The sequence below is a fragment of the Gossypium hirsutum genome, chromosome A13 (assembly GCF_007990345.1).
Source record: "Gossypium hirsutum isolate 1008001.06 chromosome A13, Gossypium_hirsutum_v2.1, whole genome shotgun sequence".
Taxonomy (NCBI): Eukaryota; Viridiplantae; Streptophyta; class Magnoliopsida; order Malvales; family Malvaceae; genus Gossypium; species Gossypium hirsutum.
The window spans coordinates 98,047,529-98,119,617 of NC_053436.1; the positions used below are offsets into that span (position 1 = coordinate 98,047,529).

A 72,089-nucleotide genomic window follows, 5' to 3' on the forward strand; every position below is an offset into this window, starting at 1 on the left:
GTGCAAAACTTGTTAATTATAAGACATAGTGATTAAATGGCTTAATTATTAAACAAATGATGACTTAAGGAGCAAATATGCCCAAATGGGATAGATGAGGCGGCATAAGTAAGAAAAATAATAATAAAATAAGCCATTTAATGGAAAATATGTAAATAAAGTGAAATTAAAATATCAAATTGAAAATTTAAAAGTTTTTAGATAATTTCTTCATCAATTGTCTATCAAAAACACCATAGGAGAGTCCCCTTAAGTTGGTTTTCTTATTTTTGCTTCAAATGAGTTCAATTCTTGCCTTTTTCTTATAATTTTTATGTTTTTGAGACTTACAATTAAGTCCAACTTAATATTACCTTAGTTTTTTATTTTATTGAAAATTTTGAAAGTTTCTATTGATGATTATTAGATGTTTTAGATGAATAACATATATTTAGAGCTTTCATTTTGTGGTATAATGATTTTATAAAGTGATTTTGTTAAATATTGATTTAAGGATCAAACTGTACAGAATTAAAGAATTAGGGTTTGGTATTAAATTATGTTTTATCAAGGGCTGTATGATAGCCTAGAATATTTCGATAAATTATTAATTGAAAATTTTAGTTAATTTGATAAGATTAATTAGTTAAGGACTAAAGTGCAAAAGTTGTGAAAGTCTGGGGTAACTGTGTAAATTAAAAAAATTGAAGGGTATTAATTTTGAAATGAATTAGAACTGAAATATGTGCTAATGAGTAAGTAATTTTATATTTTAGATCAATATCCCGTTGATACTCGTGAAAAAGGAAAATTAGCGAAATAGTCCCTAAACTCCTACAAATATTACAATTAAACCTAGGTAAGTTCGTATAGTTAAAATTTAATATTTATATTGAATTGATGAGTGGTATTATGTATTTATTCTATTATTGGAAAATAAAATATTGTTAAAGTTATAAATTAGAATTGAATATTCGGATTAAATGAAATGCGGGATTTGAGTACATTCGGCATTCGACGAATTGACGGCATTGGAGGAAAACGACAGCAAATTACCCAAGTAAACTTAGGTTCAGCATTTGTTGCAAAATTTCGTGTTTACTTTCCGTTTAGCTCTCACGAGCTCTTGTTTAACTCATATGAGTTTCCGTTCAGCTCTATTGAGCTTCTGGTTAACCCTTATGGGATTCCATTTAGCTCTTACGAGCTTCTGTTCAACCCTTATGAGTTACTGTTTAGCTCTCATGAGCTTCTGTTCAACCTTCGGGCTTTTGAAAACGATGTACTCTTATCCGTAAGCCGTTCTCCGATTTGGGAAGATTTGGTAAGTGACTATGGAATTGAAATTAAAAGACATATTGTTTGTTATTGGTATTGACTCAAATTAAATGTATTCATCGATTAAAGTTGTAATTGGCAGGGAGTCTACATTGAATGAATTTATTTAATTGATGTGTTATAGTAGGTTCAGTAAGATTTATGTTTAAGCCGTCGAACTTACTAAGCTTCATTAAGCTTACTTGTGTGGTTTAATGTCTTTGTAGATTTTCGCGAGGTCGGAAGATCGGATCAACATATCAAGTCACACTATCCAGCTTATTTCAGTAGCTTTTGTACGTTCAATAGGTTTATATGGCATGTATAGGGTTTGTGTGGATTTAATCAAAGTTTGTCTTGTGTATATATTAATAATTATAATTTTGCTCATATATATATGTTGCGTTGGAAATAAGACATATTGGTGATATTGATGTGAATGATATGGGTTTATTGTGTTCAATTTGTGTTTAACTTTAGTAGACTAGTTAGATGGATTAAATATGTAAGTTTAGGTATTTGGGTATATATATGATGTTATGTCATGTTTAAAACATGACTTTTGGCTTGTTTTAATTGCTGGTTTGGGATTTATTGATGTGTTAAAATGTTGTGTTTAGGTTGAAACCAAAATGGGTGAGAAATGTGGCCTTGTAATGACCTATTTTCGTCCACACTGGCAGATACACGGGCGTGTGTCTCAGCTGAGTGTGACACACAGCCTAGCATATGGGCGTGTGGCTTAGCCTTGTGACCTAAGTCAGTAAGTACTCTAATTTAGACATAGGTTGGGACACACCATGTGCCCCAATTTCGAATACCCACACGGCTTGAGAAACGGGCGTGTGTCACTTGCTCCATTGAAAATTTTTGATATTTTCTGAAAAATTTTCTGAGTTCCCAGTTTAGCCCCGATTTATTTCAAATGTGTATTTTGGGCCTTAAAGGCTCATATAAGGGAGAATATGAGTGATTACGATTAGTTTCTGATATATTTATGTTAAATGATATGGAATGTTCGTATTTAATTTGAAAAGTCTTGACCCTATTCTAGCAACGGATAAGGGTTAGGGTGTTACAGGCTGATTGTAGTAAAATCTACTTTTGGGCTTAATACATCATCCACTACATCGGCTTTCCTCGGCTTATACTCTATTTCGAAATCAAATTCTGCCAAGAAAACCTACCAACGAGCCTGTTTGGGAGACGACTTTTACTAAGCCAGAAAATAACTATTTGCAACATCGACTATAAATACCACAAACCGATAACCTAGTTAATAGTGTCTCTATGTGTGCAAACAATGCAGCACTACAATCATCTTTTTCTCTTCAACCATGTATTACCACTCAATATCATTAAGCTTTCGACTCTTGAAAGCAATTAGATGTATATCGTGCATCAATACTCTCCCAATTGCATAGTCTGATGTGTCCGTATGCACCTTATACAATTTAGTATAATCTGATAAGGCAAATAGATTCGAATACACGAGTAACTACACCACACCAAATTGCTTTTGCGAGAAGTAACTACACCACACTAGGGAATTGAAGTGCAAAGCCCGTAGGCAAACATATATAGTCATATACCAATACATCCCTCCACCACACCAAGGTCTCCGTAGAGACATGTAATATTCGATGATCTGCAACAAATGCTAGATCTCGATATGATTTGTAATAAACCCGTACTATCACATATAATCCGTACTAACGAGAAAATAATCCTATTTACATGTCAATCATAACCTATCCTTTATTACGTTCATTCAGGCATATATAACACATATAACCCTTTCTTTACAATTTAGTCAATATCTCACATTTTTTTATCAAATCGTAAACAATTCAAATTATAATCAAACATATATAAATTCATAATTCAATTATATATAATAATTCAATACAGCTATGTCATATGAACTTACTTGGAAAAAACAACATCAAACAAGACGTAAAGGACTAATCCATAATTTTACCTTTTCATCAATTTTCCTTCGTTTAATTCATATCCTGATCTATATGATAATTCATTTTGATTTATAAATTCCAAATACTTTATAACATCATAGTATATGCATACGAAAATCCAATTTCACTTTTTGAACGATCCCTAAAATTTTTTATTTTATTCAATTTAGTCCTTAAAACTGAAATTACCATAACTTTCAAATTTGAGTATCAATTTTGAAACCGATCTCAATCACATCCTTATAAGGTTCTCTATTGTAAATAATTACATAAATTTCATACTAGTTTCAAAGTTTTTACACTTTAGTCCGTATATTAAAAAACTAGCAATTAAACTTTATAAACTAGTCCTTTTTCACTTCTAAGCTTAAAATCTAACAAAATCAATTTCATTAAGTATTCAACCATGGCAAATTTTGAAAATTTTAACAGTTTTACAAATTGATATACAAGGTAGCTAAATCAAGCTCCTGAGACCTCAAAAACATAAAGATTATAAGAAAAATAACTAGATTGAACTTACAATTGGAAGACTGACAGCTTGAGTAATTGAAAATGGATTCTCTGGGTTTCTTTTGTTTCAAACGGTTAAGAAAGGAAGAAAAATAGAAAGATGAGAACAAAATAACTTATATACTTTAGTTAACCTTTAATTCATTATAATTAAATTAATTAACATTAGTTTAATTAAACTTAAGGCTAATTAACAAACTTAGTGGATGTTAGATGACATCGACCACTTTTTGAAAAATTAATAAGGGTTCAATTGTTCAATTGGTCCTTCAATTAATTAAAATTTCATAGTAATTAACTTTTACCACTTTTACAATTTAGCCCTTGTACCTTAATTAATTTTCTAATTAACAAAATTAAATAACCAAACTTCAACTGAACTTTATACTAACCTTGTAAATATTATCGAAAATGGGGTCTCGAAACCACTGTTTCCAACACCACTGAAAAATGAGTTGTTACAAAGTTATTCCACTATAGTATCATAATTGAGCTCTTTCTCATATTATATATCATTATGAAAGATAATCGATCAGTGCTCCTCCAATGACCTTATCATAAATGTATTACCCTCATAGGATATCATTAATCTCTTTGCGATAAATTTATTCTCCTAATATTATCCTATTTTATCTTATAGTAACCAATATATCTTCCTTCATGAAAAATCAATTACTACCGACTAGTAATTAAATCATTCATCACAAAGACTAATAACTTGCAGCAACGTTTACTTTACATATATCATGTAATACCAATGAGATGATATCATTTTCCCATTTCTTGGGCTATTAATACCACTATTATGAACGATGCTACATACTGTAGAAGTCATATACCCGATGCACCAACTTTTGGTTCCTTATCTATTTGAACTCAAGTTTTTACTTAAATCAAAGTATACAAGTCACGCATACATAGTCCACCATCCACTCAAGATTAAGATATGCCATATTATGAACGTCATAAGTGAATAAATCAATAAACAAATTCAAGATCTATTTTACTTGGGTCATGTCCGATGTATTATTAGTTTATTCGATTACATCCAAGTCTCTATCTTCTGGGAGTCATCTACTCCGATGCTCAAGACAAAATATCTCCCCAATTGGACTTGATAGACGACATATTAGTTTTTGAATTGGTTTGTTTATTTTCGATTAGACTAATGACATGTTTAGGTTCATCTACTATTATTAATTAAACATTAGATAACCAGTGAGTTAATATTTACTTCCATTTTACTTTGCGTGTAAAAATCATTGAGGATAATATAGAAAGAGTATTAACGTAATTCATGGATAATTTTATTATATCAATCTGTTCGAAAAAATACAAGCGTACATAGGTGAGAATACTACACTTAGGACATCAGATCCATCGGTTTCCTACTTGCCTTAGTAAAGTAGATGTAGATGAGTTATGTTTTGTATTCCTATGCCCTCTATAGTATTTGATTTCTATTTCAATTGGTTTTTATTTCAGATTCGTTGTAATTGTTATTTGGATTACATGTGAGCAATAGGTGTTTTGGGTGTTGGACTAAATTCACACTGATTATTGTTGTGGATGAGTCGGATTGAGAATTCAATGGCACAAAGTGAGGAAGCTTAGCATTGCTGTGGAGTAGCCATCAAAACGATTTTAGTTTTTTACTTGGAAAAATTGTTCGTCTTTGTTCTGTTGAATATTTAATGTTGATGCAAATTTTGATTCAAAGTTGGTAGAAATCCAAGAGGTTTTATTGGAGGATTTATTTTATGGACAATTTAATTTTAAGTTTTTAATTTTTCTTAAAAGAAAGTATTTAATAAGGAGAAAAAGAAAAAAAATTAAGTATTTAATTTAAATTTAAAAGGAAAATGGAAATAGAAAAAGAAAAAGAAAATAATAAGTTTTTAATTAAAAGGTATAAAAAATGAAATTAATACATTTTTAATTTAAATTTAGAAGACAAAAGGAAATAAAAAAGAAAAAACTAAATAAGTTTTTAATTTAAATATGATTAAAAAGTAAGAAAAGAAAATAAATAAATTTTAAATTTAAATTTGAAAGAAAAATACTTATAAATTAATTGCTTTAAAATCTCTAAGGTATCAGGTAAAAGTAACACTTTTGTTACGTGTCAACATCTAATAAATTCATATACCACATTAAATATTTTAAAAGTGGAGATATCACATTGAAAGATTTATTAAAATACAAAAGTAAAATATGCCATTAACGCCATATATATTGTAAGGCTTCGTTTGGATGGGCGATTGACTGCGATGCGGTGCGTTTAGTTTACTTTTTGTCTCACGCTACAATATCATTACAGTATCTAATCTTACCGCCACCGCTGTTTTTACACTAACTGCAGCTAAACGCAACGTCCATCTAAACTCACCCTAAATCAATAAGCGGTGATCATAATTTTCTGAGTTTTTTTTTATTTCTTCTTTGAGATAAGATGAAGAAAATTTTAAGTAACTCACTTAACAACCATGACCCTAATATTAATTGTAGAAAAATACAAATAGACAATATTGTAAAAAAATACTAACAGATAATTGTTAAATATGACTCCTATTTTCAGTCAAATTTAAAAAATAATCTTTCAGTTAAACTCTGTTTACTTGTTTCAATCAAACACTGATTAGTTTAGATTATTTTATTATTATTTGACCTATGAATTTAGCCTATAAATAGGCTCTTTTACAACCTTAGAAAAATACACCCATTAGAGATTAGAACTCATAACACATTTAGAGAATTTTATATTTACGTTTTGAGGGTTCTTTATTTTCGAGTTTTCCGGGGTTTAGTCTTAATCTCCATCTTTTGCACTCTTCGTTCTTTTGCCATTATAGTAAAATTATCTTTGCTTGTGGTTTTTTATCCTCATTGGAGGGATTTTTTCATGTTAAATTTGTGTGTTCAATTTCTCAATTTATTCCGCTATTTTCTTGTTCGTTGCTTAATCGGGTCGATTTTTAATAATATATTGTAAGATTCGAATCAATAATTAAATCGATCAAATTACTTATTTAATCGTGATAAAATAAAATAAAATATTTTAAAAAATCAGAAAAAAAGTATTACTAAATTCAAATAAATAATAATAGAAACATAAACATTTATGTTATAAATTATAACAATAAACTTAAATATTTAAATCAACTTGATTATAATTGGTTACCCTTTTGTAATTATATGCTACAGTGGAACCGCTAAATGTATTGAATGTATTGAATTGGTAGGTACAAATTGATCCTGACAACCAATGCTAAGAGAAGATATTTCTAATTCACATAATTAAACATAGGGACAACAATGCCAAAGGGCCTTCGCAAGCCCCGACTCTAAATATTATAAAAATTTTAAATTAGTATATAGAATAATGGTATTTTGTTATGAAATATAATTAATTTAATTTATTTTTTTTAAAATTTATAAAGATATAAATTATTAAAATGGTAAAAATATATTTTAATTCTTATAATAATATCTAATTAAAATCTGATTTTAAAAAAAATTCTAACCTTTTCATTAATTTAACATCATTTAGCTATTCACATATGTACAGCATAGTTTGTTTCTATTTGTTGTTGGTGGAACTTAAATTGGCTAAATACAATTATTTTATAATTCTTTCATCAAAATAAAATAAAGTAATCTAGACAAAATTGAAGAGTCCTCACAAAACCCTAAACCATCCACAAATTGATTAAAGAATAACATAAAATGGCAGTGAAGTAATTATTTGTTTTCAAAATATATTTACCTGGGTAAAATAATAAACTTAAGTAAAATAAATGGTAGTTTTTAAAAGAGAGTGGCACCTCTAGTGGAGCTAATTATATATTTTTAAAATAAATAGTAAGTTTTCGGTAGAAAATATAATTTTTTGAAAATGATAAAATGTCCATTATTTATTTATAAATAAAATTAGTTTTTTTAATTAGTGTAACTTAATTTGTGATGTTAATTTAATCAAAGATATTATATATATTCAAAATTTTATAATATATGTATGTATGTAGAAATTATGCATTTAGAATATAGAGGTGTGTTTAAAAATAACATATGTTAAATATGTATGATATTAAAATAAAAAGATAGATTAGATTGTGAGTAAAACGAAATTTGAACACATAAATACATCATATTATTAATACTAAGTGCACTATAATTGTTTATCTTGATGTTGTCATTAATCTTTAGTTGATGTCGAGTTAATTTGTGACATCAATTCAATTAATAACTTTATCAATATATACAATTGATTGAGGCAAAAGTACACATGATAAAATTAAAATGTATAAAAAAATAATGTTTTGGTTAAGTGGTAAAATTAAGGTTTCATTAGTGCAAATGGTATGAGTTTAAATCCTACTACATGTAAATTTTTATTTTTAAAATAAAAAATTAATTAAAATACCCTTAAAATAACATAATTTATTTTAATTATAAAAAAAATGACAATGTAACTTTTTTATTTCACAAATAATATTAAAATTTTCCAGATTTCTTCTTTTTAATATTTTACTAAATATTAATAAAATATTTATTAACCCTAAACTAATTTCGTGCACAATAATTCTTTTCATCTTTGTTTTGATATTAGAGCAGAAGAAAGATGTGTCAAAACCTCAATTCTTGAAAATAGATGTTCAACTACCTTCACTATCATTTTCAATTGAATTCAGAGATTGAGACTAAATAAGAAAATAATAAATATTTTTGACTTAAATTTATTTATGTGAATTGACAGACAAACAGAACATGCAAGATTTGTGGTGTTGGGTTGACCACAAATACCATTTAAAAAGCAAAAAGTTGAAAGATTTTTACTCATGATTTGAGGTTTCACAAAAATGTTAAATAAAATGGACAAAAAAGGTTAAATCTAAACAACTAATTAAAACATGGCATGATTTATGCTAATCCCATGCTTGACAAGACATGAATTATATAAATATATCATTTCTTGTCTACTGTTTCGCCTTTGGATTATCACTTTACTTTTATGTTAATTACGTGTAGACGATTTAAAAGGTTTAATTGATTTGAAAAGTTTTTCATTTGGTGTTTATCACGAGTCTGCCATTTTGGCATGGTTTTTTTCTTTTTTGTCTGTCTATTGACACGGTTAGGTCAAAGTGTTAGGGATTGTTTTCTTTGGCTATTTGTTTTAGATGAGGAGGAAGTCACGTTTCGGGAAGAGGCATCGGTGGTGGATAATGAATTCAAATTTTGTGTGATGGGCCGATGCTTGACTGATTGTGTAGTCCACTTTCCCTTTTTATGAAATATTATGATTAAGTTGTGGCATCCTATTGTATTCATCTCCGATCTTGGTGAGAAAAGGTACCTATTCCAATTTTTCATGTCGCGAATATGAATAGAGTGTTAGTAGGTACTCCATGGTTCTTTAATAACCATTTACTCTTGATGCACAAGATTCAACAGGGGGAGAATCCGATGTTAGTTCCGCTACATTTGGTTGGGTTTTGGGTCTAGGTGCATGATTTGCCCTTGAGGTTAATGTCGATGGTAATGTCTCAATAATTTGGTAATTTTTTAGGGACCTTTCTTGAATACGACATAACAATTCAAACAATGGGATTTCAAAAGTTCATGCGAATCAAAGTGCAGTTGAATGTAAGTCTGCCCCTAAAGCGGAAAAGATTTTGGTAGGAAATGATCACATTTTCTATGCACGATTTCAATATGAGAAGTTGAGTTTGTTTTGTTTCATATGTGGGAAACTTGGCCATAGTGAGAGTTTTTGTCTAGTTAGGGTCCGAATTGATCTGTTGAAAGCAGTCTTCGAGTGGGATATTTCACTTCGTGTTGCTGCGAGGAGGAGAGTTACATCGTTGAGTCGTTGGTTGCGTGAGGCTGATGGTTCGGTTTGCAGAAATTTGGATAAGAAAAGTGGGGATAATGGGTGTAAATGTAGAGACGATAGGGATACACTGCGAATTTGGAAGGATGACATTGAAAGATTATATCCCAATTGAAATAATATCCCATTAGGGCCTAGATTTGAGGCGTTACCTAGGGATTCTGTTAATCAACAGAATATGGACCGAGGGATGGGAAATTGGGCCGTGAATATGTCTGGGCCTATGGATTTGATTTTGGAGGGGGAGAATGATCTTTTGTTGGAAAAAAGAGTTTGGAAAGCGCAACAGAAAATAAATTTAGGGAAAAACTATAGCTTTAATTTTTTTCCAAAATAAGATTTTAATTGTGATACTTAAAGTAATAAATACTTAGCCAAAATTGTATCTTTTCAATTTGTCTAGGATAAGCACTTCGACCGAGTAGTCTTCTCTGCTATCCTCAATCTCACTTTCAAGTGTGGGCTTGCTTCGAATCAGAAAATTTTCCACAAAAATTACCAATGGGATAATTTTACAATTTCTCTAAACTTTTGGGTCAAATTGTAAATCATAAAAATATCTCTAGAAATATTTTAGAATAATCTCTTCAGATAATTTTCTCTCTACAACTTTCTCTTGAATTCAAGTGTGTGTAAATAATGACTCAAGGCTCTATTTGTATATGGAGAATTTAGAGAGTTCAACTATGATTGAACTTAATCACTTTAGTATTAGATTAAATTTAATATTAAATCTTATTAAAATAATAGAATGTTTATTTACAAGATAAAATTAAATTAAATTTAATATTAAGATAATCACTTTAATATTAAATTAATAAAATACTATTAAGATAAGTATTAAATTAAATTTAATATTAAGTTATTAAAATAATATTATTTTTGAAAAAATTAATCTGATATCAAATGCTTTGTTAGAGTCCTGGTAGGAGTGTAACTCTTCTACTTCTCAACCACCGACGACCAACCATCACCGGCCACCAGGACGTCGTCGTCGTAGCCCCCGACACTGTCGTGTTTGGGTCAATGACGATCCAATCGGTCCAATTTAGCCACCGATTGGACCATCGGCCTAGTTTCACATACCGGACTCGATTTGACCAGTTTTTAGGTCTTGTTCTCAATTTTGGGCTTCCAGGTCCAATTTACGATCTCAAGTCCAATTTTCAAGTTCAATTACTCATTGGGCCGATTATCTGATTTGAAAATTAACTTTCAAAAATATTATATTAATTTCAATTCATTTGATTAATTTAAATTTACTTGATCAAATTTATTTTTTCCAAAAATCACTTAGATTTTCTAAATTAATTTTTCTAGAAAATTATTTAATCAAATTCTCTGGTTGAACAATTTTCACGACTACCTAATTTAATCTCACGTCGAAAAAATCGTCTCAATTAAAATTTTTCCAAAGTCATAGAATTTTTTTCTGATTCAAATGCAATCCGATCAAGCTTTTATTGAGTTAGCGGAGAGATTAATTGGGAGATTAATTGGACATATACAATTAGGCTCTAGTGATTGCAATTATGTCTAGAAGTATCATTACGACATTTTGCAATTACTTAATTATGGAGTTAGTCTATAAGATGAACTATGATTGAAAACTCCTTATTCTATACTCTTTACGAAAGTAATTCATCCAATTGCTTTGTCTAATAACCTCGTCATGTGTGTGTTACCCGCATATGATATCCTTAATTTCTTTGAGTTAAATCTATTCACTCAATACAATCATATTTTATCTCATTGTTACAGTTATGTTTTCTTAATGATTAATATGATCATTGTCAACAAATGACTATGATAAATTACTTGTTCGAGAACTAGCAACCTGTGGCCACGTTCCATATTTATCAATCCGCACAATTTCAATGAGAGAATATTTTTAACTCTTTAATTGATCTATGAATTCCACTGTTGCTAATAAAGCCATATCATACACAAGTCATGTACCCAACATTCCAACTATGGGCTCGATCACCTTTAGACCATAAGCCTTTACTTATATCAAATACATGAGTTGCTTACGAATGGTCAGTGACTGACTCAAGATTTAGGTAAACCACACCATGAATACCACAAGTGAATTAATTCACAAACGAATTCAGAATTAATTCATCTTGGGTCCAGTCCAATGTATTATTCTACCAATGAATAAATCTATGTCTTTACTCGTGGAGTCAACTGCTCCGATAGCCAAGACTAGTCATCTTCCTAATTGAAATTGTAGATGACATAATAACCTTCTTAGTATTTAAATCAAATGCTTATTTTGATTCTTTTACGGGATTGCGGTCTCATTTAGATTATCTACTAAAGTAAGTTGTCTTTTTCACAATGTAAACGTTCTTTGGAATACCACTTAAACTTTAGACAATCAATGAGCTAATATGTGCTTGTTACAATTTCACTATGCAAGCAAAATATAAAAGACATAAATATAAAATACACAATAGTGAAATGTGAAATTAACTTTATTTATTTATACATCGTTCAAATAAATAGAATATAGTTACATGTTTACTACAATATGAGCACATTTCATAACATTCTCACACAATTGATGGGAAGAAAAAACAACGATTGGTGGGGATTCGTCATGATTGTTGGATGAGGAAGTGAGAAGAGATTCAATTGAGAAATCGGCTAGCTCTGCCATGCAAAGCAACCGAATGCGATGAAAACATTAAATTGGAATGTCCATGGATTGGGGAAACCATAGGCTGTTAATCACCTCAAGAACAAACTGAGTGTTATTTCTCTTTGAATTTTGTTTCTTATGGAAACAAAGCTTAGTGAGAAACGGATGGAAGTTGTTTAACAAAGTATGGCTTTGGGAATGGTATTGACGTAGAGGCTATAGGATCCAAAGGTGGATTATCTTTGGGATAGAAGAGCAATTTCTTGGTCACTATAAAGAGTATTTTACAGTACCACATTGATGTCAATATTCAAGATAACGGGAATGGATATCTATAGAGATCAATGTAGTTTTATAGGAATCCAGAGGAAGATATAGAAGATTGTTATGGGATCTATTCCGACAATTAGGACAAGATCAGTCGACCCCTTGGTTGGTTGTTGGGGATTTTAATAAAATCATATTTTTTAAAAAGAAAAGAAGGTGTCTCCGTTCGGAAAGACAGATGGTTGATTTTCATTCAGCGTTGGAAGATTGTGAGTTAAGTGATTTGAGTTTCATCGATAAATAGTACATATGGGAAAAAGGCAGGTTGTCTTCAAATAATATAAGTGAGTGACTTGATCGGGGTGTTGCGAATATAGTTTAGTGAAGTCTTTTTTTAAATTATATTGTTGAGCATTTGAGTTATGCCATATCGGATCATTGCCCTATCTTAATAGATATAGTAGGCAGAGTTTGGAAAGGGATAATGAGAGAGATTATAAATTTTGCTTTGATGCAAATTGGTGCTTGGAGGAATCGTGTGATGAGAAAATTAGGTAAGGATGGGTGTTCCATCCTAATGAGATCTCGATGAAAATAAAGAAGTTAGGTGGGCAGTTGTAGAGGTACAGTCGTCACATCAAAATGGATAGGGTGGCGGCTGAAAGAAATTGGAGGAAAGACTACTGGAACTTTATGACCTTGGACCAGAAGATGATGTTTTGGTAGTAATCACTAATATTCATTTGGGCATTAATCTTGAGACAAACAAAAATGAGTTGTTTTGGGAGCAACGAGCCCGCGTAAACTGGTTAAAGAATGGCGATCGTAATACTAGCTTCTTCCACAAAGTTACGATGGGTGACAACATAAAAATAGAATTCATGGGTTAGAGAATGGGGATGGTAGTTAGGTTAATAATGGAGAGGGGAATATGCGTATTGTATTGGAGTTTTCAGAAAATTGTTTACCACATCGGCGGCAAGTAATGATGAGAGAATATTAGGGCTATTCAATGAAGGATTACATGTAGCATGAATGACGATTTATTAAAGCCTTTTACTATGGAGGACACTTGGATCGCAGTCAAGTCAATGTCTCCTATTAATACCCTAGGGATCGATGGGTTCCCGGTGTTGTTATACCAAAGCTATTGGCATATTTTTGGCACTCACATTACTCAATATTGTTTGACAATTTTGAGAGGGGAGATTGAAATAGATGAAATTAATAAAACTCATATTGTCTTAATTCAAGTTGATAAGCCCAAAAATATAATGCAATTTAGACCTATAATTTTGTGCAATGTTATTTACAAAATAGTTGCAAAAGTATTAGTTGGGTGCGTGAGTGGATTATTGGATTGTTGTATTGATGAGGCCCAAGGGGCTTTTATACCGGGTAGACAAATTTCAGATAATGTGTTAATTGCTTGTTAGGTATTATATTCGCTAAAGATGAGGAACAAATGATCTAAGGGGAATTTTGTACTTAAACTTAATATGAGTAAAGCGTATGATAGAGTGGAGTGGGATTTCTTGGCTTGGATAATGGTTAAGTTGGGGTTTCATGTTGATTGGGTGATGTTAATTATAAGATGTGTTTGCTCAGTATCTTGTACAGTGAGAGTTAATGAAGAAGTCAGTGAACAATTTTGGCCATCGAGAAAGGCAAGGTAAGGTGACCCGTTGAACCCTTATCTCTTATTAATTTGTGCTAAAGGCTTCTCAACTTTATTGAATGAGGGAAAGTCGAAAGGGGAAATACATGGGGCACAAATTGGTAGAGAAAGGCTGGCTATTAATTATCTCTTCTCTGCAAATCATTGTATTCTTTTTAAAGATGCTTCTAGGGAGGGAATGTAGGTGGTTCGTAATATTGTCATGGAGTATGAGTTTGTTTCAAGTCAAAAATTTAATTTTGATAAGTCTTTCATTTTCTTTGGATAAAGTGTGGCAACAAATGACAGAGATGCGATGGAAGAGATTTTAGGTTTTCGAATAGCACAAAACCTAAAAAATTACTTCGGATTGCCAATGATTGTTGGTAAATAGAAGAGGAAGGCTTTTGCTAACTATGTGAACAGGTTTCGAAAGAGGATTGAAGGCTGGAATATTCGATATTTTCTAATGGGAGGGAAGGAGGTTTTCATAAAGTCGATACTACAAGCAATCCCAGTATATGCTATATAGTGTTTCATATTATCAAAATTATTATGTCATAAGTTAGTAAACAAATTTTGGTGGTCTAATAATAAATCTTCTAAAGGTATTCATTGGAGTAATTGGATGTTACTATACAAACTGAAGGATGCTAATGGACTGGGGTTTCTTGATATTTCAAAGTTTAATGTTGTTTTATTGACAAAATAGGTTTGGTGTATTTTAACCTAGCCCACATGTCTTTTAGACAAGTTATTCAAAGCAATGTATTTTCCACATTCAGATATAATGTTAGCAAGAATTGGTTCCTACCATTCGGTCACTTGGAAGAACATTTGGAGTGCTTGTGGGCTGATTGAAAATGGCTCAATTGGCGTATTGAGAGTAGAGCGAGTGTGAACATTTGGAACAACTCATGGCTGTTTGAACCTGGGGATGGTCGAATTTCAGGTCAAAATGTCAACATTTAGTGGACTACAGTGAATTAATTAATAGATGAAGAAACTGTTTCCTGAAAGGCAAATGTGGTTCATAGTTTGTTCGAGTGGGATCAAGTTGAGAGGGTCCTCAAAATACCTTTGGCTAGCTTTTGGTCCCTAGATGTTGTGGTCTAGAGGTATGAAGCCACTGGTGAATGTTCCATTAAGAGTGGGTATAGAGTTCTTCTCAATGACAACTTGCACACCATGGGGTGGTACCCGAATATCCCAGATACAATCAGGGATTTTTACAACAAATTGCAGGCATTATAGCTTCCAGGAAAAATTCAAATATACATATGGAAACTTCTTAACAACTATGAGCCTACAAATGGTAATCTAGCTAAATGAAGATTGCTAGTTGAAAATATATTTGTGTAAGAAAGCAACGGAGAATGCTGAATGTAACGACCCAAATTCCAGTGGTGTCGGAATAGTAATTCGAGATTACTAAATCTGAAAAATGAGTAGAAAATACTGTTAATTTAATAAAAATAAGTTATATGTGAAGTTAGGAAAATGATTTAAATAGTAAATAGTATTTTATAATAAATACTAAATAATTTAGAAGTGAAAAATAAGGTATCGAGACCTTGAAATATTAAACCGAGCCGTAAATATTTTTATAAATATTTATGGAGTATTAGTAAGTTAGTATTAAAGTTTCGTCAAGAAATTTTAAGGTTTTGATAGTCAATTGGGTAAAAAGGACTAAATTGAATTAAGTGCAAAATTGTGAAATGTGATTAAATAGCTCTAGTAATAATTTAAGGAGGACTAAATAGGCAATTAAACACCTATTATTGGGCTGGAAGGCATGTGTGTGTAGGAAATATTGAAATTAGGTGTGAACAATGGGTAAAATTGGAAAATAAGTAAAAATTAAATAGTTAAAAAATGGGATGTAATTGGAAATCTAGAGTTTTCTTCATTTTTCTTCATCCTATCCAGAAAAAACACCATTGAAGGGTTATTTTAAGCTGGTTTCCCATATTTTCACTACATGTAAGCTCAATTCTTGATTATTTCTTGTAAATTTTGTGTTTTTGAGACTTTTACAACTAGGTCCACTTGTTTAATTCATTAGTTTTTGATTATATGGGTAATTTTGAAAGTTGCCATGAATACGTGTTGAAAGTTTATGATGATTTATAATGGAATCAAGGTTTTAATTTTATTATATGATGATTTTATGAAGAGATTTTGTATAGAAATCAATTTTAGGACCTAATTGTGAAAGTTGTTGGAATTAGGGTTTGGTGATGAAATTTTGAGTGTTAAAAGCTTTGAAGTAGTTTATAGTGTCTTGATAAAGTGTTATTTGAGAAGAATTAGCTCAATTAATGAATAAATTGAGCAGGGACTAAATTAAAAAAAAAACTAAAAATTTTGGGGTAATAGTGTAATTTTGAAAATTTAAGGGCATAAATTGTGAAGTAAAATAGAATTGAAATGAATGCTAATTAATGAATGATTTTGCAATTATAGATCAATAAATTGAAGTGAATCGTGAAAAGGAGAAAATAGTCGAATAATTTTCTCGAACTTCTACAACTATTGCAAATCAGCCTAGGTAAGTTCATGTGGCTAAATTTTTGTGATCATTTTTATTCTTATGAATTCTATAATGAGTTATACTATATGATTATGATAAAACCATGAACAATGTAAAAATATGAAATTGAAGAAATGATCAAATTGAATGAAACATCGGATTGAGTACTTCTATCAAGTGACAAACGATGAATTGACGGAAAAAGACCATGGTTGGACAATGGCAACAAGTGATAAGCAATACCAGTATAAGACTATAGCTAGGCTATGGCTTCGGATTAAAGTGATACAAGTGATCCGTATAAGACCATAGCTGGGCTATGGCATCGGAGAAAAGTGATAAGTTTTTCCGTGTAAGACCATATCCGGGATATGGTATCAGTATGATATATGACCGGTATAAGACCATGGCTAGGTCATGGCTTCGGAAAGTGAAACGTGATCATATGCAAGTCATTAGTTTTATTATGGCAAAGTGAAGACGAAGTACTCAATTCCGTAGAGTTTCTTAATTTGACAGAGATGGTAAGCGATAAATGGGCCCATAACAATGAAGTTTAAGTGTGAATAATATTAAATGGAATTAACTTGGTTTGTGAATGACAGAAGAAATTAGTAAATTGTAAAATATACGAATTCTTTTCCATATTGGTAAGTTTACGTTCTAAGCCTATGAACTTACTAAGCTTTCACAAGCTTACTTGAATATGTTTGACATGTCTTGTAGGTTAACGTGGAGTCGGAGGATTGGATCATCACCAAGAGTCACACTATCTAGACGTTCTTCGGAAGTTTTTGGATTATTATCTTTTGATTTATATGGCATGCATAAGTATTATATGGATAAAGTTATAGATGGTTAAAGTATACAAAAGGAATGACATATGTGTATGAAACTAGTTTGATGATTAAGTAGTAGTGTGTTAATACAAAATGCATGTTTTGGGCATAAAATGATTTATTGGTTGGTTGGAATTAGTATAATTGTGTTTAAATGCAGGTAATGGATGAAAGGGTGAGAAAAGTGGCCTAAAACGGCCTATTTTCGTCCACACGGGTAGACACACGGGCGTGTGTTTAGGTCGTGTGTGTCTAGGCCGTATGTGACACATGGTAAGCCTAAGAGCGTGTGAGATGACCATGTGTCCCCTACATTCTTAAATATGAAGTCAAGAGAGTACACGGGCAAAAGACACGAACGTGTGTCTTGATCGTGTGAAGAACACGGGTTTCAAGCACGGCCGTGTGTCAAAATTGTGTGAAAATGGCTTAAAAAAGGTGAAAAATCAGTTTACCACACGGCCTAGCCACATGGGCGTGTGCCTAGGCCATGTGCCCCTTTGATACTTAAGAAATTGCAAGTCAAAATTCTACACGGGCTGGCCGGCCACACGGCCATGGGAGCCCCACAGGCTGGCCACATGGCCATGTTCCAAGTCACACGAGTGTGTGCCCCTATCTTCAAGATAAAATTTCAAAGTTTCCAGTTTATTCCCGAACCATTTCCAAAGCATCTATTGGGCCCCGTAGGCCCATATTAGGGACTTTATGGTGAAATTTGAGAAGTTTTAATTTTGGAATGCAAATTTATAACTTTATTCGGGTGACGGATACGGGTTAGGGGTGTTACACTGAACATCTGGTTAGGAATTTTCGAATCTTGTAGCTTCTGAAGATCTTGATGAGCCTACTGTTGACACCCTCAGATTATATAATATGGTTAGTATAGAGATTCATTGTTGTAGATAATAAAAGTAGGAAATTATTGATTATAGCTTACTGGGCTTTAGAGCATATGCGCAATTGACTGGTTCATGAGGGAATCAAAGGTCAGTACAGGATTTGGTGGGTTTTATTTAGGGTTATGTTCAGGAAATTGAATCTATCAGTATATCTGCACTACCAGCCAAGCTTATGGTGAAATAATAATAGAGACCTATAGAAAGTGGCATCATAAAAATTAACTTTGATGCATCATTCCAGGCAGAGACTAACAAATCTATATCTGCAATTATTATTAGAAATGATGTTAGATAGGTTATGGGAGCATGTACATAGATTTATCACAATGTTGCAGATGCATTCCTAGTAGAGGCCTAGGCGTGCGAAAGAGCAGTCATTTTTACAACTGAAATGGGGTTTCGGAGAGTAATTCTAGAAGGTGTTTTCAGTCATCAAGAAGATTAAATCAAAGGTAAAAGATAGAACAATCCTCAGACCAATTATCTAGAACATTAGGGAACTTGCGAAGCATTTTGAAGAAATTACTTACCGATTTACTCATAGGGAAGCTAATGAGGCAATGCATGTGCTTGCGACTGAAAGGCGTAGGTTTTAGGGACCTCGATACTGGATGGAAGAGGCATCGAGGATAGTCGATCAAGTTGTAGTTTCAAATTGGAATGCTTGGTTATTAAGAAGACTAGGTAACATATACTAACTTTAAGAAATAGAGAATGGGTATTTTGAACTCCATGAAGGAACTCAAAGTTTCTCCCTAAAGGTTGTCGATTCTTGTATTTGCAGCGAAGCAGGTTCTGAGATGGGGAGATTGCTGCTGGTTTCCAATAACATTTTGGTTCTAGGGTCTAGTTTGGGGTCTATTGAAACTTTTGATTTTATTTGCTCTTTACTTTCTGCTTGGTGTGTCTTTTGTTTTTTATTTTAATTGGTCATTTGTTTCGGTTGTGTGCCTTGGCAAAACAGTTCATAATGAAAACCAAGGTTTAAAAGCAAAAAAAGAAGAAAAAGAAAAAAAATGTTTAATTGATTTTACATTTAGGTGAGGTAAATTTGAATCTTTTCCACCACTTTCCTCTATTTGTATGATTAAAAAAAAGGTTTAATTGAATGTTTTATTCATAATTTCAAAATAAAATAATAGATTTTTAATTAAAAATGATTAATTATGAAAATATTATTGAATTTAAATTATTTAAAAAAAATAGTATTTTTTTACATTTCTATTTACCAAACTAACATTTAAAGAGAAAAAACCAACTTTTTTTTTTATTTAATCAAGGGGGTGTTGCCTGACAGCACCAATCAAATTTTTTTTCTATTTTTTTAGTTTTTTTTGTTAGTTGTTTTGTTAAAAGTTTATCGATGTTGTCAATTTGTCAAGAGACACCAAAAGTTACTGTAAAAAATACTCTATTTTTATAAATAATCTAAATCCAATATTATTTTTGTAATTAAGTTTGTTATATTATTTTTATAAAAAACCAAAATAATAAATATTAATTATAATAAAATATAGGGTAAACTACTAACATAGTCATTTTTGTTTCTCTCAGGTTACATTTTAGTTACTTATATTATTGTGTTGTAACATTTTAGTTATTGAGCGTTAATTGTTGTTAACTGTGTAACGGTAAGATGATGTGACATATTAATTTTTAGGTTAAATTATAAAATTTATACGTTAAAAGAGATGGAGAAGAGAGAAAAATAGAGGGAGAAACGTAAGAGAATGAAAAAAAAAAGAAAAAGAAAAGTTAAAAGATCATAAAAGAATTTTTTTTGCTCAAAACGGAAAAATATGAGGACTAATTGTATAATTTAACCTAAAATTTTTGTTTGAAATGATGATTTAACGTGCTATGTCAGCTTACCGTTACACAGTTAACGACAATTAATGGTTTAGTGACTAAAATATTACAACACGTTAATGTAAATGTTTAAAATGTAACATTTCAAACATAAGTAACTAAAATGTAACTTAAAAAAATAAAAGTGGGCTATTTTGATAGTTTACCTAAAATAAGTTGAGAATGTTTAATATTATGATAAATTGAAAATGATTAGTATTTTTATTTTTATTTTTAGTTGAGGAATGTTAGCTAGTAGTTAGCAGCACGTAGTATTTTCTAAAAATGTGTATATTTAAATTTTAATACAACTAATACATTAATGAAAAAAATTAAAATATAGTTTAAGTAATATTTAATCTATCCCTTTCATCAATAGGAGATTTTCTTAGTTAAACAAATATACATTATTTGTGATTTATATTGTATTTGCATTTTTTTGTAAATTCTTTAAAAAAATTAATTTAGATTTTATTACATTTAATAAAATAAATTTCTTTATAAAAAACCTAATTTAAAATTTACATGTTTTTCTAATGCATCTTAATTAATGTCTAATGACTCTAATTTAAGGTGGATTTAGATGGGCGGTGCATTTAGTTATAGTTAATGTAAAAACAATTGTGGTGGTGAGATTAAATACTATAACAATACTGTAGCATGAGAAAAAATGTAAACTAAATATATCACACTGTACTCATTGCCTATCTAAACTTACCTTTAATATCCAAATTCCATCAACCTATTTGTGTATTTATATGATATTCTTATTATTATCATAATTACATTGAGATTATTATATAATAATTTACAGATTTATAAGTTATCAATTTATTAAATATAATTTATATTTTATATCATATTTATGTCGAATTTTCAAAAAAATATTGATCATAATTTTCACCACACAACTAAGAAGAATCATATTGGCCAGTTGGACCCATAGAATTGTCTAAAGAATCTGCCGTCCTTGGGGTGGGATCCCACCTATCACTCCTTACATTCTCCACGTGGCATTCATCTAACACATTCTCACCTATGCTAGCCCTCCAACTACTCACACACACAATAAAAAACAACCCACCTATCATTCCTTACATTGTCCACGTGGCATTCATCTAAGACACTCCCACCTATGCTAGCCCTCCAACTACTCAGACACACAATAAAAAACAACCCACCTACTTCATATCCTCATCGTCCATTTCCCCTCTAAAATATCTTACGGACGTAACATTTACGCACTGAACTCCCAAAATTACCCTCTCATGTTTTGCCTTGTCCACTCCGTCCTATTTCTATATTTTTTTCCGTTACGACAATATTCATATAAGCAATATATTATATTTTGATACATTAATATTAATAGATGATAAAAAATATAAATGAAAATTAAATGAAATTTTGGTTGTTAAATGTTATTTTTTGAATAATTTTATTATAAATTCTAATAAATATTTTTTTGACATAATATCTAAAATTAGATGTAATTTCTCTTCAACCCATAAATAAGAATATAATATACTTCAACAAATTCAAACTTACGTCCTTCTGTATTGATAACAATATCTATAATAATTAAGTTAAGTCTCAATCGTGATATTGTTTAATGTTTTAAAATTCTTTAAAGTTTGAAATTTGATCATTTATACAATTTATTGATTTTACATAAAAATATAGAACAATAAAATCATTCTTATTTTGTAAAATCATAAGTATAATTATTATTTTTTGATGAATATAATATTTTAATTATTTCTTAGGATATTAATATTGTTTTTTGGAAAAGATATTATCATAAATAAAAATCTTGAATAATAAAAATGTAAAGATATAACACATACTATAAAAAATAAATAAAATATTATAAACTGATTCAGGAATGTTATTATAAATAATAAAAATGTTTGACGTTAATCAAATTAGAAAAATGATCTTATTAGCATTGAATAATCGTATAAAGTTTTCAACGAATAGATAATATCAAGAAGGAGAAAAAAAAATTGGCATAAAGTTAAACCAAAAATAACGGAAAATGACCCAAACTTGGACAGTTACGTTTCCCCTCCATGTCTGAATAAAAAACTGTCTTTCTGTCCTCCTTTGTCATTTCACGTTCTGCTCTGGCCAAGCCAAGCTTCCATCCATTCTTTTTTCCTCCTGCAAACATCTATTCAAAAATTAAATTTCATCTGAAAGAAAGAGTGGGAAAATTTCATCTCAAAATTGAAAAAATATAATTCGTTTGCATTCAAGAAGTTTCGCTGGTTGGATTTTGATATTTCAAGCTAAACAAAAGTTTTTTTTTTTATTTTCTTCACTGCCCCGTAATTGTATGATAAACAAGGCTTCTTTTTAAGGTAAGTTAGAAATCTGAATGAAGCTTTATTTTTAATGGATTGTTTTTCTTTTATTTCCCTTAATTTTTTGATTTTTTCTCACTTTTTTTAATAAAAAATATTACTCTCTCTCTCTCTCTCTATATATATATATATATCTATTTATAGTTTCTGTATCAATAATCTTGATTTTTTTTTTGAAGTCATAAATTTTTAGGGATTTTCTTCTTATAGTTTGATTGGAGGAGCTAAAGGTAAGTGTCTTCATAATTTATCATTAGGTTTTTATTTATTTGATGAGGAAAACCTTTGGAAGTTTTACTGCTATTTCTACATTCTTTTCTTGCTTTTCCCCTTATTTTACATTTTGATTTCTACTTTCTGTTTGTTTCTCGGGATTCAGCTTCTGAGATTTTCTACCTTTCCATTCCTCAAAATAAAAAAATATATATTTCGCTGAAAACTCTGTTAAATCGCTTCTGATTTTCCAGCAAAATCATTTTTTTTAATATAACAGGATGCTCTAGAAAGAGTGTGAACGTTGAGGTTTTTAATTCTGTTTGCTTGAGATTTACGTAAAGAAAAAACAGTAAAGAAGTTCACACGGTTGTACCATTATCTTATTGATTGAATCAATGAAATATGATCTGTTTACTGAGTGGATGTTTATTAAATTCATATTGGCATGAGTTGTAGATATGAGATAATTTTATAAATTTATGTAATACCAATGCTGAATTGATCAAGTTATAGTTATGCTTTTGAGATAGTGATTTGAATACACAATTGGTTTTGTTCAAGGAATTTATTAACATAATTGGTACCATGTTGCTTCCATTTCCAAGATTTTTAATATCTAAAAACTGTTGATTTGATTTTTTTAATGGAATGAAACGAGTAAAGCTGTAGACTAATGTATTAGGAGGATTTTAGTGACATCTCTTAACCATGCAGATATTAATATAGTATTTGCACGTGTAATTCCCACGGAAGCCTAGATTTAGAGATAGGCGACTAGGTATAGGACAAATTGGGAAAAAAGATTCTGGTCATTAAGGCAAATAGGCACAAATCTCAGTAAATCTGAAACATGTTGCAGAAATCCAACGGTTGTTTTAAGCTGTTGCACTGCAAAAAGAAAACAACTTTTCAGTGCATTGTTTGCGTATTCTTTCTTTCTTCTTTCTTTATTATACTGAACTTTTATCATTTTTTTCTGATAGAACAAAACATATCTTTGGAGGTTATATTCCAACATAATTTATTTATATGGGTTTTAATTATTCTTTTGTATTACCTTTGTGTAATTGTATCATGTTGAAAAAGTGGAGTAATTTATATTAGTGAAGTAATGACGAGAAATACTACTAAAGAATAAAGCCATTGCATGACAGTGCACTCATTGGATAGCCACGTGAATATGCAAAGCTCATGAATATGCTGTTTCATATCAGATTTTCACTTTGGTGGTCCCCCCCCCCCAAAAAAAAAACCCCCAATAAGCTCAGCTAACCTTACTTTATTCTTAGACTTCTTTTAGGGTGTGAACAGTGAATGCATAGACCCTAAAGAATCCTATGAATTTATGCAACTCTCAATTTTCAGCATTTTGGTTGTTTTTTTTTAATTAATTTCCGGTTATTGGTACAATTGATTGGGTTGAAGGAGAGAAGGTATTTTGATTTTTAATGTTGTGGGGTCAAATATGGCCAATTGTTAAAAGTTATATGGAACTTTGTTGGAAATTTCAAGTGGTACATGGACCACAATGGGGGGCTATTGTCAAGTTTCAACTTTGCTCATTTGGAATTAGAATATTATGCATGTTGTTTACCTCCTGTATGCTATAAAAATACAGCACATCTCGATTTAGATTTGTGCTCATATAGGAACTTTTGTATGGTATGTTTACATAATCTTCTAATTTCTTTTACTTTTTTTCGATTTATTGCTTTCGGTCTCGGATTTGGTTCTCTCTCTTTCTTACCAAAAAGCTTTTCATGATAAATAATTTTTATTTTCTTGGAAATCTCTTGGACATTTTCTAATTCTTCCATGTGGTGTGAACTGACATGTTGTATATACAAATGAAGTTCTCAATTCTTCAAAGGGTATTTCCAGGAAAATTAAATGAAAGATGTAGACAAATTTCTTACCAAAACAGGATAGATTTCCCTATAAAACATTAGAAAAATCAGCTGCTTTGCATTAATTTATTTCCTCACTGTCTCCTTGGGGTTGAATATCTGTATTTCTTTATCTTGGGGGGGGGGGAGACAAGTGGGTTGTTTGTTATGTAAAGTTTATTGAATTATAGATTATAGACTATTAGTGTGCATATTTTGACCCCATATGAACTGTGCAACAGCTATAGGAAATGAATATGAGGCCTGTTTGTGTGTTCTCCTCCACCGCTTGCATATACATTGAATTTTATGCTCCAAATGAAGGTTTCAATTTCGTAGTGTTGGAAAGACAAGCTTTTTGAACTTTGTGACCGTTAAAAAAACATGTCTTTGGAGCATGCCATTGATTGATATTCTGTCCATTTTGCTCTTCTTGTTCCTCTCTCTCTCTTTCTCTATTTGTCTTTCCCGCGTCGTTCAACAGTGTACTGAAAAAGGTAAAAGAGCTAACAAAAAGAAAATTCCATTCTCGATTTAAAGCATTTTGCTTTTTTTCTTCTTTTCAGTCAACACACTTAATTGCCTCCCCACCTCTCCTTTTTTGTTTGCTTTTAATTGGTGTGTGTTAAAAAAGTTGATTGAAGAAATTCTGTTCTAGACTCATAGTTTTTCTGTCGTTGTCATTTGTGATACTTTGCAGATGGAAGCGGTTAAGCCATCGGCTGTTACTCCGTCAAAGAGTAAATGGATTCGATCTTTATCAAAAGTTCTTCACCTGCACACGGCTACTGCTGGGATTGTGCCTGATGATGGGGTTCAAAAGGTTAAGTCTAAAGACGCCGAAGAATGGAATGACAGTAAGACCGCCAAGAGATTATCTAAGAAATTCGACAGTTTACATGACGAAGAGCTCGAAAGAAAGGTGGCTTTGGAAGCTCTTATTGCGAAAATATTTGCTACCGTTTCGGCTATTAAGGCAGGATATGCTCAGCTGCAGCATGCTCAGTCACCGTACGACGCTGAGGGGATTCAAGCTGCTGATCAATTGATAGTAACGGACTTGAAGAAGTTATCTGAATTGAAGCAGTGTTTTCTGAAGAAGCAGTATGATCCTTCTCCCGAACATACAATGATTTTAGCTGATATTCAAGAACAGAAAAGTCTTTCCAAGACATTTGAGATTATGGGAAAGAAATTGGAATCTCAGCTGAAACTCAAAGAGTCTGAGATCATTTTTCTTCGAGAGAAGTTGGACGAATCCAATAAACATAACCGGTTGTTGGGGAAGAGATTGAATCAAAGTGGTCAGTTATTTGTGCTCGACAACCTTCAGCTATCAAGTTTAACTCCTAGCAATTTTAGTACCGTTCTTGGGCAGACTGTGAAGTCCATTAGAAGTTTCGTCAGGCTGATGCTCGATGAAATGAAGTCCGCTGACTGGGATATCAATGCGGCCGCTAGTTCGATAGAACAAGGCGTGGTCTATTGGAAAGCAGACGACAAATGTTTTACATTCGAGTCCTTCATTTGCAGGGAAATGTTCAAGGCCTTCCACCATCCTTATTTCTCTCTTTACGGAAACTCTATATCTGAAGGGAAGAGACGTCCACAAGTCTTCATCGATAGATTTATGGAAATGAAATCCGTGAAAGTCGGGGAATATCTAGCCGTGAAACCCAAGTCAACATTTGCAAAATTTTGTCGAACCAAGTACTTGCAAGTTGTTCATCCTAGGATGGAATCATCCTTTTTTGGCAATTTGAGCAATAGGGACATGGTGAACTCCTATCAATTCCCAGACACTATGTTTTTCGCCTTATTCACGGAAATGGCGAAGCGGGTGTGGCTTCTGCATTGCTTGGCCTTTGCTTTCGAGCCAGAGGCATCGATCTTCCAAATAAGCAAAGGGTGTAGATTTTCTGAAGTATACATGGAAAGTGTAGCTGAGGAAGCATTCCTTTCGTCGGAATCAGAACCACGGGTGGCTTTCACGGTTGTTCCGGGATTCAGGATCCATAAAACTGTAATACAGGCCCAGGTCTATCTGTCTCAGTTGAAGACAAGGTAGCAGTGTTAGTCACAGGGAATATTTGTGAGCTAAGTTTGGACCCACAACATAGTTAGAGCTGAACTGGATGCCATTTTCTTGATTCTTATTCTAGTAAATTAGATGAGGAAAATGGGAATGCCTGGTTGCTGTAGGTGTTGTGGGGACTTGAAACATGGTTACCTGGGCAATTTGTCTCCTTGTTTAGTGGCCTTAAAAGGCTCATTCACTGGTAATTTCTTTGTAAGGCACATCCCTCAATTTTGTCAATATTAGGCCAATGATGTTTTAGCTGTTTTGCGTTATTGCCTCATTTGATACGTTTCTATATATGTATATAATTATAGGTTGGAAAGTTTCAATTTTCATCATGTATGTATGTATGTATGTAAGGTACAGCCTTGGATGTCATTCATTGACTCGTGTTTTCATATCAGGTTGGTATTATGTTATTGATAAAACTATAAGAGAGCTAAAATGTAAAAACCAAATCATGAGTATTGACTTTCGCCAAGAGGTCATTTTGAAGGAATTATTGTTTTGTTTCGGAGTAAATTTACTTTTGGTACACCCTACCATGGTTAATGGATTGTTGAAGCTTTTTAGCAAAAAGCCCTTCTTCTGTTGTGTCTTGGAACTGCAAGCTTTGAAGAAATAAAAAAGCCCTTTTGGATATCATCAAAAATGTGTTTTGGTTTGCAAATTAACTTTGGATGGCAGTGGCACCCATTAAAAATAATAATATTATGATAGTTGTCTGGGATTCCATCTGGGTTCCGGTCTTGAAATGACAAAAATATTGGCCAAGGATCCCATTGTATTAATTAGGCTGATAAATCCCCACCTCATTGGAAATGAGTGGTTAATTTTCTAAAGAAAGTTTTTAGTGAGAAGATTAGTCACTACTTAAGATGATCAATAATAAAAATAAATAAATTAACATAAATATATTAAAAAATTCTACATCAAAGTTATTGAATATAAAAATTCATTTAATAAATAGATAAATAATTTCAACAATTGAATATAAAATTTGAAAATAAAAAGAATACTAATTAATAAGGATATAGTTATGCTTTTATTTAAAATTCATTTAATGAAAATATTTAGAGGTAAGTAGATAGTTTAAAAAATATAAGCTAAATTGAATATAAATTAATTTTAGTTTAATACTTATTTCTAATTAATATCATACATTTTCTAACATTACATTTTAATCCTTTAAATAAAATTAACAAATAGTAATAGTAATGTCAGGTTTATAGTTTTTTTTTCAACTAGATTTATTATTTATGGTATGATGGGTTAGAATTTTAAGATTTATGATTTTAAAGAAATTGGTAGATTCAAATTTACGGGTTAAAGAGTATGGATTTAGGGTTTTAGAATTTTATAAAAAGGATAGATTAAATTTATTAATTTTAGAGTTAAAAATATATTATTAATTCTCTTTAAAAAAATATGATGTGGCATGGTGTCTAAAGAATATTTTTTAAACATCATACTAATCTCATAATATAAATATAAAATATTTGTAAATAGGAATTATGGAAACAAAATAAATAAGACAAAAGAAAGCATGAATGGTTCGTATGGAGCTGACGGTGGTGGGGGCTTTGTAACAAAAGATGAGATCAAAATTTTGAATCACATTAGATTTCCAGGCTTTGAAAAGGACTCTTTACAATGGGACAGTTGTGTGTATGGCTTTAATATTTGCAAAAGCATTCAATAGGGGAGACATCAATGTACGTCTTTCTTTCTTAATAAATTGTGGTCCTTTTTTTTTAAACAAAGAAATCACCATCAGCCAAATGCTTTTATTTTTGATTTAGTCCTTAAATTATTATTTTATACATACTTATTCTAAACAAGGGTTAAAATGGATGATATTATCTATCATGTATACATTGAATATTTTCGGGTAAAGTGGATCGAAGTGAGAAAATAAATATAATAGGTAAATGGGTGGGTGTTTGACTCTACTCTTTTTATTTTTCCTAAAGCATTTAAGTTTAATATTTATATCTAACGTATCCTTCATTTGTTTTGAACATATATTCACCGACTCTGATAATAGAATATGCTCCAAATGGGTCATACTTTTGATTCAATGTACGGTTCTACACTGCACATTATAGAAAGCAATGTCGGTTGCGTGTGGGGCTTTTCAGATAAGCAGCACCAAAATCATCAGTGCTCCAAGTTCATTGTTAACAGGAAACCTGAAGCCTACAGTAAACTGGGTAGCTTAAAGTTACAACAAGGGGAATCCATCTGCAATTATAATTAATCCTTCTGCAAACATAATTTCTGGTAGTACAGGAAGCTTTCAACTTCCCTTTTTATCTGATACACATGGTAGCATAAAGTTCATTGTTCTAGGGGAATATTCAGTGCTGATATTACCAAATTGAAAGCTGAAGCCTGTGTTTTCCGGATTTGAGTATATGCTTAAATGTCATGAAAACATATGTAGAGGCTTACACAGTTCGTATTAACTGATAACCAAACCATTCTGTAATATAAAATGATAATGATGAGTCCCCGTCCCCAATATTACAAAATGTTTACTCGAAATTAGGGTGAGTTTTGGTTACAAGTATGCTAAAAAAAACCCTACAAAAGCAAATGAAAAGGCATAAAATCTGTAAATTAAGAGACAAGATAGCATGTAGTTTCAACTAAGAATATTATTCGGTTAAGTGTTAGAATTAATAACAGAGTTTAAGGACTAAGTTGAGGAAGGTAGTAAAGTGTCAAGCCAAATTTGGAAGGAATAAATAGAAAACATGGAAATTTTTAAGGACTGAAGTAGCTATTTAACCATGACCTTAATTAGCAAATAAACCACTCTTATTAAGCTTAGGGGAGAACCATGACAAAAGCCACGGATTTACACTAACATTTCTACCATTTATTCATAGCCTTTGGATCGATTATATTAGATTGATTAAGGATTAAAATTTTAGTTAAAATTAGCTTATTTATTTCTCTCTCCCACCGAACATAAAAAGGAAGAACAAGTGGGATTCTCCATCTCTTTCCCAAGGCAATAAACAAAAAAAAAAAATGAAGACTCTATATCATCGTGAGCTTTAATGCTTAATTAAGGGCGAATTTGTTAGCTTTGAAGGTAGATTTTGTCATCAAAATTATGAGTGATTGAAGCCCATCAAGTAGAGAGTAAAATGGTGGTGTTTGAAGCGAGATAGAACAAGGAATGAGGTTAAGTTTCGGTGAAGCTAAGAGGTAAGAAAAGCTTTGCATTATTATTTGTTCTTAGATTGGGATTATGATAGAAGTAAGTTTAGAATGTGGTAGGTTGACTAGAAGACATGTCACAATAGGATTTTCTTAAAAGGATGTTTATAACACCATTGTTGAGTGCTTGAGAAGCTTTAGAGAAAATGAAAAGAATTTGGGGTTCAGATAAGTTTTTGGAAAGCTTAAAGTCCCTAGATTATAATTCTAAAGTCGGAATTGAATTCGAATTATGTGAAATTAAGACCTTAGAAGATTAAATGTTAAATAGACTATGTATTCAATTAGCCATTAAATGGTTATGGAAGTTGAGAAAACATTTTTGATTATGTGCTTGCATGTTAAGAGTGGATAAAGAGTGGATAAGGCATCGGAGAAAACATTCACCATTTTTGCTTGCCATTGAAGAGCAACCTGTCATACGTATCCATTATTACTTGTTGGAAGTTAAATGGACACTTAAAACCAAAATAATCTTATTACTCGAGAAAAATAACTTACAAAATAACACAATAATTTTCTTGATCATTTACTAGCTACGGCTAGTATTGCTCTCAACTCCACCCACACCCATTTTTTCTACTTTCTTCTCTTGTTTCTGCTCCCTTATGAATCATGCTACACCAACATGAGGTCTATTTATAACCTTAAAAAAACTGATTAAAATACTAGTAACAAGCTTATGAAGCTTCCAGCAATTCTATGCTTATCCATACATGATAAGCTCCATCGTTTCACTTTTTTATTCTTATCCATTTGTTTGAATATTCAAGAACATTATGAACTTTCAAACCATGCTTAGCCGAGCTTGTAAGTCAGGTTGGCTTTAATATTCTCCCTTAAATCGAGCTTTTCATTCCAAGCTTTTTTTTTTTTTAAGTTTGTGGAATATTTCCGCTTTCAATGGCTTCATAAAAATGTCTGTCAGTTTGATCTTTTGTTTTACAATAGACTATCTCTACATTTTTATTCTTTACCTGCTCTTGAATAAAATGATACTTTGTATCGACGTGCTTGCTTGACTATAGGACACTGAATTTTTTGCAAGAGATATTTTAGACTTTCTATCAACATAAATTGTAATTGGACCTTCGTGTATAAGAGATAATTTGCCAAAAATATTCCCCTGAGAAGTGCACTGCAATGAATATGTACTCTACTTCATAGGTAGAGATGGCTACTATTTGTTATTTCTTTGATGAACATGAAAATAATGCAAAGTCAATATGGAAAAAATATTTGAACATGCTTTTGCGATTTTTCAAGTCACCACCATGATCATTGTCTAAACTAATTTTGAACTTTGAGTGTGTATATAACATAAACAATGACTTGTACCTTTGATATATCTCAATTTTTTTTTTACTGCAACCAAGTGATTTTGTTTTGGCTTCTCCATGAATCAACTTACTAATCCCATTGCGTACATTATGTTTGATTGCGTACATTATGTTTGATTGTGTGACAATCAAATATCTTAAACTCCAAATGATGCTTTTAAACAAAGTTGGATTTACTGACGTCATTGAATCAACACTTTATTTCATGTCTGATTCTACTGATGTGGCTATCGACTTGCAATATTTCATTTTGAATTTGTTTAAAATTTTCTTTGCATACTTCTTTTAAGTGCTAAATATTCCATCTTTCATTTATTTTACCTCAATTCCAAAAGAGTATGACATCTCACCAATATTTTTCATTTCAAATTCTTTAGTTTAACTTTTTTAAAATCATTAAACATACCTGGATTGTTTTTGTTGACACCATTTTTTGATGAAAAACGGGTCGACTTGGGTTTTGGAAAATGAAAACAAAAATGGGAGTCGCCACCAATCCTTTTTTATGAGGTGTGATTGGATTACCTCGAAAAATGGTTGTTTTTAATAAACGGTTTAATTTTATTAAAACAACGGTTTTGGTCCACGAAATTTAGAAAACGGGTTCGGGAGTCGGTTACGCACGAGGAAGGATTAGCACCCTCGATACGCCCAAAATTGGTACCTTAGTTGATTACTTAATGTCTTAATGTCGAAAAGCTGAAAACTTTAAAGAAATTTAAAAAAATACGATCCTTGTATTAAAAAGTTGAAAATTTTGGAAAAAGTGGCATATTTCACGTTAATAAAGAAAAGACATCATATCCAGTAAGTTAGGATACAACGTCTCGAATTCTCGATACTGGAGTGAATGCTAAAATGTTACCCCTTTTCAAAAAATGTTTTATTATCTCGGGTTTAGAAAATAAATCTTGCCCAGTAAGTTAGGGCACGATCTTTTCTTAACTTCCGAGATCATTTAAAAAAACTTCGAGTTTGAAAAGATTCGTGTATTTAGATTTATTGAGAAAGTCGAAACCCAGTAAGTTAGGGCACTATTTCCTCAAATCCAAACACGAAATGTCATTTTAAAAATTAAATTTTGTTACATCGAGCAAAATAAAACACGAAATCATAGTAAAAGCAAATTACATTTTTTATGCATGGCAAAATCATAATGAATATAAAAGTATAGAATGATACGAGCAATAGCAATCAATATAAACGGTCAAACTTACGACATATAAAATAACAAAATATAAAAACGAATTCATTCAAAATAAATAATGAAAATGAAATAAATAAAGAGTAAATACAATAAAAAAACAAAGAGATATATATGTATATATAGGTATATAGATAGTTTTAAGCTATAAAAATATGTGTATATATGAGTCATAAAATATTTAAAGAACATATATAGAACACGTATTTAAAAATATGAAGAATATGTAAGTGTATATATATATTTATGAAAACAAGATATGTATATAGATATATAGATATGTATATAAATTAAAATATAAAGGTATAAATATCTATTTATAAAAATAAAAACACATACATGGATATGTATAATAATATGAAAATACATATGTAGGTATAAGTAAAATATATATGTAAAAAAGGAAAAATAATATATATATATAAATATGCACGTTTATATAATATATATATATATATGAATAGGTATATAAATATTCGTGAAAGAAAAGTATAAGAGAAATAACAGTAATATTAATACTAACGATAATAGTAATAATAATAACCATAATAATAATAGTAAACTAATAATAATATTTAAAATAATAATAATAATAATAACATAAAATTGCTAAAATATGGGCTATATTGAAATAAAACAAAAATATAGGGCGAAATTGAAAGAAAAATAAAATAAAAGGGACTAAATCAAAATAAAAAAAGAAACTGGGCGAATTCAAAATGAAAGGGACTAAATCGAAGTAAAAATAAAAATACTGAGCGAATTTCAAATAAAAAAGGACTGAAAAGACTAAATTGTGACACGCGCGGAAAGAGGGGGACCAAAATGGAAATAATCCCCACCCTCCAAAACACTGCATTTCAAAGTGGACCAGATTGTGAATGAAAATAAAATATAGGCCGAATTTTAAAAAAAGGAAAGAACTTGATTGCAAAATTATTTAAAAGCGGAAGGCCTGAAAACGCAATTATCCCTTCCGTCGAAAACACGCGGATCCTTCAGGCGGGTCGGGTCGGTTTTCGGGCCGGCCTTAAAACGGCGCCGTTTTGGTACCTAAGAGGCTTGCCCAAAACGACGTCGTTTTGGGGGGCCTATAAAAGTCAAGGTTTCCCCAAAAAAAAATCATTTTCAGCTTTCATTAAAAAAAAACTCTTCTTCTCAAAAATATCCTCTCCCCTTCTCCATCACTGCCAAGAATCCGACGAACTTGGCCACCACGTCGCCGCCGCTCCGTCGTCGCGCCGGCCACCGTACACGGTGGCCGGAAAATTCAAAAAAGGTATTATTTTTTATTTTAAAATCTATATATTATATTTATATATGTTTTTAAAATAAAAGAAAAATAAAAATAAGAATAAAGAATCAAACAGTTTCGGATGGAAGAAAAATAAAGAGAAAAATATAAATAAAAGAAAATAGAGTTTATACCAAAAGAAAAATTTCTTGAATCCGTTTTCTTTGCCCTTTTTATTTCTTGAAATAGTGAAAGAGGGGCCGAACCCTTTTTACAGTCAATAAACATGGCTTTTATAGCCAACATTACATGCCTTTTCTTTTCATTTTGGTTGCTGTTCTTTGCGTGTTTTGCAGGTGTTTTGATGGGAGTGGTTAGTGGTGGTTGCGGCGGTGGCAGGGAGTTGGTGCACTAGGGTTTCAGTCTCTGAAACCCTATTCTGATGTGGGCTTGTCCATTGGGCTCGGGTATTGGGGCTTAGTGTTTGGGCCCCGGGTTTTAATGGGTTTGTTGGGTAAAATGGCCTGTAACAGCTGCCCCTCTTTGCTCGTTGTCGTGTAACGAGAACAGAGCAAAGACCAAGAAATGCCAATTTTGCCCGGTCTTGCCGAATCTTGACTTCTTCTAGTGCTTCTTTTCTTCAAATAGCCTCCTTCCAGTCCACTATGTCTTGTTGCTTCTATCCACTCCACTGCACTTCAGAGTGTTCTGACTTACAGCTTCAATCTTCTTCGCAACAACTTTAAGAGGACGATATTTGTGGTTTTAGTCTGCTCCACTGCTACGTCAGGGAGATAAGACTTGATGCGATCTGCTCTACTGCAACCTCAGAGAGATAAGATCCTTTATTTTAACCCACTCCACTGTAACTTCAGGGAGATAGGATAGTGTCTTCGATCTGCTCCGCTGTAATCTCGGGGAGATAAGATCTCTGGCTTCAATCTGCTCCACTGTAACTTCAGGGGGACAAGATCTGTAATTTCCAATTTATTCCACTACAGGTCAGGGATATAGAACTTGTGGTTTGAATCCGCTTCCTTACACTTGAAGATAAGATTTGCTGTCTTTGATCTGCTCCGCTACGGCTTAGGGAGACAAAATCTGTAACCTTTAACCAGCTCCAATGCAACCGATGGAGGCAAGGCTTTGTTTTTGATCTGCTTTGCTGTTAATGCAGGAAGGCAAGATCTGCTTCTTTAACTAGCTCCACTGCAATCGATGGATGCAAGGCTTTGTTTTCGATCTGCTTCGCTGTTAATGTAGGAAGGCAAGATCTGCTTCTTTAACCAGCTCCACTACAACCGAGAGAGGCAAGGTTTGTGTCTTCGACCTGCTTCACTGTCAGTACAAGAAGGCAAGATCTGCTTCTTTAACTAGCTCCACTGCAATCGATGGATGCAAGGCTTTGTTTTCGATCTGCTTCGCTGTTAATGTAGGAAGGCAAGATCTGCTTCTTTAACCAGCTCCACTACAACCGAGAGAGGCAAGGTTTGTGTCTTCGACCTGCTTCACTGTCAGTACAAGAAGGCAAGATCTGCTTCTTTAACTAGCTCCACTGCAATCGATGGATGCAAGGCTTTGTTTTCGATCTGCTTCGCTGTTAATGTAGGAAGGCAAGATCTTTTGTCTTCAACCAGCTCTATCACCACCGAAAGAGGCAAGGTTTGTGTCTTCGATCTGCTTCGCTGTCAATGCAGAAAGGCAAGATCCTTTGTCTTCAACCAGCTCCATCACAACCGAAAGAGGCAAGGTTTGTGTCTTCGATCTGCTTCGCTGTTAATGTAGGAAGGCAAGATCTTTTGTCTTCAACCAGCTCTATCACAACCGAAAGAGGCAAGGTTTGTGTCTTCGATCTGCTTCGCTGTTAATGTAGGAAGGCAAGATCTTTAACTTCATTGATCTGTCCCTTGGGGAACATGACCTGTATGTTCTATTTTATGAACCTAATTGTGCCTAGTGATTAGGATGACATAATCAGAATGAATCAAATGCTCCTAACTAGATATGTATGAATGACATTTGAGTGAATGCAAAATGTCATGAAGATGATTCCTTAATGCTTAGGTTAACATCACGTAAAAACTTATTAAGGTTTTATCATTGACGTACTACAACGCCTTTTTTGCTCGTCTGGTATATCCAAAGAAACACTTAATCTGGTTGCCCCCCACTGTAAACCCTAAAGTTTAATCCATTAGGGCACAAAATTTGTACCATCATTCTCCCTCTACAATCCAAGGGTAGAAATATGGTTTTTCCTCAATCCTCTTTTATCACAATTTAAGGATATAGGATCTTAATCTTTCTGGTCCCCCCTTACACCATTTCCAGGGTGTCGTTTCAAAGACTCATGCACAAATGAAGGCTCTCTTCTCTGAGGTAACCTCTTCCTATTGCCTAGTGATCATTGCTTGCTTGTTTATTTAAGCTTTTTCATTGACACGACATCTTGTCCTTTTGTTCAATCAATGCATTTGTCAACAAAATCCAAAGAGAAAGTCCAAACTTAGACTCTTCCTTCTCAAATTTCCAACCTTCAAATTTGGCATGTTCTAAACAATAGTCCTGTTTCAGGTTCCTGTATTATTTAGAAACTTTTCAGAGTAATATGCAAAACTTCCTTTGTGAAAGTTTTATTAGTCCATTAATCATTATTCCAATGCTTGCAAAAAAAAAAGTCATAACAATGGATAAGAATAAAGTTGGTTCTGAGCATAGCTCGAAAGAACAAATTATCGAAAATAGTGAAGAAGGACAACAAAAGAATTAATTGGGAATGTATATCTTGGAAAGAAAAAAAAAGTATTCCAAGAACAACAAATAACATGAGAATTGGGTGCCCCAGATATCGCAGCTTGAACTTCTCTATACAAACTTTCTGAAGACCCTTTTGAGTTGGACATGCGTTTAGGAGATCTACAATGCTCTGTCGATGCCCTCAAGATGTCGCCTATCCTTTCCTGTTGATTCAGGCATGGCAAGATCAACACATGCCTCAATATGAACAAAACTTGAGCAGCTTATATCACCTCATGCCCCATTTTGATCAGTATTTGAGCCGCCCCTTTCGGGTTTTCAACTCAAATCCCCTTTGGCCTAAGGTGCCCTTTGCGGGTTTTCCCCTTAGCCTCTCCATTTCTACTTTTCATTTTTCATTTTTTCATCTTCTTCTTCTTTTTTTTTTTAATCAAAGTGCCATTTTGCAGGTTTTCACCTTGGTCCTTCCTTCTCCTTTAAACGAAGTGTTTCTGGATCCGAGTTTATAGGATTAGCAATCTCACTCAGGATCAGTACTCTTCTAGAAATGGTCTTCTTTACAACATAGGGACTTTCCTAGTTTGGCATTCATTTCCCTTTAGAATCCTTTCGTTAAGGAAGAATCGTTTTCAACATCCAGCCCTCTTGTGGAATTCTCTGAGACGAGCATGTTTATTATGGGCTCATATTATTTATTTATGGTACATCTGACCCTGATGAATAGCTTTTAACCCTTTTCCTAGGGCCAACTAATCACATTGCGATTGGATCCCTTCAACAAGCAACGAGGGGATTTTAATAGGTAGAACTACCTCAATCCTGTAAACCAAAAAGAGAAGTATTGCCCCAATACCGATGTTCGACAAACAATGAGGGTAAATGGTAATTTCTCACATCGATCCTCGTAAGTCTCCGTCATTTTCCTTCAATTTTTGATGTTCAACTCTAGGAACTTCAGTGACGAATCGTGGTGTCCACTTCTGAGCTAATTTGAGACTTCAGCTATCGTGCTATTGTTTAACCTCAATGCATTCTCCAATACTCTCTTCTCTGAAATTCTGTATCGGTATACGATGCCTTTAGCTCATGAAGTAGCCTCTCAAAATGAAACAATGCCCATTAGAAGTCTTCGATAATGGTGATGTCCATGCCCCATTGTGCTCAAAATTTGAGTCGTCCTTTTTCGGGTTTTCAACTCAGATCCACCTTTGGTCAAAGCGCCCTTTGCGGGTTTTCGCCTTGGCCTCTCCTTTTTCTTTTTTTCTATTTTGACTTTGATTTTTTGATTTTTTTGATTTTTTGAATTCATGAGATTAGGCAAGTTCTGGTCATGCTTTTCGACCAGAATCAATGTTATTCTAAAGTCTTCCACATAAGATCTTCCACTTTCATCTTGTATGTGAGAAACCTTCTTTGGTACCAGATTTCTTTCATAGAGCCCTTTTGGGACGCAACTACGACAGAAAAATTTGGATCTTCCTCTTTAATCAGGATAAAATCCAACAACATCTTGAAGGGATGGAAACTCAACTTCAAATGGGTAAAGCTATGCTGACTCAACGAGAGAGGCATTGTCCCGGCAAAGAATTGCATCGTTCGCACTGTAAATTTCTGACATCGTGCTGTTGTGCAGGTTTTATTATAAGAATCGAGGCATACCCTGGTATGATCATACAAAGACATCTTTGAATTTTTCGTCTCTGTAGGCAGGTCAATTCTAGTCTTCATCAAGCTCACAATTTCTAATGATTCACTGAGAGGTAGGATCTGTTTATCCTTTTGTTCTACCATCCTCAACAAGTTTGGAGATAAGCTACGATCTGTGTCATTTTCAAAGTCGTGAGATCCCTCTAAACACATGTCTCGCTCAAAAGGAGATTCTAAGTCCGTAGCAGTGCCATTCATGTCGTTGATATCCAGGGACCTATTGTAGGTACAAAATAATATATAAAGAATGTATGAATTTAAGAATAATTATCTGCACAGTGTGATTATGAATGAAAGAATGATTTGGATGGAAGAATAAAAGAATAATCAATGAAAAAAATATTAGTTCAAAAGATCGCAAAGATGCATTCCATTAAAATAATGACGTTCAGACATAAGCCTTTTTCACAAAAGACTTCTTGTTGCTCTAGGCTGAAAGCAACAAGTGTGTTTTGAATATTACTCTGAGTAAGCTCTAAATACTACAAAGGTTTCTTTAGAACACTCCCAGGTTTATAAGGGCGAACACCTAATAAGATCCCTTTTCAATTATGCCTTCATATATGTGAAAACTTCCCCACACTTTCTCATATATTGCGTTCACCCCATTGTTAATCATGATTGGGTGGCGAATTTTCTGCATTAGATGAATCACCAAACTTGACGACACCCATATTGATGAGCTTTTCAACCAGTTTCTTGAAGGCTATGCAGTTCTCTATGGAATGCCCCGTATTTCCCGCATGATATTCGCAATGTGCATTCGCATCGTGCCATTTGGGGTACGGTGGCTGTGGAGGTTTCGTGTAGAGAGGGGCGACAATACGTGCGTTGAATAAGCTTTGATACAACTCCTTATATGACATCGGAATTGGCGTGCATTGAAGGTTCTCAGTGCCTTGCTTCACATACGATTCTTGTCTAGATGAACCTTGCTGACTAGTAATCACCTTTCTTGGCTGTGTAATCGATTTGTTGCAGGTGTTCACATTGCTCACATCATTTTCCTTCTTCTTTAAGTCTGACCTTCTATTATTCTCCCCAGCATCAATCTTTCCACTTCTCACGGCACTTTCAATCATTTCACCGCTCATGACTATGTCTAAAAAACTCATCGAAGCACTTCCCAACATGTGAGTGATGAATGGGGCCTTCAATGTGTTGATGAAGAGCATCGTCATTTCTTTCTCTAGGAGTGGCGGCTGAACTTGGATAGCGACCTCCCTCCACCTTTGTGCGTATTGCCTAAAACTTTCATTAGGCTTTTTCTCCATATTTTGAAGGGTAATTCTGTCAAGGACCATATCAGCTATATGACTGTATTGTTTCATAAAGGCTTGTGCTAAATCCCTCCAAGAGCTAATCTGGATACGCGTCAATTGATTGTACCACTTAGACGCTGCCCCTGTGAGGCTATCTTGAAAGCAGTGTATGAGCAGTTGGTCGTTGTTGACGTATCCGGCCATACGCCTACAGAACATAGTAATATGAGCTTCTGGGCAGCTGGTCCCATTATATTTCTCGAATTCCGGCATCTTAAATTTGTAAGGAAGCACCAAATCCGGAACTAAACTCAGATCTTTCGCATCTATTCCACGATAGCCGTCGATACTTTCTATCGCCCTAAACTTCTCTTCAATCCATTTCCATTTCTCCTCAAACTGCTTTGGTAACTCCTCCTTCATCTTGTCTTTCTCCGCTACTTCATCGAAGTCCGGGACAACCAGATTATCGTCAGGACTAGAACCAGATCTGCCCTGAAGGTTCTTCGGTATTGAGGCGTCACCTTGAAAGTGCTGAGGCCTAATCGAAACAGAAGATCTTCGTGGATGTGGTTCAATCTGAATTTGCGCTTGCGGAGGCGTGTATCCTGGAGAAAAAAGTGGCTCATCATTGTTTCCTTCTTCATCGCAAACCACAGGATTTTTCCTTTTATCCACTCCCTTGGTTATTAGTTGCGTCAATTTAGTCATTAGTTCATCCTGAGACTCCTTCATCTTTTGTGCCATGTCTTTCTGGATCTTTTCCATATGTTCTTTCATTTGCACCTGTAACTGGTCTTGCATCTCTTTTTGCGTTTGCTCCAGTTTCTCTAATCTTTGATCCATTTCTTTGGCTTTGCGACGAGTACCGTAAGGATGTTTGGTTGATTGGTTTTCCAGATTAGCTGAAATAATTTTACATAATTAGGGTCACTTCGTGAAAGTCTAATGCATATGATGCGATGTAATGCAAATGCATGAAATGAATGCCTAAAGAGACGTTGATTCTGATTCAATTACATTTAGGAGACTTTTCTAGAAAGCAAATTCCCTTACATAAAACGGATACATGTACGACCTCACCCTCATATTCCAAGAAAACAACATCGATTTTTTTCTTCATCCGCATGTTTGAGGTAATCTCACCAATAGATGCCATTGCTAGCTCATTTTCTTGATCCTGGTTGCGATCCATCATCTGCCCATCTTCATAAGGCTCGTCAGCTTGTTGAAGGCTTTTGGACAATCGTCTCGAATCCCCAGGCCACCAAGCAAGGTCACGAACTCTTCCATCGCCATTCTTGTGTTTCTCAGAATATGTTTGGGAAGTCGTATTGTTTTCCACTTTATCAAGGAATTCGTATTCCATGACAAGCTTTCTAATTTAGTAATTGGATTGGAATCCATATCTCTTTCCTAAAATGCAATGCAATCATAATCAAAACAAAACAAGATCGGTTAGTAAAAAACAGAAGCAAACAAGGAAAACAAAAAGTACCTAATCGGGTAGATACTAGGGGTTTGGAGTGGCTCTACCTAGGTTAAGTTCCTAAGTCTACTATATGAGGGTTGGTTCTAAAGTAAGGGTACCCGAACCAGCAGATTCCTCGATCCTCACCCATTATAGGCTCATATGGACTGAGTTCAGTTCAGGGGAATACATTTCCCTATGGCCATGCGGAGATGAAAGTCTCACGAAGACATAGGTACGGATGTATCCCGAAAGCGATTCACTATCCCATGCGGAGGTGAAAACCTCACGAAGGCGTAGCTTCTCACTCTCACTTAAAAAGGGTGTGACCAACGGTCATGCAATGCAATGTGCAAAAATAAATCTGAACTTAAACACAGCAATTATGAATCATAATGACGAAGATCATAATAAAGATAAAAATACAATGAAAGGATCGTATATTTAAACTAAGTTTTTGATTTTTGACAAAAAGACAAAAAGTAATCAACTCATGGCTTGACTCTCGTGTGGCGTCCCCAGTGGAGTCGCCAAGCTGTTGACACCATTTTTTGATGAAAAACGGGTCGACTTGGGTTTTGGAAAATGAAAACAAAAATGGGAGTCGCCACCAATCCTTTTTTATGAGGTGTGATTGGATTACCTCGAAAAATGGTTGTTTTTAATAAACGGTTTAATTTTATTAAAACAACGGTTTTGGTCCACGAAATTTAGAAAACGGGTTCGGGAGTCGGTTACGCACGAGGAAGGATTAGCACCCTCGATACGCCCAAAATTGGTACCTTAGTTGATTACTTAATGTCTTAATGTCGAAAAGCTGAAAACTTTAAAGAAATTTAAAAAAATACGATCCTTGTATTAAAAAGTTGAAAATTTTGGAAAAAGTGGCATATTTCACGTTAATCAAGAAAAGACATCATATCCAGTAAGTTAGGATACAACGTCTCGAATTCTCGATACTGGAGTGAATGCTAAAATGTTACCCCTTTTCAAAAAATGTTTTATTATCTCGGGTTTAGAAAATAAATCTTGCCCAGTAAGTTAGGGCACGATCTTTTCTTAACTTCCGAGATCATTTAAAAAAACTTCGAGTTTGAAAAGATTCGTGTATTTAGATTTATTGAGAAAGTCGAAACCCAGTAAGTTAGGGCACTATTTCCTCAAATCCAAACACGAAATGTCATTTTAAAAATTAAATTTTGTTACATCGAGCAAAATAAAACACGAAATCATAGTAAGAGCAAATTACATTTTTATGCATGGCAAAATCATAATGAATATAAAAGTATAGAATGATACGAGCAATAGCAATCAATATAAACGGTCAAACTTACGACATATAAAATAACAAAATATAAAAACGAATTCATTCAAAATAAATAATGAAAATGAAATAAATAAAGAGTAAATACAATAAAAAAACAAAGAGATATATATGTATATATAGGTATATAGATAGTTTTAAGCTATAAAAAATATGTGTATATATGAGTCATAAAATATTTAAAGAACATATATAGAACACGTATTTAAAAATATGAAGAATATGTAAGTGTATATATATATTTATGAAAACAAGATATGTATATAGATATATAGATATGTATATAAATTAAAATATAAAGGTATAAATATCTATTTATAAAAATAAAAACACATACATGGATATGTATAATAATATGAAAATACATATGTAGGTATAAGTAAAATATATATGTAAAAAAGGAAAAATAATATATATATATAAATATGCACGTTTATATAATATATATATATGAATAGGTATATAAATATTCGTGAAAGAAAAGTATAAGAGAAATAACAGTAATATTAATACTAACGATAATAGTAATAATAATAACCATAATAATAATAGTAAACTAATAATAATATTTAAAATAATAATAATAATAATAACATAAAATTGCTAAAATATGGGCTATATTGAAATAAAACAAAAATATAGGGCGAAATTGAAAGAAAAATAAAATAAAAGGGACTAAATCAAAATAAAAAAGAAACTGGGCGAATTCAAAATGAAAGGGACTAAATCGAAGTAAAAATAAAAATACTGAGCGAATTTCAAATAAAAAAGGACTGAAAAGACTAAATTGTGACACGCGCGGAAAGAGGGGGACCAAAATGGAAATAATCCCCACCCTCCAAAACACTGCATTTCAAAGTGGACCAGATTGTGAATGAAAATAAAATATAGGCCGAATTTTAAAAAAAGGAAAGAACTTGATTGCAAAATTATTTAAAAGCGGAAGGCCTGAAAACGCAATTATCCCTTCCGTCGAAAACACGCGGATCCTTCAGGCGGGTCGGGTCGGTTTTCGGGCCGGCCTTAAAACGGCGCCGTTTTGGTACCTAAGAGGCTTGCCCAAAACGACGTCGTTTTGGGGGGCCTATAAAAGTCAAGGTTTCCCCAAAAAAAAATCATTTTCAGCTTTCATTAAAAAAAAACTCTTCTTCTCAAAAATATCCTCTCCCCTTCTCCATCACTGCCAAGAATCCGACGAACTTGGCCACCACGTCGCCGCCGCTCCGTCGTCGCGCCGGCCACCGTACACGGTGGCCGGAAAATTCAAAAAAGGTATTATTTTTATTTTAAAATCTATATATTATATTTATATATGTTTTTAAAATAAAAGAAAAATAAAAATAAGAATAAAGAATCAAACAGTTTCGGATGGAAGAAAAATAAAGAGAAAAATATAAATAAAGAAAATAGAGTTTATACCAAAAGAAAAATTTCTTGAATCCGTTTTCTTTGCCCTTTTTATTTCTTGAAATAGTGAAAGAGGGGCCGAACCCTTTTTACAGTCAATAAACATGGCTTTTATAGCCAACATTACATGCCTTTTCTTTTCATTTTGGTTGCTGTTCTTTGCGTGTTTTGCAGGTGTTTTGATGGGAGTGGTTAGTGGTGGTTGCGGCGGTGGCAGGGAGTTGGTGCACTAGGGTTTCAGTCTCTGAAACCCTATTCTGATGTGGGCTTGTCCATTGGGCTCGGGTATTGGGGCTTAGTGTTTGGGCCCCGGGTTTTAATGGGTTTGTTGGGTAAAATGGCCTGTAACAGTTTTCAGTGAATATCATATCATCTACGTATAAGCACATGATCTTGATATTACCATCTCTATTTTTCTTTATATATAGGCCATGCTCATACAAAATTTTCACAAACCTATTCTTCTGAAAGTACTCATTTATTAATTTGAAGTGTCAAGTGTCAAGTGTTAGTGAGTTTTTTTTTTAGTGAAGATCGATGAAATGCCATTATCAATAAATAAATGCATGTTTGCATGAGTTACAAGTGTCACCGAGTAAATGACGCAAACAACGGTGGCTGCGTCCTAATTAATGAAAATTGCAGAAAAACAAATAAAACCACTTGAGAAAACCAAACAAACAACCAAAAGAAAACCTATCGTCTTCTCAAGAACAGAACTGGAAAAATAAAAAAAAAAACAGGAAAACCAATAGACTTTTCGATAAAAAACTCAGCAGCGCCATCTCCCTAGGATCCTTCATCAATGTCGCTACTACCATCGTCTTGCTCCCATGGATTAGTAGCCCTCAGAAATCATGATGGATCTTGTAGTTTTGAACAGTCAGAGCCTTGAATACCCATTTTTTTGACCCATTCAACTCATTCATATAAGATTTCGTCTATTTCTTTCAGTCTCCACTTCTACCCTTAGCGGCGCCTCCTCAATCCAAACCATTAGCAATGACCATTGTTTTTCTTCCTTCGCCATAGCATGCGCCACTTGATTCACCAATCTGCCTACAAAACTAAAGATGAGTTCTTTGAATCTTTGAGCCTTTTATTTAATTTCCTTTATTATTACAACAATACTTAATATTTCCTCCCTAGTGACCGAACTTTTTAACTACAGTCAAGGGGTCCCCCTCCACCACCAACCTTTGAAAGCCCAGTTCTTCAGCCACTGTCACCGCATGTAAACAGGCTTTGGCCTCAGTTGTAGTTGCGTCGGCCACAAAATTATTCGGGTACGTACATGCTACCAGAATATACCCCCCATTGTCTTTAAAAATTATGCCTAAAATTGAACTATGCTCATGCCTATTAAACGATGCATCAAAATTAATTTTAACCATATTTGTCCTTAGTGGATACCATGCATAATCATTTTGAATAATTCTTGTTGTTATTGTTGTTTCTACGTTACTATTATCTGTATAATAGGCTTTAATAAAAGAATTAAGGCCAAACACACTATCTTTCACCATGATAATAGACCTTGTTTCTGTGATGCCAAACTACCCAGAAAATAATAGCTAACCATTTACATTGTTCTTCACCACTATTAACAAATAAATTTCTTAACCAAAATTTCCAACATTGCCCCTAATTAATAGGTAAGCCATCAATACCCACCCACTACAAGACACATTTGGTGAACGAACAATCCCGAAAAATGTGGCTCATCGACTCTTCCATTAAGCGACAGAAAGGGTAATAATTCACCACCACCAACTTTCTCAGTTGTAAATTATCAAAGATAGGAATGTAGTTGTTAGTCAATTTTAATATTGTAATTTTTATCTTACTTAGCAACTCTTATTCTCCATAATTTCTTGTAAAAACTCTGTAATAGCGTATCTTGTAGTACCCTTCCCCAATTGATGTTATCACATCCCCATTTAGCAGTAATTTGTACCCACTCCTTGTCGAATATACTCTTGTATTATCACTTCTCCAAACCCTCTCATCCTTTATCTCAACTCTAGCAATTGGAAAAGTCAATATGCTGCTCACTTGCTCCTCATTAAATAACTCTCGCAAGGCCTTCGATTTCTAAGTAGTCGACTCAATATTAATAAGATCTACCACCACTATATAATTAACCAATTTTTTAAATTACTATTCTTCCTTGTCCAAGACCCGATAACCAAGCACCATTCTGATGTTTATCATTTTGTAATTTCCAACTTTCCACCCTATACCAAGTTCCAAAAGCCTCCGACCACCTCAGATGTGTAACAGCCCCTAACCCCAAACCGTTACCGGAACGAGGTTATGAGGCATTACCGGACATATCAGGCAACTTACGAATAATTTACAATTAATATAAATTTCATAGTATAATATAATAATTAAGTCTCTATCTTGAACTCTCGAAGTTCAAACACGTATTAAAAGTAGAACGGGACTTGTTTGAGTATTCCAAATTTTTTTTATAAAAAATTTTCGGCCGCATTTCTGTTTATTTTTACCTAAACCTCCTGCAAATTCAAACCAAAATCACCAACACCAATGTTTCAAATTCATATAACTAATATTTATATCATTAACATAATTTTAACTTAATAACTATCATAACATCATTCAAAATTGATTAAAAATTTCATTCATTTAACAACTTAATGTTCATGTATAAAAATATCATGTACTTTCCTTACCATTTCATTTAACCATCTAAATTTTATAATTCATCCTTCACTACCCAATGTAATATACATATTCAAGTGACTAAATAACACCTATGTACATGCCACATTTACCCAAAAGAAAAATATACATCACAAAATTTGTGTTGGAGTCGGGATTGTTCTGGATGCTGAGCCGGAACACTTGACTTCTACTAACCTGCGCACAGAAACAACCGTACGCTGAGTATGGATATACTTAGTGGTATTACTATAAATCAAGACTATTTAATATTAATAAATTAAAAACATCAACCATAAATTTTATAATTATTTAAACTACTTTTATATATAATTATTTTACTTCATAAATCTTAAATTCATAATTCATTTTTCTCATACTAACACAATTCATAATTTAGTTCATACATTCTTTCTCGTACTTTTCAATAGTGCTAAAACAAATAATCTCATTTTCAAAATTTCATTTCAATTATTTACCCTATTAACAAAGCTCGGACTATGACAGATACGCGGATTCCATCCAAACACACTAGAATATCCAACCTAAACACACCCGGAATATTGTAAATCCTCCATAACACACCGGTATAATATATCCTTCCAAACACACCAATAAGGCATTAAATGCCTATTCGGATAAACCGAAGTATATAATAACAGAAACATCCTCTCGGCCGAACTACAATCTCTTCATCACATCACAAATCTAATGGCATGCCATTTGTATCGAATCTAGTCCAACAAGTTAATAGGGTATTATTTTACTTTTTCTAATTTCAATTTCATTTACACAAAAATTTTCAATACTCATTCAATTCAAATATCTATTATCTTAATTCATATACAAATTAATTTTCACACAAGTGTATACCATCAACACCATACATGTCACAATTTATTTATTTTCAATCAATACACTTTTCAAATAATCACATATTCCATAATTCACTTATTCAATTCAATTTGATTCAATTTATATCACTTTCATTTTCACTCAATATTCATATCAATTTCACATACTTACATCAAGTCTTATTTACCATACATAACAATTAAAATTTCAGCAATAAATAATAATTAAAATTTGAATTATAGTAATACACACCGTAATTCTCCCGTTTTAGTCCTCGATGACTTTCTCCTTTTCTTTCGATGCTGATGCTTCAGGTTCTTTGTTGGCTACGAAAATAATAGTAATTTACATTATTATTTACAGCATTAATTATAATAAATAATTAAATTTCTAAACAACTCCTACCTCATTCCCAATTTAATCCTAACTAAACTTAATTATTTTCTTAATCCAATTCACTCTCTTTTTCTATTCAAATTTTGTCTAAACTTATATTTAACTATAAAATTTCCAGCATATTTCCCTAATTTCGAAATTTCTTCAATTTAGTCCCTACAACATAAAACTTATAGCCTAGTTTACAATTTAATCCCTTAATCAATTCTAACTTAGAATTCATTCAATTAAATCCCTAATTCCATAATTTTCCAACATGAACCCTACTTGGAAGCATATGAACTCTTGAACTATCAACTTAATTTCATCAAAATCTTGTTTCAAAGCTCCTAAAACATCAAAATTAACTAAAAAGGACTTAATTGACTTACCAAATTAACTCCAAGCTTCAAATCCTTAATTTTCTCTTTTATTTTTCTTTCTCTTTTTCTCTCCTGCTTCCCGTTTTCAATTCTGTTTTTATTCCCTTTTGTTTCTTTATTTCTTTATTTCTTTAATTCTTTTATACTTTATTATTTTATTAACATAATATAATATTAATATAATATATTAAAATATCTTTTACTTTAATATTAAGTAAATTAATAATTATATAACAAGTGTACATATTTAATTATTACAAATGTCATTATCTAATTTGCTTATTAAATAAAAATCTCATGATTTAATTAATACAATTAATAATTATAAAATATCTTTATACTTAAATTATAAGTAATTAAATATTTAAATTACAAATGTACCAATACAATTCTTACACATATATATTTTATTACCATACAATTGTCTTCTATTTAATTTATTTATAATATATTATCAATTAAATAATCATAACAATTTAATATAAAACCATAATAATAATCATTATAATATATAAAACCTAAAAAAAATCTTTGATTTTATTTCACCAATATGCCACCTCATTTGTAGTCAATGGCTTAATTGCCATTTCAATCCTTTTTATTTTCTATTGCTTTATAATTAAACTTTTACCTTTTATTCAATTTAATCCTTTTTATTACTTACTCTAAATTAAGCTAAATTCACTTAATTAGATCCTAATTAGACACACCACTAGGCTCATAAATATTTTTAATAATTATTTTCGAACTTATTTCACTAAGACGGAGGCCCTATAACTCACTTTTCCGGTGCCCGTGAATTTCAGGTCATTACAAGATGCTTCTTCAAGTATACGAAAGAGTGAAAGCCTAAATTGACAATCATAAAATCATTATTTAGATAGTACTTAGCTTTCATGACTCGAGCAAACAAACAGTTCGGTTTCATTACTAATTTACAACCCTATTTTGCAAGCAACACAAATTTGAACTTTGCTAAGTCCCTAAAGCCCAAACCTCCTTATGCTTTCGACTTGAACATTTTCTTCTAATCGCACCAATGGATCCCTTTCTTTGTTTCAGAATTTATCCACTAGAACATATTTATAATACTTTTCAGCTCACGACATAAAATAACAGGTAACAAAAAGCATTGCATTGTATAAACTGGGATAACCAGTAAAATTGATTTGATAAAAACTTATTTACCTCCAAGTGACAACTGATGAACACTCCTACTTTTAATACGCTTTATAAACCTATCTCTAAAACTCACAAAAGCCTTATTCTTTCGCCTACCAACCATGGTCGACAAACCAAGATACTTTTTTACATTACAAGAGACTCTCATACCAAGAACCGCCCCAATATGTTCCCTTACGCCACTTGACACATTATTGCTAAAGAAAATTAAAGACTTCTCAAAATTAATCAATTGTCTCGACACCCTTTCATATTTAGTCACGACTGATTCAACAGTGTTTGCGCCATCTAGACTTGCCTCCCTAAATAATATACTATGATCTGCAAAAAATAGATGAGTTAAAAACAATCCACTCCGACCCACCCTTATGCCTTTAATAGTCCCTTTAGCCTTCGCCATTTTAAGGGGAGTAGAAAACCCTCTCATGTATATAAAAAATAAATAAGGGCTCAGTAGATCTCCTTGTCTTAACCCATTATAAGGTTTGAATTCCTCTTCTTAAACCCCGTTGAACAAAACAAAATAGTTATTCGAACACACCCCATCACTAGTGACACCCATTCATCAATACCCCATATGACACATCACTTTTTCTATGAAACTTTATTCCACCCTATCATAGGCATTTCTCATATTTAGTTTCAACGCAAAATGTCCTCATAACCATTCTTGTTTCTATTTAAGTGACTGTAATACCTCGTATGTAATAAGCGTATTATCCATAATTTGTCTTCTTGGAACAAATATCGCTTGTGCTTCATCAATACATTTATCCAAAACAATTCTAAATCTATTAACCACTACTTTAGAAATGATTTTATACACCACATTGTACAGGTTGGTCGGCCAAATTGCAACATACTATTCAGAGCATTCACTTTCAGGATAAGCACAATACTTGTATTGTTGATAACATCTACCTCATTCCTTCTATTCAGTACATCTAAACAATAGTTATCTCCCCTTACAATATGCAAGTATTTTTTTTATAGAAAAGCATAGGATAATCATCCATACATGATACCTTTAATGGTGCCAAACTCTTTACTACTTTCACAACTTCCTCACCCAAAAATTCACTATAAGCTCTTTGTTCATACTCTCCTGAACGTAAGTTGGGATCCCAAACAATACTTTATCGCAACCCATTGTCTGTGAAGCAGTAAACATCACCTTAAAATAACCACTTACCACCCTTGCCATCTCCTCATCCCTTACTACCCATTTCCTATTCAGCCCTTTCAACTTCTTCACAGTATTCTTCTTTTTTAGTTAGTTTGCTAGATTGTGAAAAAAAGATGTATTTTTATCCCCAAACCAAAGTTAGTTCACCCTTGCACGCTGCTCCCAAAAGAACTCCTCTTTATCAACTTCTAAATTTAGAGCCAACTTAAACTATTCCAACTCTACTAATGTTTCTTCATCTATACCAGTCGAACTCAGATCAACTAATCGCATATTCAAAGCTATTGATGTTTGTCTTTTACTGGAAGAAATTCGTCCCATCTCAATCTTAAGAATCTCCTTAGCTTTTCCAACTTCATGGAAACATCATCAGTGTTCACCTCTCAAAAGTTTTTCACTAGTTTTTATTCAAAAAAATTCACCAGTTGTTCACTGCAGTCCTCCAAGATCCAGTTTGCATTAAATCTAAATCTCCTATTCCCCCGAACTAGATAACCTCTACTAACATTCCCCAAACCCATCAAAATCGGACAATGATCAAAAATAGCATGAAACAAGTGCTTTAAAGAATAACCCAAAAAACTCTCCCACCAAGCCGAATTAGCAACCCCTTTTTTCAAACGAGAACATAATCTCATTAAAATCTCTTACTACCATCCATGGCAACTCTCGACAATTTCTCAACCTTCTTAGTAAATCCCATGACTCTTTTTTTATTCATCTGACACTCCATAAAACCCAGTAAGTCTCCAAGTTGACATACCCTCTCTTTCTTGAACCTTCACATTAACGTGACTAGATGAAAAACTTGTAATGCACTATATACTCACCCTTTCACCCCAATGACAGACCCATTATCGAACTAAAAGTTCCCAGATCTATCTCATTTACAAAACTAAGCTTTAGATGAACACGTTACATTCTCCTTTCGCTCAATTTTGTCTCTATTAGAAATAAAATCTGGGGCTGTACATGCCTCACTTTATTCCTGAGGCGATTATTCGCTCGTGGATGCCCTAAACCACATACGTTTCAACTTAAGATTTTCATTACTTTCGTTCGACCTACTGTTCAATGACCGCCGATATCTCATTAGTCTCATCTAGTGAAACAATAATACCAGAACTAGTTGCTTTCCCTTATTGGGTTCGTTATCTCTTCTTCTCATTACATTGCTCAATTGGGCTATCCTCAGAGTTAGATTTTGTTGCCTATCTCCATTCTCCCTATTTAGCTACAACTCCATCTCTACCCATCTGTTCTAATAGGAATTAGCAGTTTGGGTAGCATCAAAACTTCTTCCCTCATTACGTTCATCCACATCCATGCCAAGAATTACCATCATTTTGTGAACCTTTCGAACTGTCATCCCTTAACCACTTGCTACCAACCGAAACCTTCCACCTTGATTGTACCTTTAATGAAAAATCCCAATCAAAATCTACATCATGAACTCTAATTTTCATCCTTATCAGGTAGAAGCCCTCACCATGGCCTAACTTTCCACACAAAAGATAAAATAGCGTTAATCTCTTATATTAGAAATAGGCATACTGCTCATTATTATGTCCCAAGGCTAATTTCTTCTTCCACTTCAAAGGCATTCTCACATCAATTTTAACTCTAATTTGCACATACCACCTTATCCTCCTAGTCACCAAAGTGGCATCATACTGAACAAACTATCCAATAAAATTTCCAAACTGTCATGCCAAACCCTCTGTGACAACCTTAATTGGCAAATTGTAAACTTGGACCCAGAAATCTGTACAAACCAAAAGAACTTGCAACAAGTTTTCCCATTTACTCAACCAATGAAAAATAATAAGATGTCCGTTAAAAGACCAAGGCATACCATCCAATACCCTCTTTATATCTACTTCATAGAAAAAACAGAATAGGTGTCTCTTCTCTCAAATATCCGTGATTGAAACTCCTTTTAATGGGTGCCATAAAGTAGCCAAAGTTATTTTCAATGAAGGAAAATGAACCACACAATTCGTCAATGCTTTCCTTATTAAACAAAGTTGATAGTCTTCCTTAGTCCTATCTAGATCCTTATCAAATTGAATCGACTCCTCCTTCTCTTCCTCAAGATTCAGATTTGCTAACTCTGCCTCTATCACTTCCAAACTCCTTTACCAGCCAACTCAACCCTGTAAAACCCTAAAAACCTAAAAAAAGAAACGTGTCCTTCTAGCAGATGAAAAAAGACGTGCTATCTAAGTAGATGGATTTATTTTTACAGAATTGGTAGTTACAAACTCTATTTGTTGAGAAAGTGTTAGTGAGTTAAATACAAAGTGATATTGGAGAGATATTATAGTGGTTATTGAATTATATGATGCAAAGGACTAAATTATAAAATATTTAAAAGTAATTAAGTGTACCAAAATTTTGAAATAACATATCTAAGTGTAGTGATATTTGGAAGTAAAGTGAATTTTAAAGTGAGAATATAGTGACTAATGGAAAGGGGATTAAATTGCAAAATATGCAAAATTGAGAAGTAAGATAATTTCTCTTTTGATGTTGGAAATGAAGTTTTATGAGGTGGTATACTATATTTATAGTATTGATAAAATATTATTATATTACCTATTGAATTTTTATAACAAAGACTAAATTGAAAAGTATTCAAAAGTATGTAAGTTCTGTTCTAAAATACAAATGTGAAGCTAATTCGGTTATGTTTTTCTATATAGATAAGATATGAACTAGAAGGATATAGATGACATGCCATTATGAGACATTTAGCATGCTTTCTATTCTATTAATGCACTTCAGTGCCATTCTGTTCTGCTAAAGCACTTCGATGTCATTCTGTTTTGATATTGCATTTCAGTGCCACTTTGTATTGTTATTGCACTTTGATGCATCTCTGTATTATTTTCGTATACCTTGCATATTTTGTTAAGTCTATACTGTGCATCTGTTAAATATTAAAGGGCAAAATAAACTTATGATCAATATGTCAAGTTTATGTGTTAAGTGAAAGGAAATGATAGTAAATTGAATTATATTGAATAAGTTGTAATATGGAAGTTCTAATGTTAATATGTACTAAACTTATTTAGACAGTGTTAATGTACATTGTTTATACTATATATTAATATTTATTGAATAATTGAACATTTTTTTACCTAAAATAAATAGTTAGAAAATTTTAGTTTATATCAAATTTGACATGTGTGATCTATATGAATGAAATATAAAATATGAAAGTTGGATCATTAAAATATTAATTGGACAAAGAGATGTGAATGGGTGTAATATTTCTTTAGTTTTATATGGATACTCCCCATAGTAGTAGTAATAGCAATAATAATAAGCAAATTAGGGTTTAAACAAGTATAAAAATCCTATATTTTCTCTATCTTTTGTTGTGTATGTAGAGGCCCAAATTTGCCCAGCTCGCCAAAAAATCAAAACAAAAAATAAACCAAAATAGTCAAAATCTTAGCGGTCCAGTTACAAATTACAAGCCCAAAAAAATAATTAAAATTACAACCTCCAAAATTAAAGGCCCAGTCACCCAAAATGTTTAAAACTTTTCAAAAAAAAAAACCTAACCTAACCTAACCCTAGCCGCAAGCCTCTGTCGCCACTTGCTCTACCAACTGCTTGCCACCGCCACCGTCATCGCCTGCGAGGAAAAGAAAGAAAAGACAGAAACCAAACGAGCAGTTGAAATAGTAGAGGACAATAAAAATGTAAATCGACTATAAAAGCTTGAAAACCAATTGTAAATGGGGTTCTTTTTTTTTGAAAAACACACGAAATCAAATAAAAAAGAAGAAGGTTAAATACAAAAGAAACATATTCAAAAAGGTGATTTTTTTTATCTTCTCTTCGTTTCTGTTTTCATTTTCATTTATAAAAAAGAAATAATAAACAAAAATACAAAAAAGGGGGGAGGGGGTTGAAGTTACCTGACCCTTCATGTTCCGCTGCCGTTGGTGGCAGAGGTTTGTCGCTTCTGATGAAAAACGATGACTATTGGGTTCGGAGAGTCGAAAGACAAAAAAAGAAGAAGCACTTTTACTTTTTCAGCCACTGTAGACGGCGGCGCCGTCACCGGTGACCGGCGACCACCACGATGGCCGACGGTGACTACGATAGCTAGAAAAAAGGAGAGTGAGAGAGAACCTGAGAGGATTCTCAGGTTTTTTTTGAAAAAAATGAGGTTTGAAATGTTTTTTTGAAAGATTATTAGTTTAAATAGGTGCTCAAAATGGCACTGTTTTGGACCGTTGCTCATAAACGCCAAAACAACATCGTTTTAAGCAAGAACCCGAAGACTCGACCTGCACGGAGAGGATCCGCATGTTTTCAAGCAAATTGGGCTATTTGCCGCTTTAATCCTTCTGCCTTTTTTATGTTTTTCAATCTAGCCCTATCTATGTTTTATGTATTTATAATTTTTCCACATAAATTTGTTCTCATTTTATTTCAGTCCCTTACGAAACGGCACGCTTTAAGGACTAGGAATAATTTCCCATTTAGTCCTTGTCTCTTTGTGCACGTTTCATTTAGGTCTTTTTTTTTCTTTTCTTCTTTTAAATCTAGCCACGTAATATTATTTTATTTTTAATTTGGTCCTTGACTCTTTGTCTTATTTATTTTAGCATTTACATCTTAACTCCTTCTGTTATTTATTTATTTCAATTTGTCCTTTTGATTTCATTTAAGTTATAATTAACCCCTTTATTTAATTCCTCTATTTATTCATTTATTTATTTACTTGTTTATTCATGTTCCTTTTATTTTATTCATTTGCTTACTTATTCACTTATCTGTTTATATATTGTTCATTCATTCATTTATTTATTTTTATTTTAACCTTTGTATTCATTTATTTATTATTCCTTCATTTTTCTTAACTTTTTATTTTCTTTCATTGGTTATTAATTTTATTTATACCTTCATTATTATTACCATTTTATTATCTATTATTATTTATTCATCTATTTATTTATTACCCCTTTTTTATACTTTTAAAAATTAGATTATTTATGTTTTTTACTTGTACATATTATTATTATTTTATCTATTATTATTTATATATTTTACTATAAATTGTACCTTTAATCTCATTCATATTTTAATTTGGTTCTTTATTTTCAATATTTTTATAAACTATTTTCTCTAACATTTATTTATGTATTTATTTTATTTATTTCTCCGTCTTTATTTTTTTTAAAAGTTGGTAGTGTCCTTTTATGTGCATACTTTGTTACTATTATCATTGTTATTATTCATTTAATTTATCTTTGATTGTTCATATTATTAAAATAGTGTACATTATGCGACTCTCGTAAATCGTTCTTATTAGTATATTCATTTTTATTTGCGCGACAATTTTATTCGCATATCATCGTTTTAAATAAAAAATACATTTCGTTTAAGTAAAACACTTGATATTATTTAAAAAAGGAATGTTTTCAAAATAAGGCAATGATCTGTGTTTGGAAACTCGAGAAAGTCGTTATCCTAACTTATGGGGTTTCGATTTTTCTCGTTGGGTCTAAATAACTAAATATCCTTTTAAAATTAAAACCCGTGAGATTTCAAATAAAAAAAATAGAGTTAAATTCATTCTCAAGCATTCAAAGTGTCGTGTCCTAACTTATGGAATGTGACATTTTGTTGCCTCAAGATGAGAGGGTCTTTAACATACTTCTCGATTTATTTAATAATTTTTTAGAAAAATTAACATTAATACAAAGAGAGATTGTATTTTAAACTATTTTCAAATTTTTAATTTTCGACATCAAGACTTTAATTAATCAACTACATATCAATTTTGGACGTTACGAGGGTGCTAATTCTTCCTTGTGCGTAATTGACTCCCGAGCCCGTTTCCTGAATTCCGTAGACCAAAAATCCTTGTTTTAGTAAATCAAACCGTTTATTAAAACGATTAAATTACAATGTGACCCGATCACACCTTATAAAAAAAAGATTCATGGCGACTTCCAATTTTTATTTTTCAAAACAAAAGTCGACTTCAAAATACAGTTTCGACAGTGTAAATTAGAAATGAGGCTTTTGTATGGTAGATTAGTTGGCTTTGAAGAATATATATAGGAATGGAGAAATGGTGCGAGCCAAGTTAGCATTTTTTTTTAATGAATCAAGCAATATTTACACTCGTTGCAGTGTAAGGTCGAATTTCCTTAAACTCAAATAGTTTGGTTATTAAACTAGAGATATTTTAGAGTTTTCTAGAAATTAGTAAGAAAAATTATAAAATGATTTTTTCTGAATAATTAGTGAAAATAGTCTAGGGATTAAATGGGGAGAATTGATTAAAGCTTTATGAAGGGCCTTAATGTGTAATTAAGCTAGGGACCAAAAAGAGAATTAAACCTTAATTTAACTAACCTTAGTGGAAAAACAGATTTTGCGTTGACACCTCATCGTGCTACTTGTCAATCATGGGACTAAGTTAAGAAATTAAGGTAATAATTAACTATTAAAGAAAGATAATAATAATAACAAAAGAGTTAGTGGCGGGGGAAACTAAAAAAAAATGATTCTAATTCTTATCATCGTTCTCACCACCGATGGAGCAAAAGAAAGAAAGGAAAATTTTAAGTTTCAAACTTTCATTGTCGTGTAAAATTAATGATGCTAAAAACGAGATCAAGGTATTGAGGAACAAAGGAAAGCAAAGATGGAAAATGAAAAAAAAAAATATATATATATATTCAGTTTATGCTAACTCAATTTGTCTTTAAATGTAATTATATTCAATTGAATAGTTTGTAAAATTGTTAATGCTTAAAGGCAAGTGCTAGTATGAGAAGCTATGCTAAATTGAATGATAGATGATCTTTGATATAATTGGTTGAAAGTTATATGTTTCGAAATGCTCATTTTAGGCAATTTGGTCTTTGGTTTTGTGACACTTTGGTCATGTCTCGAGATTTCAATAATAAAAATGACTATTTCAAGTGCAGTTGGAATCCTTTAATTTTGAGACACTTGAACATCGAACCTAAAAATCCAAAATAGGAGAAGATTGTTTTAAGATACGACCCTTAATATCTCGAGACCTCTAGTTAAATTTTGATCGTTGAATTAGAGTAGAGTCCTAATAAATAAATTCGACTCTAAGTAACCTTGAAACATGTTAAACAAAGTCGAACAACATCTCGAATGTATGTAAGTGATTATGAATGACAATTAATTTGAATTGTATGAAAAATTTTATATTAAAATTTATGTTGAAGTAGTTTGAGTTACTTTGACAATGTAATGTGATGTCATGCATTCGGATCCAACAACTTGATCGAGCGTGGGGTGTCACAAATTGGACATTTTTCTGCAATGATTCAGATTTTGGATGTGTGCCTAATACGTGAAGTGTTTTGCATGGATGTACGTAAAATTTTCAAGTTTTTTTTATATGTTCGAGGGATCATATCCTAAATTTGTATTTGAATACAAGTGTTATAACATACTTCAAAGAAAATGAAAATTAGATAACACGGAACAAGATTCATGGAAATTGGGCTAGGTACAAATTGACTATATATATACAATTCTTGCTTGTGTTGTGAAGTAACTTTATGCAATGTCCATGCACTCATCACCACAAGTACTTAGAATAACCAGATCATTCAAATACTTTCTTTACTTGATTTAACTTTTTAAAGAAGGTTAAATATCATTTTCCACTTTTTAACGCAATTGTCTCTCTCAATAATGTCATTTCTAAAGTTTGAACCTGATTCTTCCCCTAAAGAGTGTAATGCGCTTTACCATTGCATTCAATACTTGTTGGTGGGACCATATATTAATTCTTTTAATTTTCTCTTGATTTCTTCCAATCAAATTAGCTATAATAATAAAGAGTTATTTGATAGAGAGAGAAAACATTGCAAACAAAATGAAATTTAGGAGATTGTTGAGAAGAAGAATGGAAGAAACATTGTATCTAGTGGTTAGTGAAGTGGAGTAAGACTAAGAGTGATCAAGAACAATGTTAAATATTGAAATATGTTGAAAGAGCTCTTGAGAGAATATGAAAGTTAAAAATGTCAAAATTGTTCTTAGTAAAGGCTGTTATGTTATGTAGCTATTTTTAAAAAACAAAGGCTATGGATATTGAATAATGATTTTTTCGACTATAGTTGTTATAAAATGATAGCTATTCTAAATAAGAGTTGTTTTGTATTGCAACTATTCTTAGTAGGAGCTTAGGAAGCACAAAAACAAAATACCAATAGGATATAACACAATCATCAAATTAAAACAATTTTAAAAAAAGACACAATATAAAAATCCAATAATTAAAATATATTTAATATATAATTAACTTCATGAACTTTATTTTATTTCCATATCAAAACTATTTTAAACAATATTTTATTACTAATATTGATTTTCAATATTATTATTTTATGAAATAATTAATACTTATTTTAAGTTCAAATAGTTATTTCTTAGCCCAAAAATAGATTTTTCTTTTTTTTTTGCTGTTGGGCTTTAAAAACCCAAAACCCAACTTCTAATTGAAATAACAAAAAATAGATCACATTCTAATATTATTAAACATACATATTTAATTATTTATATCTAATTATATAATAAATTATTTTAATAATTATTATTTTAATAATAAATTTTAGAAATAATAATTTTAAATAACATTCTTCATATATCATTGAAAATATTTAATATTAATAATTTAATAATAAATATTTATTACAATTATAGATATATTAATAATAAATGTTTTGTAGTATAAAGGTTAAAATATGCCAGAACTCTATGTACTCTTCACAAATTGAGAATTTAGCTCCTATACTTTTATTTTCAAAAATTTAGTCCATCTATTTTTCAGATTTGAAAATCAAGTCTAATTGTTAACATGGTTAAAATTTTTTGTCAATTTTGTTGATTTAATATTTTTAAATAAAAAAATACTTGTTATTCATGTAACTAAAAGATGACGTTATAATAAACATGAATTTAACAAACATTCTTAATAATACTAATAGTTGAACCTGAATTTTGATATCTAAAAAGTAAGGCTAACCCAAAAATAAAAGTGCATGGACTAAATTTTAAATTTATGAAGAGTACAATGACTTATGACATATTTTAACCTAGTATAGAAATATGAATATTTTAATTATATAAATATAAGTATTTGTTTAAATAATGGTTAGCTTCATTTATCTCTTACAATTCTAATGTGTCAATATGTATTATATGTAATTTAAATTAAATTTTAATTAAGAATTATTTATTATTAAGTTTATATATAAGATTGACGATTACAAAATATTTTCTTATTATAAAATAAATTTTGATTGTTAAAAGGAAAATGCACTATAATATTTTATAATAAATATATTTATGTCATGTTTGTTTTACAAAAAACAATGTAAAATATAAATTTATGAATATAAAATAAACTCAATAAAACAATGAAAAGATTAAAAAAAGAAAAATCTGAAATGTATGGTTGTTTCATTGAAAACAACTTTTATTAAATATTTTCACCAACTTTTATCAAATATTTTCACCAACTTTTATCAAATATTTTCAAGAAATCTGTCATATAACAGAAAATATTCTACACAAATTCATTAAAACACAAAAAAAAAAATTTAATTTTTTTAGCAAAATAAGTCATATGGCAACAACTATTTTTTTTAGAAAAAAAGAACGGAGCCTTTCATCATTTTTGTAACTTTTCTTCTTGTTGTTTCTGTCTTTAACCGCTATCTGTTGCTGCTGTCATTTTTAAATTTGTTTTCTTCATTTGAACAGGCCATAACCTTCTCAGTCTATTTTGGAAAAAATGTTGATGTGGGACACTGGTACAACATCCATATACCTCTACTTCAATCTAAGCCATAGTTGTTTTAAACTGAAGCAGTTGTGAATAAAGTTGTATTTGAACAACGACAATTGTTGTTGAAAAGAAAAAGAAGAGGGTATAAGATTGTTAATATCAGTTACTCAATCCTTTTCCAAAAATCATTCAGTGCATGAGCTTGTTTTGGTATCATTGGGACATTTTACTCACTTCACCGCAACCAACACCCCCTTTATATCCCTCTTTGCTTCCAATCTCAAGTTTCATCTAAATAATATTTCTACTTTATCATCACATTTGTTTTTTTCACGTAAACAAGAAGAATGAGAAGAGTAAAAGCAAGAAAAACAATCTATTTTAACAAACTTGCAAGTTGTAACCACAACCAACAGGGTTTTGTCTTGTCTCTGCAAGTTGATATCAACACATTCAAGGGATCAAGTTTTTGGTTTTGTCATAGATCGGGTAGGGTTTCGTTGCATCACAACACTGTCACGATGACCCCCCAACCGTAAGTTTTCCTAAGTTGGGTAATGGAATTCTCGTATATATATATAAATGGGGTGATGCTATGTGTCAGCTTCTTCGCCTTGGATAGCCCTTTGACAAATATGTTTATAACTTTTAGGCAGTTGAGGACAATAAAAAAGTTTGAGAATTTAATTAAACGATAGGCAACTAATTATTGCGTAGCTCAATGTTTAAAATATTAATCTTGTATTAGTATGGTCTTTTTTATAAGTTATATTTAAAAGATATTCTAAATATTAATACCTAAACATTTTAGATTTGATGTGTGTTAAAAGGAAAAGACAAATTTTATTAAAATCTAGGAAGATTATAAGTTGCTCATGTATGAGATATAATTGCGGAATCAGAAAATTTTTTGGGTGGAAATTAAATTATATATTTTTATGATAGTAAAAAGGTAATTTTTCTATTTTAATAGTTTACATCTTTATAATTTTTAAAAGATTCAATTAAAGTTTTATTATTTTAAGGGGTCAAAGTATAATTTTATCATTATTAATTTAAAATTTAATAAATTATAAAAGACCTAAATAAAAAATTTTCTATTTTAGGGGGACCAAAGCCCTGCCAACCCTGTTAGATATGTTTAAATTTTCATCTAACTATCTTAAATATGCTCTACATTAAATTCAAGTTAATTTTTAATGTTTGAGTTGTTGGATAATTTAACAAAAAAGGATTTAATTTATTAAATAGTATTTTAAAAATTCAACTAAGACACTTTAAAGTTTAGAGTCAGAATCTAAAATTTGAAAACTCGATAAAATTAATTTTTAAATTTAATTAGTAAAAGAGATGTAGTTGCAAAACCCTTATGTTAAAAAATAGAAAACAAAAATGGAATGTGTTCTGACATATATCCAAGTTGCAATTTAAAAATAATAGTAAGTTAAGTTTGTAGATGTTGAAAACAGTATTTGCAAAAATTCATTGGATTTCAATACAAGTAACTTTGAGTCCTAAGTTAACTGGAAATAAATAAATAAAACAAATCATTCAAGCATTACATGAATTTTTGTGCCACATTTCTCTGCTTATGTAAATGAGGAATGTTGTATTAACTAACACTTATAACTTCCAAATGATGAATGAAAGATAAATAATATTTTATGATAAATTGATGGTAAAAGATGTTTATTGTCTTAAGTGTAACTTAGATTCGAGTCGCACTAATCGTATTTGTTATTTAAGCTTTGTCATGTTATTATAATTCATCAAGTAAATAATATTTCATTAAGATGTTTGGTGGTTGAAAATTGCAATATATATTACTTTTTTACCATCAGTCAGAAATTTTTGTTGGAAGGTCAGGATAAAAATAAAAAATTATTAGGGGTCAGACCTGTAAATTTTATGGTAAAGAGTTAAATTGAGTTGATAGTTTTTAAAGGATCTAAAATTGCAATATACTCTTCTTCTTCTTTTTTTTTTATCCAAGTCGGGTAAGGCCTTTGTTTGCCCCTGATTAAAACGTAATGTTATTTATGTGATCTTACTTTTTAATATATTTAATATTGATTTTTTCCCTACTTTTAGCATATAATTTATTTTTTTGTTCGGTTAAAAAAATAAAAAACAATATAAATTGATTTCATCAAATTTTAAAAAATTAACTTGAATTATATAACTTATAAGATTTCATCAAAATAACTTTTGATATGGTTCGTAGCCTTGCAGAAAATTTCATATAAATTAAGAAAAAAAAGAAACTTACTCCATAAACAAAAACTTATTAAAAACTAATTTGAACAAAATTTTAACAATTTTTATTTTTATTTGTTAAGTAATATATATTTTATTGAGAATAGATTATACAAGTACAAGCTATACAAAATCTAGGTGCTTCAATATGTTTAAACCAATCACAATAGTAATAGATATTTTAAAATCAAAGAAAGCAATAGGAAAAGAAATTCAATACGTTGAAAGCAACCTCAATATTAGTAAAATATTTAAAATTTTATGTTGTGGAGCCACCCATATATACAATGAGAAAATAAAAATAAAAATAGAGAATAATAAACATAAAAAGTTACATGGAAATTTTCTTCAAGAAAAAGACAAAAACCCACAAGCAAGGGAGACTTCACTAAATGAGGAAAAAAAACTCGAAAAAGTACAAGATGAAGATAATCTCAACAAATAAACCCTAAATTCTGGAAGAACAAACTACTCCAGGTAAAACTCGAAATTCTCCAAAACTCACAAAACTCTCTCAATCTAAAAAATATAAAGATCATTATTTTAGGTTAAAACAGCTCTTTTTATAGGCTAAATTCATAAATTAAATATGACTGAAATAACCTGGACTAATCAGAGTTTACCTAAGAAACAATAGCATAATTTAACTAGGAGAAGAAACCCAATTTATATAGGTAACATGTCACCAAGTCATATGCACCTCGTTGGGACCTCGTTCTTCTTGTCCTTGGGACATGGCCAATCTTCTTGTTGGGACGTCGTGGTCATCTCGTCACAATTTCGACTTGTAAATACGAGGCACACTCCATATTTTAAAAATAAAGAAAAAGTTAAAATTCATTTCAAATTATGTGAATGTAAAATAAAACAATATTAATGTTTAAAACAAGTCTAAGGAGGAGGAGGAGGAAACAATGTACATAATCTAGTATATAATAATTAAAAAGATAATGTTATTAAATTTTATTTTAGATTTTTTAACGTTATCAATTATTTTTAAAAGAATAATATTTGATGTATTGTAGGTGCATAAATTCCATGCATCATCAACGAATAATAATACGACACATCATATTAAATTAAATAAAAGAATTTGGAGAACTTGTAAATAAATACTAATAATTTTAGTTAAATATAATTAAATATTAATTATAACTATTATGAATAAATAATAATTTTCGAATTTAAAATCTTAGGTCTAAAGATTTAGGATTTATGATTTTAACATTTAGTTATAAATTTTTTTATTTTATTTAATGACAAGATATCATATTATTACTTATTATAATGCATCAACGTATTAAATATTCTCTCGGTTTTTAAACATGAAAAAATCAAATCAAAGTGGTTAAAAGTATTGGAGAAAGAAAGCAGTTATGCACTGATGAATTCAAATCCCAGATGTACGGTGATTTTTTACATGCAAATTAACTTTTCTATTTTTATGGCTATATTATATCGACCAGCTTTGTTGATTCAAATAGCCAAAAGAAAAAAAAAAAAGGAGAGCAGAGTTGCTATGTTTGTATTAAGTACATGCAGCAAATTACTTTTTATCAATATTTTCTAATTTAGACGTGTCATCGAATCGGTTAAGTCTTCATTCATTAATTCTACTAGTCTAATTAATTCTATTAAAAATTTAAAAAATTCAAAAATTCTAATTTAATTGATATTTTAATTTATTCAATCGGTTCATATTAATTCTCAATCTAATTAATTTAAAGTTATTTTTCGAATCAATCTCTTAATTGATTATTGATCTAACTGATCTAATTCAAATAACATTCCTTTTTATGTTATATTATAGGACAGAGGGGGGACAGGGGAGTGGGACGGGAGAGAAGAGAAGGGGATATTTATCTATTTAATTAATATTAATTATTTTATTTAATTATTTTTTCTTTTCAATTTTTTTAGTAAATTAGGTTTTTTTTAATGACACCTTTCCCTCTTTAATGGGTTTTTTTAATTGATATAACGGTGGGGGGTCAATATTCGTCATAGAAATAAAGTTTAGATATATGACTCGGCCAAAAAATAATTTAGGTACTTAACTCAAATAAATAGTATTTTTTAAGAACCTTTTATAAAATTAAGCCAATTTTAAAAATTAAAAAAAAACTTAACAAAAATATTTAAAACTTCATCTTTTCTATAAAATGCATAAAATATTTATAAATAAATGAGTATATATTTTTTCTTATTTTCTAACATGAAATTTATTTATTAAAATAATAACTTTATAAGTAAAAATATTTAAGGGGAAAACCATGAAGAAAACTTATGTAAATTCAATTTTTCCATTTTTTTTTCAACATTAATGACCATCATATTCAGATTGTTTTCTAGAATGAGTTTGTTGTGTTTGAAGTTGTGCTTGAGGGCAGACATTAGAAGCGCCCATGGGTCAAGTTTGGGTTGGGGTTAAGCATGATATTAACAAATTTTATATTTTCCCAAGTCAGACTAGACTCGAAATATGAGCCTAAAATTTTACCCAAATTCGTCCATATTTGCAAAAGATTACTCCAAGCTCATTTTAGGTACACTCATATTATTTTTAATTTTTAATATTATTTTAATTTAATATTTTTTATATATTCATCTTAACATTATTTTAATGTTTATATTAAAGTAGTATTATATATTTAATAAAGGTTTATTTTTTTAATGTGTTACAAATTACATGAAAATAAAAATAATATAATGTAAAGTATTATAAACTTAAAAACGAGTCAAGTCAGGCAGGGCTCAAGCCTTTAATGTTTAAACCCAAGCTTGACCTATATTTTAAATGAGCCCAATTTTTTATCCAATCCCAATTTTTGGGCCTGAATGGGTAGCCTAGCCCATAAACAGGTTTAGCAGGCATACTTAAGGATATATAGGCGAGGATTAGGTCTTGGAAACCCAATAGGTGGAAGATTATGCCAGCAACTCCACAACAAATTTCTAGTTCGATGGTGCAATAATGGAGGATTTGGAAATATAGAAGTTCAAAGTTTGAATCTAGTTTAAGTCTTGTTTGTGGGTTTTTAAAAAATATATATTTTATTTATAAAGTATTATTTTAATAAAAATATTTAATGTCAAAAAAAGAGAAAAATAAGTATTCATTTATTTATGATTTGTATACATTTTTATAAAACCTTATATAATTTATTGACAAATGAACTTTTAAATAATTTTATTTTTTGAATTTTTAAGAAGTAAGACTAAATTGATAAAATGTATAAGGTTGAGAGTTAAATTTGTTAAATTTTTAGAATTAAGATTAAATTAATAGAATCTGTAAACAATGGAGGTTTAAATTTATTATTATGCTAATAAAGAAAAGGCCATTAGTAATTATTTATGGAGGAGCGACCAAAATATTAAAATTTGATAACATTATTAACTAACATAAAAAATTTTAAACTTAAATAACCAAAATAGTTGAATAGCTATTTTTACAATTTACCTTATATTATATTACTTAATCGCATTCTATGTGTTTTTAAGAAAGCAACTCTTGAATCAGTACTTATTTGCTGATAGGATGAGGTCATGTGCTCAACCAATGTTTAGTCCTATGCTTTTTTTTTTTAAGAATTAATTATATAGACATCTTCAAACTATGAACCTCATTTTAAATTAGTCGTTAACTATTAAAATATTCTAATTAAAATTTTAAACTATCAATGTTATATTAATAAGGTTATTCTATTATTAAAATAATTAATTTAATCATTAAATTAAATGTTATATTTCATGTGGCATAATTTAAAATGGAAAATTTAAAGAAAAATGAATTTCGTGCAAATAAATGTTGTAAAAATTTTGGTTTTGAAGTTTTCAAAGCTTTTATAGAAGCTTTATCATCCACTCTCTCTTTTTTCAGTTTTACTTTATTTTAGTTTTAACTTATAGAAGTAATGTGATAATGTTTTACTTTTCTTTAAAATTTTCATTTTAAATTATGCAACACAAGATTTGATGTTTCATTTAATGGTTAAATTAATAATTTTAATAATAAAAGAACTTGATTGATATAATATCAATAGTTTGAAGATATAATTAGAATTTTTTAAAGTTTAAAGAGGAAATTAGAATGAATGTCATACTTTGGGAATATCTGGTGCAATTAACTTTTTTTTTGTAAAAAAAAACTCTTAAAAAGAATATTAGACTTCGATTGATTTCAAGAAATAGATGTACTTTTTATTCTCGTTTTTGTTTTTTTGTTTTTTATTTTCATTTTTGCTTAAAAAGTAGAAGGTTTGAGCAAAAATACAGATACAAAAAATGGATTTGGATAAAAAATAAGTGATCATTTTCTAAATGGGTCGGGCATCGAGTAGGATTTGTTAGCCCGAGCTTGGCCAAATAAACTATTTGGTTGCTATTTTGCTACAATCTCGCTATTATATTGCTATTATTTTATTGTTATTATTTAGATATTGTATAACTCTTGTTTTATTGTTAATTTTGCTTGTATTTTGGAGATATTTGCTTGTTAAGTTGCAATTATCTTAGTGTTATTTAAGGATAAACATTTTTTTGAATGTATTTTCAATTTATTGAAAAATATTTATTTTAATATTTTTAATACATTTGATATATTATATTTTTAATACATTTGATATATTATATTTTTAAATTTATTTTTATATAAAAAATAATCTGAAAGAAATTAATACGAATGGGCTGAATTGAATTTGAATTTAACAATTTTAATTTGACTTAAGTTTAGGTAGAATTTTAAGTTCTTTTTTAGGGTTGATTCGAAACCAAACAAAAAAAAACATACCTAAAATTTTACATAGATCCAATCCATTATTAAGTTTAATTAAAGTGACTAAAATTTTACAACCAAACTCAATTCCGAGTAAAAGTAAAAAAAAAAATATATATATATATATTTTCATTTTTATCTACCATTAGCTAAGTTATGCTTATCATTTAAAATTTTTAATTAACTGAAATTATCTGTAAACCTTTTTTTTTGGTAAGCCATTAAATTAGAAATCCCATAAAATCCTTACATTTATGCTCTAAATCCTCATTTTGCAAACTATTAAATTAAAAATCTCCCCCCAATAATCTTCTAAAATAACTTTACATTTATACTATGAACTCCCTTTTTCCAGAGCATTAAATTAAAAATCCCATAAAAAAATTTGAATTTAGATTTTCATTTTTCATTTTACCACCATAACAATGACGAAATGGAAAAAGTGCAAATATTATCCAAACTTTGTGACATAAATAAATACAATAGAACACTTTTGTACCCACAAATATTTTTTTTCCCTATAAAATAAATAAATAGATAGAAACAATTAAACAAAGAAATCAGTATATAAATAAGTATTAGCAGGGTGAGCCATTGCTCCCCTGACTCAAAACTCTCTATCTCTGTCTCTCTCTCTTTTTTTTTAACTCAGTCCTTATTTTCTCTTTTCCAGTTGTAGAGAGTTAATCCAACCGTCCAAATGGGAGTTTGGGTGGATGCCAATTCTCTTATTTCATCATCTTTTTACCTGCTGGTTTTGTGCCTTATCTGCAGCCGCAATGGAAATGCTGCTGCTGCAAATGGCTGCGATTTGTTTACAGGCAGGTGGGTTTTGGATCCATCTTACCCTCTTTACAAAGCCTCAGCTTGCCCCTTCATTCAGAAAGAGTTCAGCTGCCAAAAGAACGGCCGCCAGGATCTGGTTTACACTCAATATCGATGGCAACCTCTTGGTTGCACACTCACTAGGTACCCCCTTCCTATTCTCTCAATCTTGAACTGTTTCTAGCAAAGGGAATGAAAAGCAAAAGAAAAAAGGGTTAATCACGGTTTGGTTGATGTATAATTTTGAATCTTTAGCCTCCATTAAAAGTAGGCATTGTCTCCAATAGGTCGGAAAATAAAAGGGTATGGGGTCTCAACTTTCTGTTTTTACTCCTTTTTATTACATGCCAGTTTGCATCCAGTTATCAGGCTCATTAATGTTATTTGGATTTTTTTTTTTAAATTTGATAATTTGTACATTACTTAGATTCCTGACATTTATATTATAATACTTTGAATATGTTTAAAAAAAAATTAAACGCATTTGAAATTATTAATCTGATGATTCCCACCATTCACCGTATGGTACATATGCTGTTGTCGTGCTGGCCACTTGCCATTGGTTGACATTGTTTTAATATTAATATTTTTAATTAACATCAACCTTTTTTGTAAAACTTAAATTTGTTCAAAAATCTTAAATTTTAAATTGTATTTAATATTTTCCATTTTCGTTACATTTTTAGTGTTTTATTTTCCACACTGAAATCTTTTGCTTTTGCTGATAAAATTTCCCAAAATGGTTAGTATTTTTTCAAAATTTCATGATTTTTATAAATATACTAACCCAATAGATATAAATTTAATAAAAAAAAAAGAAAATCATTTTCTTCCTAAAACGACTTCAAATTCAATTTTAGATATCATGTGAACTAATCTTACTTCCAAAGCGCGTGGGATATGTCGCTTTCCTAGTGTTTTGGTGGAGGAGATTGTAACAAGTGATTGGTTATGCTTTTCCACACTCTTTATTGGCGCGTGTACATGTGTCTTGTCCAAAAAACTAAAAATAATTGCCATAGATTCTTTAGCTCGTGGGAATGGAGAGTTTCGTAATGTCGCCCTCAGGGGATCGGCGGTGGGATGTCTTTTCTCTATTCCCTTTTCTGCCCTTGTTGCTTTCTTCTTATACCTTCTCTACCATTTAAAAAGAGAGAGTCTAATTTGCTTATAGTCCCTGTACTCTTTAGAAATTTGAAATTTAGTCCCTTTTCTGGATACCATACGTTTTGAGGGATGTTGCTGATACATGTGATAAATTGTACTGATTTGTTAAATATTTTTGTAGATTTAATGGTTTGAAGTTGCTAGAAAAGTTTAGAGGGAAGAGCATAATTTTTGTGGGAGATTCACTAAGTCTAAATCAATGGCAATCATTGACATGCATGCTTCACTATGCAGTTCCCAGTGCCCAATTCAACATTTCTAGAGTTGGAGATGTCACCACATTCGAATTCTTGGTACGTGATTTTATTAATTTCAGTTTAAGCTACCTTTCATTTTCTTAATAATTTATGAGTTAAAAAGACACATGTATTGTTAAGTTACAATCAATGGTGGTCCTGTTATTGTCCATTTTCTTACGCCAAAAAGAAAAAAAAAACAAAAAACTTTTATGTGGTAGTTAATTAAATATGAAACATGTGACATACAACTCAGGCAATTAAAAAAAATGCAGGATTATGAAGTAAAAGTAATGGTAGATCGAAGTGTGTATCTGGTAGATGTAGTGATGGAAAAGATAGGTAGGGTGTTAAAGCTTGATTCCATTCAAGGAGGAAAGCTATGGAAAGGAATCGACATGCTTATCTTCAATACTTGGCATTGGTGGAACCGTCGTGGTCCTACTCAACCGTGGGATTATATTGAGGTAGGCGGCGTGATTAAGAAAGATATGGATCGAATGCAAGCTTTTGAAATAGCTCTCAACACTTGGGCCGGATGGGTTGATGCCAACATCGATCCTTCTAAATCTCTCCTATTCTTCCAAGGAATTTCCCCCTCTCATTACAAGTAAGCTTTCAAAGTCTACTTCATGCCCTTTATTTGATTAAGTCGAGTACTTATGTGTCATAAATTTGGTTATGGCAGTGGAACTTTATGGGGTGAACCAAAAGCAAAGAATTGTGTAGGGCAGAAGCAGCCATTGCTTGGCACAACATATCCAGGAGGGTTACCACCAGCAGTGGATGTGGTAAAGAAGGTGTTAAGCAAAATGAAAAAGCCAGTGAAGTTGCTTGACATAACACTGCTGTCATTGCTACACAAAGATGGGCATCCATCAATGTATGGGCTTGGAGGATCTACTGGAATGGATTGCAGCCATTGGTGTCTAGCGGGAGTTCCAGATACATGGAACGAGCTTCTTTACAATCTTATTCTTTGATATCATTCATTGTTTTAACATCAAAATATAATAAAATGTCTCAACCAATAATCAAATACATTATTTGATTCTTATATCATATATGCCATTGATAAGATGAATAATTAATTTAGACAAATGATTAAAATTATCATATTGGGTTCATTGCTTCATCTATTTTGGGCTTTTTCATTATTTGAATATCACATCCAAAGGCCATTATCGTGACTCAAATTTACAATAACAATAAAGATACACAAATCCCTTAATTTAGATGATTTTTGCAATTAATTCATATCCTACCTTTGTATAAATTTCCTTATCTATAATACAATTATTATTTTTTAAATGTAAACTAGCTGGACCATTTATTGAAAAGGGGAAAGTAAACAGAACAACAACAGTTACAAAATCAAATAAATAAATTAAAAAACCAAACAATAGCGAAAATGCCCCCACCTAATAAAATGGATCCAATCCATCATGAATAGTCGTCAGCCACACTAAGGGCCAATTAAGCATTATTTTTCAAAAGCATTTTTTAAAATTTCAAAAATATCTTGTTTAGTAATGTTTTTATCTCAAAAGTGCTTTTAGGGCAAAATATGCTTTGAAAAATTACTTTTTTGGCCAAAAATAGAAGTAGAAAATTTTAAATTTTACTTAAAAGTGCTTTTGAACTTTTAAAAAGCATTGCTAAACTAGCCGTAAAACTTAGCGACCATTCCTAAAACCATCTAAGAACAAATCCAACACATCTTCCTAGAGAGAAAACGATTGAAGCCCCCATCCTCCAACCTCCATTTCTGATCTCGATTACCTAAAAGTTGCCAAACCTTCCAGATAATTGTTGTAGCAACATGTAACTTGAGTTTGGCAATTGGACCAGGTGAAGGGTGTTACGGTGTTACATATATTCATTAAATTACTGATGTTATAAAATTCTTACAACCAATCTCCAATTAAAATATTTTTTGTTAAAATATTTTAAAGTAAATTAATTTATCGATTGAACATATTTTAAATACACCATTGAATCCCAAATATAATTCAAAGCAGGTCAGATTCATTGCATGACAATTTTTTTTTATTTCTCAATGTATCTACTGTAGTGAGCCTAGTAACTAATTTTCCGCATTCTGTAGTCCTATTAAGGGGTTGATGCTAGGTACGAGTTTTAAAGCTGCGCCATACCCAAGTAGAGGATCGAACCCTCAACACAAGGAAAGAATTTTATATATATTTAGCACCAATAATTTTAATATTTTTTCAATATATTAATTGAAAAATGTTATAGAAAGTTATTATTAGATTGATATTAGCCAACATTTGGTACTTAAATATTGAAAATGACATAAATTATATCCTGAGATCGGGGTCGAAAGTTTTGGCCGTGCGAAGTTAAGGTTTGCCAATGTTTTGGCGAACTAAATGTCAAAAGTTGGGTGAAATGGGGGTTCGCCAAGATTCAAGTGAGCTGGGTGTTTGCCAAGGAAGTTTCAGCAAGGGTGTTCGCTACGAAATGGTAAA

At 31.2% G+C, this 72,089-nt stretch overlaps 2 protein-coding genes and 1 long non-coding RNA gene across 7 annotated transcripts; all 3 read left to right on the plus strand.

The window, feature by feature from the left end:
- Positions 1–22,424: 22,424 nt before the first annotated feature.
- On the plus strand, positions 22,425–27,174 carry LOC107895315 (protein GRAVITROPIC IN THE LIGHT 1). 4 transcript variants are annotated; one of them, XM_041085377.1, is made up of 3 exons: positions 22,474–22,731; positions 22,914–22,964; positions 25,537–27,174. In XM_041085377.1, the coding sequence occupies exon 3, from the start codon at positions 25,537–25,539 to the stop codon at positions 26,902–26,904; it is 1,368 nt and encodes a 455-aa protein (XP_040941311.1). In that variant the 5' UTR covers positions 22,474–22,731; positions 22,914–22,964; the 3' UTR covers positions 26,905–27,174. The 4 variants fall into 4 exon arrangements, with proteins under 4 accessions (XP_016676113.2, XP_040941311.1, XP_016676112.2 ...); XM_016820624.2 differs by lacking the exon at positions 22,914–22,964 and having other exon boundaries at positions 22,425–22,731; XM_016820623.2 differs by lacking the exons at positions 22,474–22,731; positions 22,914–22,964 and adding an exon at positions 22,989–24,612.
- Positions 27,175–44,210: 17,036 nt separating this feature from the next.
- Positions 44,211–45,896, plus strand: LOC107895314 (uncharacterized). Its single transcript, XR_001683480.2, has 2 exons — positions 44,211–45,139; positions 45,509–45,896. It is a non-coding gene; the product is annotated as an uncharacterized lncRNA (long non-coding RNA).
- Positions 45,897–67,923: 22,027 nt separating this feature from the next.
- LOC107895313 (protein trichome birefringence-like 41) lies at positions 67,924–70,638 on the plus strand. 2 transcript variants are annotated; one of them, XM_016820621.2, is made up of 4 exons: positions 67,924–68,338; positions 69,483–69,654; positions 69,873–70,207; positions 70,286–70,638. In XM_016820621.2, the coding sequence occupies exons 1-4, from the start codon at positions 68,070–68,072 to the stop codon at positions 70,578–70,580; spliced, it is 1,071 nt and encodes a 356-aa protein (XP_016676110.1). In that variant the 5' UTR covers positions 67,924–68,069; the 3' UTR covers positions 70,581–70,638. The 2 variants fall into 2 exon arrangements, with proteins under 2 accessions (XP_016676110.1, XP_040941312.1); XM_041085378.1 differs by having other exon boundaries at positions 67,928–68,338; positions 69,596–69,654.
- The last annotated feature ends 1,451 nt before the right edge of the window (positions 70,639–72,089 follow it).

Bases quoted from the DNA above. Each gene is read 5' to 3' on its own strand.
- LOC107895313 (XM_016820621.2), top strand. From the start codon at position 68,070: ATGGGAGTTTGGGTGGATGCCAATTCTCTTATTTCATCATCTTTTTAC. The intron at 68,339-69,482 runs GTACCCCCTTCC...ATATTTTTGTAG, and splicing joins CTTGGTTGCACACTCACTAG to ATTTAATGGTTTGAAGTTGC. The intron at 69,655-69,872 runs GTACGTGATTTT...AAAAAAATGCAG, and splicing joins TCACCACATTCGAATTCTTG to GATTATGAAGTAAAAGTAAT.
- LOC107895315 (XM_016820623.2), top strand. From the start codon at position 24,469: ATGGACCACAATGGGGGGCTATTGTCAAGTTTCAACTTTGCTCATTTG. The intron at 24,613-25,536 runs GTATGTTTACAT...GATACTTTGCAG, and splicing joins CATATAGGAACTTTTGTATG to ATGGAAGCGGTTAAGCCATC.